General features: G+C 45.4%; 1 protein-coding gene across 1 annotated transcript; it reads left to right on the top strand.

Annotated features, from left to right (window-relative positions):
- Nucleotides 1–42,917: 42,917 nt before the first annotated feature.
- Nucleotides 42,918–64,662, top strand: LOC146784398 (gastrokine-1-like). The gene is made up of 6 exons (XM_085636335.1): nt 42,918–43,017; nt 47,938–47,991; nt 52,138–52,275; nt 56,593–56,703; nt 61,194–61,332; nt 64,372–64,662. The coding sequence occupies exons 1-6, from the start codon at nt 43,006–43,008 to the stop codon at nt 64,449–64,451; spliced, it is 534 nt and encodes a 177-aa protein (XP_085492461.1). The 5' UTR covers nt 42,918–43,005; the 3' UTR covers nt 64,452–64,662.
- The last annotated feature ends 7,427 nt before the right edge of the window (nt 64,663–72,089 follow it).

Here is a 72,089-nt window from a genome sequence, read left to right as displayed (position 1 = left end):
GCAAAACGGCGATAACCTTGCTGATACGACCCTGTGGTCGTATCGGCATAATCCACCCCCTATGTAAAGCATAGGTAAGTCTGGATTTTAGCAGACGTTCGTTTTTGGCGAAAACAGCAGTTTTCGCCAAAATCTAACGTCTGCTAAAATCCTGTGGGCTGCCTTGTAAATATCGCGATGTGAACATCACCGATATTTGCAAGGTGGTCCATCCAGGGAACGCCCAGTGACACCCACTTTGCATCTCATTAGAGATGCAAAGGGAGGCGTTGGGAAAAAGGGTGCTAACATGCAATTGTGCATGTTAGCACCCTCTTGTAAATAGGGCGATATTTTTATCTCCGTTTTTTTGGCTTTTTAAGCCAAAAAAGCAGAGATAAAGCCCTTGTAAATATGCCCCACAGTTTCTTATCTGTAAGCATTAGGAGTGTTTAGAAACAGGCTCTGTTAAGGTAGCAAGTACTATAAATAATCGATGAGAAAGACACCCAGCAAGGTGTGCAATTTACTGAGGTGGGCAAACACAAACACTCAACCTGCGCCGGTAGACATGGGACAGTGGGAAAGCTTTAGCAATGTCAATATGAATCTTGACTTTTAATTCTTGCTTCACCCCTTTACCAAAATGAGCTGCTTGTGAAATCTATATTTAAAATCTGGGCAAGTTCCATAGCACAGAGGCATATCTTTGGAGAGCAGTCCCTGCATCTCACCATCTGAATCACTCACACTTTGGGTGTTGTCTTGCGAGCAAGATAGAAACTGTGGACCAAAAGGCATATCTTTTTTTATTAATCTTAGCCTCCCTTTGTGACAACTTGTGTGCTTGGGCGAATCACTGTCTGAACATATTTCTCTGCTCCTTTTGTTAACAGAGATTGGAAACATTTTAATCAAACTAAACATTGGCAGTAATATGTGCAAAGAAAACAGGGCTGGACTAAACAAATATTTTATTTTACTCATTGGAGAGAGAACAGCAGTTTCATATTCCACTCACTAAAATGCGGTGTAGTGAGAACGTTACGAATGCTGGTACTCCTGCTTCACCAAATTGTTTGATGATAGTCAAATCTTATCCCTCCTGGGACTTTGTCCCCTTAATTTCCATTATGCGATAGAGATGGGTGAGGCACTGAAGGTTCGAGCCTGGCTCAGGCTCACCTCAAAGTTCTCTTGGATGCTCAGACCCAAAACTAACTGAGCCATCTGTCTGTTACCCACGCTCTAATCTCATGCACCAAGAAGTAAAAACAAAGCAATAACTTTGATGTAAAATGAGAGCGGGAAAGAGATACCCATGTAATGACTGAATTGCACAATGTGAAACCAGAAAAACTGGGACCAATCCTGCTTTCTCCACTTGACCAAAATGTGTGATCCTGGGCAATTGCTTTATTCCACTTTGCTTGCTTTTATTACATTATCATATATGAGAGCACCTTCAAATACATGAGTTCAGGATGTGCACTGTACAAAACCTTATGTTTGATGTAATAAACTATAATGTTGTTTCATGTATTATAATAGCCTAGGCAACATGGAGGGCGCACATGACTACTGACTTGACCCTTGGTACACTAATGGTATTGTTGTCAGGACTGGAAAGGCATGAATATTACTAAGTGCATGATTGAGAACTGTCATGTTTCATAAATGCCTTTCAATGCAGTGATGTAATCTGATGCACTAAGGTGAAACACTTATTCATTTGAATGAAATACACTTTCTTGAATTTTGAAGTCTTTATCAAATTTGAACATGTTTGTTGCACAATATCTTTAATAATGAAGATGGTTCTAAGGATAAGTGTTGTAGGACACTTTCTTTTCTTGTTTTCTTTTGACTTCAGTTAAGGTGTAAATAAATACGTGCCTTTTTAACAGCTTTCTGAATGTTGATGCAAAGTCAAGTAAACAGCAGCCTAGGGGTGCAAGTACAGGCCAGGAGGGACTCAATCTGCCACAAGCCCTACTTTGAGTATCCCTGGTCTAATCCACCAATATTGAAATGGAATTAGATTAAAATAATTTGATATATTAAATCTGAAGCACATTTTGGGGGAGATTTACTAAGATTTTGTGCCGAGTGACGCAAATCGGCACAAATTATTTTTCCCCCCAAATTACTGTCCAGTGCAAAACTTGTTTAGTGCTGAAATAACGGAAAAGTAATGTGAAGCATTACTTTGCGCCAGGGAGGCGTGCCAAGGGTGTTGCATGGGAGTTTCCATGCAACCACACAAGGTTACTCACGCTATACCCAATTTACTACATAAAGTAGATTGGGTTTAGCGTGAGAAAACTGCACCCTTTTCAAGTCGGCGCAAGGACGGAGAAATGCTTTCATATATCCTTCCTTTTTCGAAATTTGCATGTGTACTGCACTTTACAGCACACGTACAATGTGGGAAAACGGTTAAAGTGAGTCTGTGCATAGTATTTTGTACTGGAAAGGTCCCTTCCAGGAGAAACCCTATGCTAGACTCACATAGACACCCTTGCACCATGGAGCAAAGGGATGTATGACGTTACAACGCATACTATTACAACGCATACCATGACAACGCATTTTTTACAACGCAAACACTGTTACAACGCATTATTTTACAACGAATACTGTTACAACGCAAAACTGAGTAAATTACTTAAAAGTGCATTTACAACGAAAGCAATTACAACGCATGCCATTACAATGCCAAAATATATATATATTTTTTAAAAGTACAATAAAATCTGGCACGGGATGCAGGGAAATTAGGGGTTTTTGGGTGGGGAAGTGTATTAAAATGTGGAGAAAAACTGTACGTAAATTAACTGAAATGCATTACAAAATGAATACTCGAGTATTAAAATTAATACTCGAGTATTAAAATTAATACTCCTATTTCCCAAAAAAATCCGTTATAACAAATTTAAACGTTTTACACAAATAACGAATAAATAATCAACAGTTCATATACCTGCAAATCATGATTATATCAGAAAATAAGTAAACGGATTAAAACACAAAACACATACACATAGTCGCCATTTTAACCATCCCACTTCTAAAACTTGTCCTACAACACTTTCTATGAAAACAATAGCAAAATACATGTTCCAAAATGGATGCCAAAACGGAGCAAATAAGTGAAAAAAACACATCTTTTAATGCTTTTTTAAATTATCATTTTCCACAGCAAATAAAAGTATACTAAAAAACACAACGAACGCTGTTTTAAAAAAAATTAATAATGACACTGACTAAAACTTATAAATACCAGCAAGACACCATTTTACAATCAGTTGATTATCAACTACCAGAGAGACCAGACGCAAAAACCTGACCCTCTGACTCCTAGACTGACAGAACACTGCAATCCTTTGGAGAAGCAGTTTTTCTTTCCTACTACAAGTAAGTTACTATTATATTTTAACACCATGTTTTCTCATAAATCATGTTTCATTTCCATCCAAACAGTGCAGCAAATATAATTTTAATTATTTTTAAAATGTAGTCTAACCATTTTTTTTCTGTGAAGTAACTTTAATATATACGAACTTATAATATCTTCTTTTTTTACCTAAAACAGGAATTTGTTTTTCTTTCAAAACCAACATATCGTTTGCAAAAAATTTTTTCAACACAACCTACACGACTCACCTTTCTTAATGTAATTAATACTTCTCATAAATTTAATTTTGTAAATAAAAACATTAACTTTACCATTATCAAAAGTGTTGGATGGTATAGGGGTAACAATTAATTTTTTTACTCCTTGAAGGTGCATCATTAAGGAAAGTTTGGGATGGTGCAGGGGTAACAATTACTAATTAACTCAAGGAAGGTGCAGCAGTAGGGAAAGTGTGGGATGGTGTATGTTTAACAATTAGTATTCTTACTACCGGTAAGTGCAGCGGTAGGGAAATTGTAGGATGGTGTATGTTTAACAATTATTATTCTTACTACCGGTAAGTGCAGCAGTAGGGAAATTGTAGGATGGTGTAGGGGTAAAAATTACTATTCTAACTCCATTTAGGTTCAGCATTAGGGAAAGTGTGGGATGGTGTTGGGGTAACAATTACTATTCTAACTCCAGGAAGGTGGAGCTGTAGGGAAAGTGAGGGATGGTGTAGGGGTATCCATTACTATTCTAACTCCTGGAAGGTGCAGCATTATGGAAAGTGTAGGATGTTTAGGGGTAAAAATTATTTATCTAACTCAAGATAGGTGCAGCACAAGGGAATATGTGATATGTGATGTAGTTAGACTTAAATAAAATGTCACCTTTACAAAGAAGTTTTCAAATTTTGCAATTTTCACCAACGTTGTCAAAATTGTTCATTTCTTAGTTGTTTTTTCTTTCTTTTTCTCAGATAATTCTTTGCAACTTTGTCGAAAAAGTAAAAAAACAGAAGACCAAACAACCAAAAACTCCAGCCAGCAGGCCAAAACCATAGCAGAAACAAAACCAAGAAAGAAACACCAAAAACAAAAGGTATTTGAAATAAACACTGTTATAAATCCAACAATATAATAGTCAAACCTTCAATTTAATAATTAAAATAAAATCCCACAATACAGAAAATATGGGTTGTAGTTGGAATAACTATTACTATTCTAACTCAAGGAAGGTGCAGCCATTGGCAAAAGTGTGGGATGGTGTAGGGGTAACAATTACTATTCTAACTCCAGGAAGGTGAAGCAGTAGGGAAAGTGTGGCATGGTGTAGGGGTAACAATTACTATTCATTCATCTGGTAGGTGCAGCATTAGGGAAAGTGTGGGATGCTGTAGGGGTAACAATTACTATTCTAACTCCAAGAAGGTGCATCAGTAGGGAAAGTGTAGGATGGTGTAGGGGCACAAATTACTATTCTAACTCCAGTTATGTGCAGCAGCAGACAAAGGTGCCGATTACGATCCGGTAAAAACCGGGTACGAACCGTCGGTCGGAGCGTATTCTCCGTCCGACTCGTACCCGGTTGTAAAACATTACAAACATGGAATTACGATTCGCACGGAAACACCGTTTCCGTACGATCCGTAAAAAACACCGACCGACGAAAATATGCATACGAATGTGATCCGGGAATGCTGCGACGTGACGTCGGGACGCTTCCAGGCAGCGTTTCACGACCCAGGAAGTACGATTCGAACCGACAGCAGTCCGGACGGCAATATTTTTACGCCACCCAAAAAGTGCCGGAAATGCGAAGTACGGCGCGAAACGACCAGAGTAGGTGGCCCAGTAAGCGCCGTACCCCCCCCAGCCCCCGCATGTGCGCGCCGTACCCCGCCCCAGCCCCCGCATGTAGGCCCCGTACCCCCCGTGTATGTACACCCGTGTACGTGTCGAACCCCCCTGTGTATGTACACCCGTGTACGTGTCGAACCCCCCGTGTATGTACACCCGTGTACGTGTCGAACCCCCCGTGTATCGCTGGGGGTACGCACCGTACATACACGGGTGGGGGTACGACTCGAACGTACACGGGTGTACATACACGGGGGGTTCGACACGTACAGTTCGACACGTACTCGGGGGGGTACGGCGCGTACATGCGGGGGCTGGGGGGGGTACGGCGCTTACATGCGGGGGCTGGGGGGGTACGGCGCGTACCGGGCACCTGTTTGGACGTCTCCATGGTTGCTATTAGAGTTCGGTGCGGACGGTCTTTTAACCATACGGTTGTACAATCGGACGTCCGGGACGGATCGTGATTCCCCGGTCGGACTTCGCTTTTCACGTTTGTACGGTAAATCGTCCGAGGACGTGTCGGACACTTTTTCCGACCCGAGGACGTGTGGGGAATTATTCCCAAAGCGACTCGTATGGGCTTTTTACCATGCGAATCGTGATTGCCAGTTTGTACGGCACTTGTACGATTCGTATGGTAAAAAGACCGGATACGAGTCGTACGGGATTTTTTTTTACCGGATCGTAATTGGCACCAAAGTGTATGAGTGTGGTGGGGTTAACAAATATTAATGTAACTCAACATCGGTGCAGAATCAGGGAATATGTGATATATAATGTACTTAGACTGAAATAAAATGTCAAATATACACAGATGTTTTCACTTTTTGCAATTTTTCCAAATATTGACAATGTTTCCCATTTGTGAATTGATTTTTCTTTATTTTTCTCAGATAAATCTTTGCTACTGTATATGAAAAGTTGAAAAAAAGAAGACCAGACAACCAAAAACTCCAGCCAGCAGGCAAAAACCATACCAGAAGCAAAACCAAGAAAAAAACTCAAAAAGCAAAAGGTATTTAAAATAAACACTCTTATAAATCCAACAATCTTATGGACTAACCTTTTTTTTTAATAATTAAAATAAGCTGCCACAATACATAAACTATGGGTTGTAATAGGAATAACAATTACTATTCTAACTCCAAGTAGGTACAGCAGTAGGGAAAGTGTGGGATGGTGTAGAGGTAAAAATTACTATTCTAACTCCAGAAAGGTGCAGCAGTAGGGAAACTGTGGGATGGTGTAGGGGTAACAATTACTATTCTAACTCCATTTAGGTTCAGCATTAGGGAAAGTGTGGGATGCTGTAGGGGTAAAAATTACTATTCTAACTCCAGGAAGGTGCAGCAGTAGGGAAAGTGTGGGATGGTGTAGGGGTAACAATTACTATTCTAACTCCAGGAACGTGCAGCAGTAGGGAAAGTGTGGGATGGTGTTGGGGTAACAATTACTATTCTAACTCCAGGAAGGTGCAGCAGTAGGGAAAGTGTGGGATGGTGTAGGGGTAAAAAATACTATTCTAACTCCATGTAGGTGCAGCAGTAGGGAAAGTGTGGGATGGTGTAGGGGTAACAATTACTATTCTAACTCCAGGAAGGTGCAGCAGTAGGGAAAGTGTGGGATGGTGTAGGGGTAACAATTACTATTCTAACTCCAAGAAGGTGCAGCAGTAGGGAAAGTGTGGGATGGTGTAGGGGTAAAAATTACTATTCTAACTCCAGGAAGGTGCAGCAGTAGGGAAAGTGTGGGATGGTGTAGGGGTAAAAATTACTATTCTAACTCCAGGAAGGTGCAGCAGTAGGGAAAGTGTGGGATGGTGTAGGGGTAAAAATTACTATTCTAACTCCAGGAAGGTGCAGCAGTAGGGAAAGTGTTGGATGGTGTAGGGGTAACAATTACTATTCTAACTCCAGGAAGGTGCAGCGTAGGGAAAGTGTGGGATGGTGTAGGGGTAACATTAGAGATAGTGTATTTACTTTTACAGACTAATTTATTTTTCTTCTCTTCTCTTCACAGATAATGTCTACTCTTGAAGCTGCTAAATATATTAAATCTAGGAAAGGGAAAAATTTACTGAACCATGCAGGATACATATATAGTAAAGAAAGAATAAGTTTTCCTAGAAATCATTGGAGGTGTGTGCAATACTACTCTTCCCATTGCAGTGGCAGAGCGGTTACACTTGATAATTTAGTTGTAAAAACAACAGAACATAACCACTCTGCCTCTGCAATGGAGGTAGAAATAAGAGAAACAGTAAATGAAATGAAAGCCATTGCAAGCACCTCCAATGATTCTACAGGATCCATTTTAAGAGAGGTTGCACAGCATGTCCCCAGTCATGTTGCTAGTAATATGCCTATAATTCCTAATTTGAGAAGAATTATTCAAAGACAAAAGCAGGCAAGTAACATCCAATTATCTACACCACATACATTTTCTGATATTAGAATTCCACATGATCTTTCTATTTCTTTTGCTGATGAACCTTTCCTTCTGCATGATAACGAAAACCCTCAAAAACAAATTCTTATTTTTAGTACCCCACGTAACCTTGCTAAGTTAGAAAATAGTGAAATTTGGATGATGGATGGGACGTTTAAAAGTACACCCCATCCTTTCACTCAAATTTACACTATACATGCAAAAATTAACAATAATGTAATACCCTTAGTGTATAGTTTGCTACCTGATAAGACTTCTGCAACATACTCTGAACTTTTATCAGTTATTAAAAATAAAACTTCCCAAAGTCCTAGGAAAATCATAGTAGATTTTGAATTGAGCATGATCAATGTGATCACTAAAACGTACATGGATACCCAAATTCAGGGATGTTTTTTCCATTTTTCCCAGGCATTCTGGCGTAAATTACAAAAAACATCCCTAGTTGCAGAATACTGTCGAGATAGCAAACTTCAGTTTGAATTAAAAAAATTAACAGCACTTTGTTTTGTTCCTCCCGATAGTGTGGACGAGTACTACACTGCTATTACAGAATCTGAATATTTTACAAGTAATGAAGAAAAATTGGCACCCATCCTAAATTATTTCGAAGACACATGGATTGGGCACCTAAGCAGATCGGGTCGCAGGAGGAAGCCACGATTCCATGTGGAGTGGTGGAACTGTTACACAAGCTGTTTAGAGGGAGAAGCGAAAACAAATAATGCCATTGAGGGATGGCATAACTCCTTCAACCATACAATTGGCAAACCTCATCCTAATTTCTACTCTTTCTTGGAAACTTTGAAGAAGGAGCAAAGTTTTCAAGAAATGAGACTTTCCCAAACACTTGCTGGTAGTCTAAACCCACGAGTAACTCTAAAAACAAAGGAAATGTCTGAGAGACTATTGGGTATTTTACAACAATTTACGTTGTGTGTGGCTCTAGACTACCTCGAAAATCTTGCTAACATTCTTTCTTTTTAAAAATAGATATCTACTTACTTTCCTGCTTTGCTTAAAATTTAATTAACCATTATTTACAATTGGCATACAAATCTTACACAAACATTTTTTCCAAATTACGAGTCGGGTCTACTTATTTTTCACTTTTTCTTTTTCAATCTACTTTTTTTCCAAACAACCAAAGTATCAAAAGCGACTTCCCTAGAATATGTTTCCAATTTTCCAATTATCAAATTCAAGATATTAATTTCTTATAAACATCCTTATTTACTACCACCAAAAAAAACCAAAATGTCTCTACCTCTTCAAATATCCCTATGTCAATCCATGAAACGAAATGTACATTGCTGCATAAACAACAGTAAAAGTACAATCATTTTTTCACAAATTCCGAAAACGCAAAAGGTTTTTTTTTTTTAAACAAAGTTTAAAATCATTTATATTTTTTCCGAAATGATTTATTGAATATTTTTGAACAAACTTTAATTAATGTTACACTAAAACAAGACTTTTTTTTTGTTACAATTAACTTTCCTCGACCCGACATAGGCATAAACTAATGACATGATCGTGGACATGCTTTTTTACATTTAAAACATCAATTAGTTATTCCGCAACCTCTCCTTATTCTTTTTTTACTATATATGTATCTATTTTTAACTTTATATCTATAAATAAATGTGAAAAAGTTTCCTACCTGGACGCAGATCAGCTTCCTGCTGCTTCCTCCTCCGATGCTATCCAAAATGGCGCCTTACGTTTACGTTCACGTCATGACGTCATCACGTGCATCAATGTTAAAAAAGGACTATTTTATTTATTGTTTCATTAAATATATGTTTTATTTTATTAATAAATAATGTATAATTTTTTTAAAATATGTACATTATGTTATAAAAAAGAATAAAACCAAAATGTTTATCCTATGCTTTTTTCAATAAAGAAATATTTTTAACACCGTATTTGTTTATGGTTATTTATTATTAATTTGTTATTTAAACATGTTAAATATATATTATAATTTCTAAATTTACTAAATTTGTTCCTTACCTCGACTCTACTTTCTTTTTTATTTCAAACTTTAGTTTTCGTCTTCTTTCACTCCTTCCTTTCTTGTTCCGCGGATTGTATCTTCTTAAGCTGCCAAAATAAATGAAGGACAATTTTTCTCATAGACTTCAATACAAAAGCGTGGGAATTTTTTCAAAGTATGTTCTATTTTCTTTTATCTTTTTTGTTTTTTTAATATTAAAAGTAATATTATTTTTTTAAAACTGTAATAATAATTTTAAAATTATTTCTTATTTTTAAATTTTTTTTTTAAATGTTATTTTATTTATAATATTTAAAAATATTTATTTTTTAACATAATCTTTTTAATATTAATATCTTGTATCAATACAACTTGTTTTTTAATTATTTTTTTATTTATTTATTCTACATATATATTTTTTAATTATATGTATTTTTAGTACAGTAATCAAAAAAATAATACATATAATAAATATTTATTTAATAAAAACGTTTTTTTAATTAATTCCCTTTATTTTATTTTTTGAAGGTAATACTCAAGTATTTTACATTTTCTTTTTATTTTATTTTTTATTAATCAATAAATACTCATGCGAACTTTTAAATTATTAATATTATTACTCACATTTTAATTAAATACTCTATAAATACTCAAGTATTAATCATTATTTATAATACTCAAGTATTTTACAATATCTTTATTACTCATTTTTTAATACTCATAAATTACTCAAACATATTTTTACATTATTAATATTATTTCTGTGATTTTAAATTAAAAATCTATAAATACTCGAGTATTAATCATTATTTATAATACTCAAGTATTTTACAATATCTTTATTATTTATTTTTTAATACTCAAAAAGTACTCAATCTTATTTTTAAATTATTAATATTATTACTTACATTATAAATAAAAAATCTATAATTACTCAAGTATTAATCATTATTTATAATACTCATATATTTTACTTTTTCTTTATTTTTTATTTTTATTTTCTCAAAAATTACCCAATCACATTTTTAAAATATTAATATTTTTACTAAATAATCAAATATTATTTCTTTTTTTTTTTTTAAAAATGTTTTTTTTTTTTAATTTAATAAATTTGCGTTGTAAACGTCTATGCGTTGTAAAAGTACTTACCATATAAAAGCATGTGTTGTAAATGCATGCGTTGTAAAAGCTTTTGCGTTGTAAAAAATGCGTTGTAATAGCATTGCGTTGTAAAAGTTGCGTTGTAAAGGTTGTTTACCGGAGCAAAGGTGTCCCAGTGGCGCACGGCAGCTAATTTCATCACCTGCGCTAGTGTGAGGGGAGGAGAGTGCCTTATCTTAGTAAAAAGGATGCTCTCCTCCTCTCTCCTTTTCACGTTGTGCAGCGCAGCATTTGTGGCTGCTGCAGTGCGCTGCGTGAAAGAATTGTAAATATGCCCCTTCAACTAAAGAGTTGAGATGTCATGCTGCTTGAGGGCACTCCAGGGCAACACACGCCAACCATTTGTAACAGTAGTAGGAGGGAAGCTAAATCCCATCTTGTGGTAGAGAACTCAATTGTGCAAGACAGGTGCTCAGCATTAGGTGCAGCAGGCAATGCCTGTAATGGGAAATCTCAAAAGCTTGAAATGCACCGTGACCTGCTGCAGACCCTAGTCTCCTATGTAGACTCGAAAGACACTAGACAATTTAGAGGAGTGAACCTTATGCTCCAAAACAAAGAAGCAAATGTTCCCCGATACCGAACAAGTGATGTTCCCTACCAGATATACTGCAAACATCAGCTGATGATATTAAAGAGAGAATGGAAGTCCATGAAGCTGGTGGACACCCATGATGGTCAAATGGTTCCTTTTGAATGTTTGTTATCCACAAAACACCAAAAACAGTCAATAAACAGAACAAATAAATAAATGAACAAAACTGACACATCAGTGAAATCTTTGGAGGCACTCACCAATGGGCACTGTACTAGTATCCGTAGACATTGTGGTGCCGATCACGATCCGGTAAAAAATGTCCCCGTACGACTCGTATCGGGTCTTTTTACCGTACGAATCGTCCAAGTGCCGTACGAACTGGCAATCACGATTCGCATGGTAAAAAGTCCATACGAACCGCACTGGGAATCATTCCCCACATGTCCTCGGGTCGGAAAATGTGTCCGACACGTCCTCGGACGATTTACCTTACGAACGTGAAAAGCCAAGTCCGACCGAGGAATCACGATCCATCCCGTGCGTCCGAGCTTACAACCGTATGGAAAAAACACCGTCCGCACCGAACTCCTATAGCAACCATGGAGACATGTGCCCGCATACGCGCCCAACACTCCCCCCAGCCCCCGTACGTCCGACACGTACCCCCGTGTATGTATACCCCCACCCGTCTAGGTACACCCCAGTACGTTCGAGTCGTACCCCCACCCCAGTACGTGTCGTACCACCGTCTATGTACACCCCAGTACGTTCCAGTCGTACCCCCACCCCAGTACGTGTCATACCCCCGTGTACCTACACCCCAGTACGTTCCAGTCGTACCCCCACCCCAGTACGTGTCGTACCACCGTCTATGTACACCCCAGTACGTTCCAGTCGTACCCCCACCCCAGTATGTGTCGTACCACCGTCTATGTACACCCCAGTACGTTCCAGTCGTACCCCCACCCCAGTACGTGTCGTACCACCGTCTATGTACACCCCAGTACGTTCGAGCCCCACCCCCACCCCTGTACGTGTCGCACCACCGTGTACCTACACCCCAGTACGTTCCAGTCGTACCCCCACCCCAGTACGTGTCGTACCACCGTCTATGTACACCCCAGTACGTTCGAGCCCCACCCCCACCCCTGTACGTGTCGCACCACCGTGTACCTACACCCCAGTACGTTCCAGTCGTACCCCCACCCCAGTACATGTCGTACCACCGTCTATGTACACCCCAGTACGTTCCGGTCCTACCCCCACCCCAGTACGTGTCGTACCACCGTATATGTACACCCCAGTACGTTCGAGCCCCACCCCCACCCCTGTACGTGTCGCACCACCGTGTACCTACACCCCAGTACGTTCCAGTCGTACCCCCACCCCAGTACGTGTCGTACCACCGTCTATGTACACCCCAGTACGTTCGAGCCCCACCCCTGTACGTGTCGCACCACCGTGTACCTACACCCCAGTACGTTCCAGTCGTACCCCCACCCCAGTACGTGTCGTACCACCGTCTATGTACACCCCAGTACGTTCCAGTCGTACCCCCACCCCAGTACGTGTCATACCCCCGTGTACCTACACCCCAGTACGTTCCAGTCGTACCCCCACCCCAGTACGTGTCGTACCACCATCTATGTACACCCCAGTACGTTCCAGTCGTACCCCCACCCCAGTACGTGTCATACCCCCGTGTACCTACACCCCAGTACGTTCCAGTCGTACCCCCACCCCAGTACGTGTCGTACCACCGTCTATGTCCACCCCAGTACGTTCCAGTCGTACCCCCACCCCAGTACGTGTCGTACCACCGTCTATGTACACCCCAGTACGTTCGAGCCCCACCCCCACCCCTGTACGTGTCGCACCACCGTGTACCTACACCCCAGTACGTTCCAGTCGTACCCCCACCCCAGTACGTGTCGTACCACCGTCTATGTACACCCCAGTACGTTCCAGTCGTACCCCCACCCCAGTACGTGTCGTACCACCGTCTATGTACACCCCAGTACGTTCGAGCCCCACCCCCACCCCTGTACGTGTCGCACCACCGTGTACCTACACCCCAGTACGTTCCAGTCGTACCCCCACTCCAGCGGTCTATAGCGCCGGGACACCTCCTCGTGAGGTAGCTGTTCGCGCTTTACAAATATCAGTATTATTATTATTATTATTACGTGTCGTACCACCGTCTATGTACACCCCAGTACGTTCCGGTCCTACCCCCAACACAACCTCCTAAGTACGGAGCGCACCCCAGGCCCCAACATCACAACCGCATGTACGAGTCGTACCAACCCACACACAAGGACAGCACCGTACAACCAAATGGCCCATCTACACACCGTACACACGCTCAAAACGCACGTACACAACCAGGACAAAACAAAACAACACAAGAAGACACTATTCGAATGGCACAAAGCCACTAAACATGGCCAACAAACACTACAAATACACCTTCACTGACCTGCAACTGCCAAAGACAAACAGAGGGCCAAAACACCACCACTACTTATAACACACCCACCCAAAATTCAAACACTGCCACACCCACCCATGGACCAATAAAAAGGGCCCACACACACAAACCATGAGCCTTTGCAACAGACTCACTGCTGCCAGACACCACAGAACCATACAACAAGCTACACCACACCTTACACTTGCACAACTTCACACAACCACCCTCACAAACACCCCCTCATCACATTCACACACACACACACACACAACCATCCACACACACCCCCCAACATCCACCCCCCCCCCACCATCCCCACCCACACCCCTCACCATGCCCACTACCAAGAATCCAAAGTTCAGTAACCGAGAGTTGGAGGTCCTTGTTGATCACGTCCTCAGAGTCGAGCCACAGATCTTTGGAACATTGGTCAGAAACACCAGCCTGGCAGCAAAAACAGCCATGTGGCAGACCATCGTCGATGCTGTGAATGCTGTTGCGGACACCAGGAGGACCAGGCAGGAATGCCAGAACAGGTGGTACGATCTGCGGAGGAGGGTCAGAGCCAAGAGGCAGGAGGAACACGACCAGGCCAACGCCACCGGAGGAGGACCCTCCCGCAGACCCGTACAGTACCATCCCTGGGAGGAGAGGGTGATGGCCATACTGCCGGTGGAGGCAGTCGAAGGATTAGAAGGACTCCGAGACCCGGGTGAGTACACAAACAACGCACCTCACATGGGGGGAACGGCATCCACAACCAAAATCACTAACAGGCACGCAACCACCACAAGCCATCGCATTACTCAACCACACTCCATGAGCACGCACTTGCCACTGCTGCCACCATGCCCCATGCACCCAGCTGGACAATGGCAAGTCACAGAAGACAACAACACATGACACGGTAACCCGGATGGCGGGAGGCTGGGCCCCAAAAATCACATAGTGCGACTCCGAAGCAGACAACAATGCACTCTGCCCATATGGCCTAGGTCACAGCCAGACAAACAGTGTGTCCCAACACAGGAATGACTTGCCAGCAAATGGCGGACGCCTTGCATCAACACATGGGGGTGAAGGCACTGTTTTGCACATGACAGCAGCTAATGAACAGCCAACATTGTGAAAGAGTGGCAGCACACACCACCACAGCAGCAGCGCACAGACACACATCACACCCAATGGGTGCCTGGAGATCAGAAACAAACTCACATCAACAAGCCAAGGGCCACTCAAAGATCTGCTAACAGTGTGTGCCCAGGAAGCTGGGCTGAGGTGACAGAGGGTGACACACAGAGGGAGGGAGAGGGTGACAGAGAGGGAGGGAGAGGGGGACAGAGAGGGAGGGAGAGGGAGGGAGAGGGGGACAGAGAGGGAGGGAGACACAGGGAGACGGACAGAGGGAGGAGGCTGACACACAGAGGGAGGGAGAGGGTGACAGAGAGGGAGGGAGAGGGGGACAGAGAGGGAGGGAGAGGGGGACAGAGAGGGAGGGAGACACAGGGAGACGGACAGAGGGAGGAGGCTGACACACAGAGGGAGGGAGAGGGTGACAGAGAGGGAGGGAGAGGGGGACAGAGAGGGAGGGAGACACAGGGAGAGCAAATCAGCCGTGTGGTGTGTGGGAATGTCTGCTCGTCAGCAGGTAGACTGCGTGCATGTAGCCAAGGGTGGCCCGTGCCAGAACCCCCCCTCTTCTCCATGGCAAAACACAGGGCCATGTCACAACCTGTGCACGAGCACAATGACAGCTACCTGAATCACATAACTGTGTGGAACAACTCCATGTGCACATGTACAGTGCTACACGGAAGGCGCCAATGCATGGCTCGCAACACCTGCCCACTCCACTGCTGACTGCAGTCACACTTGACGCAGCAAGTAAGACTGTGCCACACATAGTAAAAGGGGCCAAAGTGGTGCCCAAGGGACACACCCATGCACAAGTGCACTGTGAGTGGAATGCAAGACAGATCCTAATTCCAAGAGGAAATGTGCCAACTTTGGAAATGATGAAACATGGATGTTGCATGGACCAAAATTAACATTGTCTCTCTCACACACAGGTCAACGTCGTGGTGCACCCCCCAACACTGGGGGGGAACACTCACAGGACCCGGATCTGCAGGAGCCCGATCCCACCGGCAGCGACCACTCTCACCACTCTGTGGACGACCCCGACCGACCTGGCCCCTCTGGTGTCCAACCGCCTGCAGCACCTGCGTCAGGTACAACTGTGCCAACCACCACCCCCACTCCTGCCACATCCCAGGAGACACCCAGGATCCCTGCCCCAACACCACAATGCAGCCAGGCTGGCCAGGAGGGACACGGTGTCCCGGGCACCCAGGAGGAGGCATGCGACAACGCCAATGCCACCCCTCAGGGGTCCCGGAGACCCGATGTGCCCACAAGGGCAGGCCAGGCGCAAGTGGGCAGGGGTGGTGGGAGTGGAGGACGGCGGTGGCACGAGCCTGACCAGTTGGCTGGGGATCCGGTATTTTCCCATGTCCGTAACATCCTGGACTCATACCGGCAGGACACCACGGGCATGGCCCAGGTTGTGTCCACCCTCAATGAGATCAAGGGGAGCCTCGATGAGATAAAGACCCAGCAGGCCCAGCAACATGCGGAGCTACATGCCTGTCTACTGGTACACCAACGGAGGATGGAGGACAGACAGGCTGAGCAAGTGACGGCATTCCAGGGGATTCACGCTACACTCCGTCGGATGGCCGACAACATGGCCGACCCTCCCTGTGCCAGAAGGCGGAGAACATCACCACCCACAGGGAGGGATCAGGAGGAGGAGGAGGAGGAAACATCCGACGGAGCATCCCAGATGTCGTCACGGCCTGCTGGTGAGGTTCCCCGCAGGAGGCCGGGTCGTCCACGGAAAGGACCGTGAGGGTCGGCGCTACATCACCATCTCCCAGGACACCTGGCCTGGCACCTGGCCCACTGGAGCAACAGCATCACAGCATCAAGAGACATTCTCTGCCACATGGCCCTGCTGGTCACTGGCTGACCAATGTTGACAAAGACTGTGGCATGGACTCTGAGGACATCCAATGGCAAGGACACCAACTCCCCTACTGAACTTTGGATTCCAAATTCCCGGAAAGACACTCACTTTGTTGTCCCCCCCCCCCCCCCCAATAATAAATCACACTATGAAGAGTAGATGCCTGCTGGTAGCATTATTACCTAACATGTGTCTTGTAAAGTCAAAACATGCCTGAGTCATCTTTTGTCTTCAACCACCCACACCCTGGGGCCTGAGTCTGGCACAGGACACATGGGTCACAGTGTATTAGGCAAGACAGACATGGAGCACCATACACACCCGTGATGGGCCCAACCAGCTGAGCGGGTTACCGAACAACCGTGCTGACACACACATTGAGTACAGCAACAGTCATGCGCAGAGGTCAGGGATCCAGTCCAGTGTCCTGGGGGGCACCCAGGTATGTGTAGACAGGTGGCAGAAACATGTCCTGCAAGCTTGAGTGCGGTGGATGCAGAGAATGGGGGCCTGGCCAACGTTGGATGCATGGGGATGGCACATGTCACAATACCCACACAGTCATGGACATCATGCCCAATACACAGTCTCAGCCCACACACACAGCTTGCATCTTGCCACTCGACACATTGACACATAGCCACAATCAGGGAATACCATGCCAGACAAGCAGGATGCACCGTGGCAACACACCAGCATTGACTGAGAAGAGGCACCTTGGAGGCATAGGGACACCTTTATTAGTCATGTATTCGGGATTGCAGAGGCAACTCGAAGTACACATGAACACATCATGTGGAGTAACATGTGGGTCCAACACTGGCACCCCCCTTCAGCAGCACACATGCGTGTTCGCCATGGAACTGGCACACAAGCGTCGGCTAACAGCTAAATACCCACAGCTGCACACGGAGAGCCTGCCATACACCATAGATCCGCGGATGTCGAAGTCCCACACCATGTCAAGCCAATGCTAACCGAATGTGTCCGAGGGCAGTGTCACACACATTGATGCCATCATCACAATCCCCTATCCCATCACTGATGACTGTCAACCAGGCAGACCATCTATTCAGGTGTACACAGCTGCATGTCGTGTCCCATGGGGATGCGACATGGCTGCAGAGGAACCAAACACCGACAGGGGCAGTGTGCACACATCGTGAACAACTGCCACACCCAATACACCCCAGATGCATCCCTTACCCCATGGAGACTTCCAAACGTGTCCGTGCCTGTAACGCTGAGTCAGCCCACGATGTCATGTCCATGAGGAATAGCAGTGCCACAACAATGCAACCAGCAGACGGCATGCGCAGGTACCTGGGGAAGATAGACACACAAGAAGTCAGCCACAAAAAGCACAGGCACTTGCATGTGCATTTACTCGACACATGTATGGATGACAACATGCTAGGTCACAATTATGACTGAGGAAGTACAACCATCACTGGCACCATCACTCCAGTGACACACCCACACACACCTCTGACTCACGTGCCATACATGCAGGTGGAGACACACATCACAACGCATGCCACACGGGGACCAATGCGTGCACACTCAGACACTGGTACTCACCACTATGCAAAGAAGTCGCGTATGAGCGGAGTCCGGATGTCCTCTTGCGGCTCCACATCCTCCACATCACTAGCCCCATTGCCAAGCCCTTCGTCCTCCACGGGTGGATGGTCCTCGTCATGTTGATTCAGGATGAGTGGCACTGGTCTTTCAACTGCCATGTTGTGCAGCATGCAGCAGACCATGAAGATCTTGCAGACCTTCGCCGGGGCATATGGGAGTGCGCCGCCGGTCTTGTGGAGGCACCTGAATCGGCTCTTCAGCATGCCAAACGTCCTCTCTATCACTCGCCTTGTCCGGCCATGGGCGGTGTTGTAGCGGAGCTGGGCCGGCGTGATGGGGTTGCGGAGAGGTGTGAGCAGCCAAGGCATGTTGGGATAGCCAGCGTCCCCTACATGGAAAGCACATGGTCATCGTTAGAAGTGGTGAAGCGGTCGTGCTGGTAGGCTATACTGAATACAGGACAGACAGACTGTACCCACCAACAACACATGCCCGTTCGTTGCGCAGCTGCATCATCATATCAGGCATCCCGCTACGCCTCATGATGTAGGCATCGTGTGCTGATCCTGGAAAACGAGCACAGACATGTGAAATCACCATGTTGGACAGACACACCACAAGGGCATTGATGGAGTGGTAGTGCTTCCGATTGCGGTACGCCACCTCCCGTGCGTGTGGTGGTACCAAAGCTACATGTGTCCCATCTATGGACCCAATGACATGGGGCATCCCTCCCAGGGCATAGAATCCACGCTTGACCTCAGTCATCTGTTCAGGGGTTGGGAACTTGATGAAGTCATCCAGGTGAATCAACATGGCCTCTAAGAAATCATGCAGCACACCGCTGAACGTGCTCTGGGACATGCCACCAACATGAGCTATGGTATTTTGAAAGGTACCCGTGGCAAGAAAATGTAGGGCAGCCATTACCTTCAGCTGGGGTGTCAGTGCCGTGGGATACCTGTGCTGCGGTTGCAGGTGTGGTGCCAGTCTCGCCGTCAACTCCAGAATCAACGGTTGGGTGAAGCGGTAGAGCCGGATGCTGTCATTATCCTGCATGGCAGCCAAGTCTGGAATTCTTCGGGCAAGAGGCGGCGCTCTGCAGTAATTTGGAAGTGACAACGAAGAGTGAGTGCACTACGACAACAACTCATGTGTACTGAGCACATGTTAATCTGGCAATACACACATGCTACATAGGGAGTCAGGTATGTGCTACATGGCCAGGACACGTATGGATGCAAGGTGACACTCCTTCAAAGACCCAGCTACACACGGAGATTGAGAACCTCCCCATGCCATGCCATGGGAATAGCTGTGTCCCAGTGCAAGTGAACAGCCAGACGCAACACAGGAGTGACATACGCCCACACATCAGCAGCAGTAGGATGCCGATTGCAGAGATTGGTAGCGGAACACTGGAGCCACAGGTCACATGACATTACACTAGGCCAGCCCACACACCTTGCCATGAAGGTGCACATGTCATGACTCACCACACATACCTTGTGAGGATGCTGACATGTCCTTGTCACGCTACTCCGTGTCCCATGCATACATGTGCACCTCACATCCGATACCACATGTGGCATGGTGTGCGGAACAGTGTGCAATGACAATCTACACACAGACACATGTTGGTTGCTGCAACGGCTGCAGCTTTTGAGGGTGCTCCAACATCAACCTGATGGGAAGCCCCCACACATACATGACATAGTCACATTGTGCACCGTGGGTAGTGACAAGTCAGGTGTCATAACCCCTGTACCGGGCATCAGGGGACACTTCCATGTGTTGGTGTCCGTGCCATGCCAGTGACGCTCACCACAAGTGCGCAGTACGACATGCACACATGTCAAAGGAGTCAAGGGCATGCCTGGCACACATCGCACCATCACACAGTACATCTGTACACATCTCATCATACATCTGGTGCCTTCTCGACTCAGGAGTAATGTTCCACATCACAGGCCTTTCACACCTGTGCCCCACACATGTAGTGATGCACAGACGATGCCTCGATGTCAATTAATGGACAAGTATGTCCATCCATGGACAAGTATGTCCGCCCTATCCCTACCTGTGTGCCGCCTGTCACCACTGTGATGTGTGAATACCGCTGTACTGCTGCAAAGAGGGCCTGTGTACGTTCCCATATCACTATGGGAGTGCTGCCGTATGTGTACCCATCGTGATGGCGAGCGTACAGGCATGTGTACGGCCCGTACCACTACGAGTACGCATACGCGAGGCCACCCATACTGATAGGGAGCGTACACACGCCTGTACGCTCCCTATCAGTATGTGTGGCCTCGCGTATGCGTACTCGTAGTGGTACGGGCCGTACACACGCCTGTACGCTCCCTATCAGTATGTGTGGCCTCGCGTATGCGTACTCGTAGTGGTACGGGCTGTACACACGCCTGTACGCTCCCTATCAGTATGGGTGGGCTCGCGTATGCGTACTCGTAGTGGTACGGGCCGTACACACGCCTGTACGCTCCCTATCAGTATGGGTGGGCTCGCGTATGCGTACTCGTAGTGGTACGGGCCGTACACATGCCTGTACGCTCCCTATCAGTATGGGTAGGCTCGCGTATGCGTACTTGTAGTGGTACGGGCCGTACACACGCCTGTACGCTCCCTATCAGTATGGGTGGCCTCGCGTATGCGTACTCGTAGTGATAGGGAGCGAACAGGCGTGTGTACGGCCCGTACCACTACGAGTACGCATACGCGAGGCCACACATACTGATAGGGAGCGTACAGGCATGTGTACGGCCCGTACCACTACGAGTACGCATACGCAAGCCCACCCATACTGATAGGGAGCGTACAGGCGTGTGTACGCTCCCTATCAGTATGGGTGGCCTCGCGTATGCGTACTCGTAGTGATAGGGAGCGTACAGGCGTGTGTACGGCCCGTACCACTACGAGTACGCATACGCGAGGCCACCCATACTGATAGTGAATGTAGTCACGAGTGTACGGGCCGTTGCAATGCATTTGGGGTGCCCTAGGGCCCCGGAACGCACCGTACCTGTGTGTGGAGCTCAAAATTACATAGGGGACACATGAGGGACAAGTATTAAGGCCTACATGCATGCTGGTTGTCATGGAGACCAAGTTCAAAATTCGAATTTCTTCTGGAAGGTGAACAGCAGAAGTCAGTTGGAATAAAAATACTTTGTTGCAATGTGTTTGTGGAGCTGACATCATGCAGGAGAATGAAACCGATAGAGTACACACAGACTGCTAGGTTTGAAGGGATTGGTGGAAACATAGGATGCAAATGTGAGTGACCAATCACTCTGTACTCCTGTGCATGAGACAGGGCAGAAAGGCACATATAAGGCAGCCAGGTCCCATTAGGGAGTACTTGCCTGCACATCTTTGAATTCGTCGACCCAGCTGCTGCTACTGATTCCCTGGAACCATGTCAAGGGCTGTGGAGAGGTCACAGCCATTCACCCTGGAGGAGAACATGGCATTGCTGGATGTGATCCTCCCACAGTACCCCATGCTGTATGGGCGACCAGGGTATCAGGTGAGTGCATAGGCCACTGGCACAGACTGTCCCTATGTTGTGACTGTGACTTCTGCCATTGTGTCCTGGTGTGACACACATGCCATGTACTGTTGGGGGGGTCCCGGGGGGGGGGATGCCTGATGTCTCCCAGCAGTGCCCTGAGACAGGAGGGGTGTGTGCCTATCACTAACAACAGTGCCCTGAGACAGGAGGGGTGGGTACAGAGTGCTCCCAGCAGTGCCCTGAGACAGGAGGGGTGTGTGCCTATCACTAACAGCAGTGCCCTGAGATAGGAGGGGTGGGTGTGATGCACAGTGTGAGCCTTGATCATTGATTGTGACATTGCCATCATTCCACCTGTGTACCCACTATGGCACGTACTGCTTTTTCCCTCACCAGACGATCATGTCCCTATGACAAAGGTGCAATGCGTTGGCTGCATGACATGCCTTGTTGTTACCTGCTAATTTGTTATCAAATGTCTCTCTGTGACATGTGGCTGGTGTATTGATGTGGTGTCACTTGTTCTTCCTCACAGGTAGGCGCCACTGCCAAGGAGCAGATCTGGCTGACCGCCGTCAGTGCCGTGAGGGGTGTGGATGGTCGGAGGCGGAGCCTGTCCCAGGTGAGGAAACGCTGGCAGGATATCCGGTGCTGGACGCGGAGGATTGCACGGGTCCTGCTGGAGGACTCACCTGAGAGCCACAAGAACCGCGGGCGCCGCCGTCTGAGCCACCTCCACAGGCGTGTGCTGCCGGTGGTCTTTCCAGACTTGGATAGGCGCTTACAGGCGAAGCAGCAGCCGGAAGGGGGTAGGTACATGTGTGTGTTGTGTGTCACCGGCATTTGTAAGGGCACAGTAGCATGAATTCACTGCCAGGGTTTAAAGGTGCTGTGCAGATCCATTTTGCCCCAGTATAGCGCTGCGCCCCTGCGACCCTTCCCCTCCTTGCAATGTGTTCCCTGGTCTGTGTGTAGTCACTCCTTCACAAGGTAATGTAGGCTGGCGCTTTGTCCACGAGAACTATGCCTGTAGCATCATGTGTGGGGGTGGTGTGTAACAGGTTTTGGGACCTTGGCTGTGCCCTGTCAAGTTCACTGCATGTGGGTTCCATGTCAGTTGGCACTGATGCTGACTCCAGACATGGGAGTTGGTCTCTCATGTGTCATGCCTTACAGCGCGCATGTCCTATGTAGTGGCCTGTGACATGATGTGCATGAGTGTGCGATACGCATAGTGCAGGGATGGTGGCGTGGGTTGCAGTCATTACCATTCAGGAGCATGGAGTTGCGTGGCCACTACTATCCCCTGGGGCACCTTTTCATCGGTGTTGTATGTGTCATCATACACGTGGACACTCTCAGTGTCTACAGCGTAGGTTGTGCTCTGTGCCATTGTCCCCTGGCACCATGTATATCGACGTGCTATTTTGTACAGGTGTCCACTGTGCAGCCTGACCTGAATGTCCTTCTTCATACTCACAGTTGCTAGTGCCTGTGTGTCTTGTTATACTCATCTGAGGATGGGCACTGGTACCTCATTATTTGTACAGGCGCACCTTGGCTGTTTGGCGTCCAATCTTGCATGTTGCCTGCCCCTGTGTTTATCACCCAGACTATGAGATGTTGGTGCCACCTGTGTCTCAACTATTTGCCTCGTGTAGGGGGTGGTTGGGGCGGGCAAAGCCTATATGTCAAATCCAGATTTCTACTTGCTGGGTCTGGGCAGTGTGTGATGTTTGTCTGGACACACACGCAAGGTGCAGTGACCGAGTCATGTTGTGCATGTTTTCAGCATTACCTATGCAGCATGTGTCTCAAGTTCATGGATATGGTCCCTGGTCATCGGTATTTTCGCCAACGCTGTGTGGTGCAGATGCAGTGCTGGATTGTCCCCAGGGCCTGGGTGCTATGTCAGACTCCGTTTCCTGTCTTTAGCTATTGTCTCATGCTATCCATGGTATTTCAGTGGCATGGTGGCTCAACCAACTGTGTGTTTCATGCCCTACATCGGTACCTTGTTTAGTAGATGTTAGGGATCTTCCTTTTCAGGCTATGCAATGTTACCTATGTAGATTGGACTCATGTGACAGATGTGTACAGGTGTCTGATTAATTTCTGTCTCTCCACCCTGCCCACAGCATCGTCGGGGGACACAGAGGGAGACATGGACACAGACCAGGCGGAGGGACCGAGCACCAGTGCCAGCCGTGACATCGGGGCTGGCACATCGAGTGGGACAGAGGCGGAGGATAGTGCGGCCGAGGACCTGTCGACTGGCACATCAGAATACGAAGCTGACAGGTCCGAGGAGGATGTCTCCGAGTGGGCGGAGGCTGCACCAGCAGCTGACAGCGGAACAACACCTCGCACCGCCCCCTCAGTTCCCATCAGCCGCCTCCCACTTGCTCGTGTCCCTTCCCAGCGTGCCCGGTCACCGCATGTCTCCTTCATGCCAGGCACCGCACCCCCTGCTCCTGTCTCCACTGCTGCCGCCAATGCTGAGTCTGTGGACATCCAGCGGCAACTGCAGGTTGATCAGGCTGCGATCCTTAATGTCCTCCATGCCCACGGGCAAACCCTCGCCAACATCGAGGCATACTTGGAGGGCATTCATTCATCGCAGGCTGACCAACGCAACTTGCTGAGGTCCATAGACTCCACACTGACTGCAGCAGTGGGTCTCCTGCAGCGCGACCTCCCCCCACCTACCCCTGCCCCATCCACACTTCCCACTCCCATGCCTGTCCCACGTACACCCAGACGTCGGCATGCACCCACATCAACAGACACAGGCACCACACCAGCAGGGAAGGTCCACCGCACTCCTCCTGACACGCACACACAGGGTGAGGTAGGCACACCCACTGGGTCGGGGGGCAAACGTGTGACACGCAGCCATAGTGGGAGTCCGCATTCCACCCAGTCCACTCCCTCCAAATCCCCTCCCCTCAGCTCTCCTGGCCACATCTCCCCCAAGGACTCCTTCATGGCCGCTCTGTCCCTGAGCCCCACAGTGACACCACCCCGCAAGCGGTCAAGGAAGTCCTCGGTCAGGGTGGTTGATTCTCCCCCCCTGTCTACGCCCTCCCCCGGTGGCGCTGCGACCCATCCCTCTGACCCCCCCCCCCCTCCTTGGGGCCTGTGGATCCTTCGGGTGCAGGGGACTCCCTGGAGGACCTTGCAAAGGTGTGTAGTGCCATCCTGGCCTCCGCCTTTGGCCCTTCCCCACCCCCTGTGGTGGAGTCCTCCATCCCTGCACCCACAACGCCTCCCCTTTGCCCTGATGTCCCTGCGGTGCCTGTTGCTTCCCCCCCCCCATGATGCCCTCACCCCTGTGGAAGACGATGGCATGTAACTGTGCAGGCAAGGTAGGGGACACGCATCCCACTGTGTCCCCCATCCAGCTGAGACTCATTGACTGCCCTATGGGCTTTGTGAATATTGAACTGCCTGCGATCCACGGACATTGTGCTCATGCTGAATAAAGCTTAATTTTCTTTTCATTATAACACTACTGCTATGCTGGTATTGGTGTTGGTGGGGCTGCTACATGGTTTTGGGTGGTGTTTATGTGTTGGGTGTGTGGGATATGTAGTAGTGTGCTGCTCATTGGGGGGACCCTGGGATCTGTGTGCCATCACAAGGTGTTAGCTAACTTTCTTTGTTCATGTAAGCAGTTACTGCATGGTGCAATTGTCCCAGGGTGTATTCCTTCCTCTGTGTACCCTGATATCTTCCCTGCAGGGTGTTCCCAATGTTTAGCGCAGAACTGTGTCTACATGAGCTGTGTGTGTGACGGAGCCCTTCTACTTTGGCCATGCATGCAGGGCCATGTCTCCACCTGCAACATTCGTGGCATCCTTGGTGATCACTGTACTTGTGTGTGGAGTCTGTTGACATGTGTTCATGGGGACATGTTCCCTTGTAGGCAGTATGCATGTGGGTACTTCCAGCCTCACACACATGTGTTGCACACCTCCTGTCTCTGGGCACTGCTGGGAGTGATAGGCGCCCACCCCTCCTGTCTCTGGGCACTGCTGGGAGGACTCTGCACACACCCCTCCTGCGTCTGGGCACTGCTGGGAGGACTCTGCACACACCCCTCCTGCGTCTGGGCACTGCTGGGAGGACTCTGCACACACACCTCCTGTCTCAGGACACTGCTGGGAGTGATAGGCACACACCCCTTCTGTCTCAGGGCACTGCTGGGAGGACTCCACACCCACCCCTCCTGTCTCAGGGCACTGCTGGGAGGACTCCACACCCACCCCTCCTGTCTCAGGGCACTGCTGGGAGGACTCTGCACACACACCTCCTATTTCTGGATATGTACGCTTGGAACATACACGGTGGGGGTACGCTCCATGCATACGAGGGTGAGGGTACGGGTCGTACTTACACTGTTGGGGTGGGGGTACGCTCCATGCATACGAGGGTGAGGTTACGGGTCGTACTTACACTGTTGGGGTGGGGGTACGGTACGTACATACGCGGTTGGGGTGGGGGTACGCTCCATGCATACGCGGGTGAGGGTACAGGTCGTACTTACACAGTTGGGGTGGGGGTACGCTCCATGCATACGAGGGTGAGGGTACGGGTCGTACTTACACTGTTGGGGTGGGGGTACGGTACGTACATACGCGGTTGGGGTGGGGGTACGCTCCATGCATACGCGGGTGAGGGTACGGGTCGTACTTACACTGTTGGGGTGGGGGTACGGTACGTACATACGCGGTTGGGGTGGGGGTACGCTCCATGCATACGCGGGTGAGGGTACGGGTCGTACTTACACTGTTGGGGTGGGGGTACGCTCCATGCATACGCGGGTGAGGGTACGGGTCGTACTTACACTGTTGGGGTGGGGGTACGCTCCATGCATACGCGGGTGAGGGTACGGGTCGTACTTACACTGTTGGGGTGGGGGTACGCTCCATGCATACGCGGGTGAGGATACGGGTCGTACTTACACTGTTGGGGTGGGGGTACGCTCCATGCATACGCGGGTGAGGGTACGGGTCGTACTTACACTGTTGGGGTGGGGGTACGCTCCATGCATACGCGGGTGAGGGTACGGGTCGTACTTACACTGTTGGGGTGGGGGTACGCTCCATGCATACGAGGGTGAGGGTACGAGTCGTACTTACACTGGTGGGGTGGGTGTACGTTCCATGCATAGGGGGGGTGGGGGTAGGGTCCGTACATCTCTGTCCCCACGCTATGTGATGCTTGTGCGGGCCGTACCCAGGCCATTGCCACGTGGGTACGATCCGTCCCGCCATTGTTGGGGTGACGTGGGTGTGGGCGTGGTACGTCTCGTACCCACGCTCTTGAGGCGTGGGTACGGGACGTACCGGTCTGGTTGTGTTGCCGGTTCGCGTGGTGACGGACTTCCGTTGTGGCGGTCGCTGGCTTAGCTGGACACGCCCCCACCCCCTCGTAGTGACCAGGGCATGGGTGTCAGGTATGTCCTGGGCATGTGTGGTGTGTGACTTTGGTGGGGGTTTTGTGGCCTGCCCTGGTCCTGCCACCCCCACCCCCCCCCTTTCCCCCCTCCCTTAGTTGTTCTGACCTTCTGCGGCGTCTGCGTCGGAACCTGTAGAGGAGGTGGACTGCTATGAGGGCCGGGATGACACGTAGGTTCGGGTCCATGTCTGTCCGTCGCGTACGGGTCCTCCTTGTTTGCGTCGTCCTGTGTGTCCGTCGCGTACTGGTCCTCCTTGATCGCGGGGTCCTGTCTGTCCGTCGCGTACTGGTGGTCCTTGTTCGCGTCGTCCTGATTTCCCGGCAGTTTTTGGCAGCCAGAAAATATTCACCGTGCGGGATGACGTCGGTGCGAATCGTGATTCCTGGTTCGTGAATGGCAGGCTGCGAGCGTCCCGACGTCAGGTCGGCCCTTTCCCGGATCGCATTGGTAGGTTTATTTTGTTCGGTCGGGCTTTTTTACGAATCGTACGGAAATGGTGTTCCGTGCGAATCGTAATTCCTTGTTTGTAAATTTTGACGACCGGGTACGCGTCGGACGGAGAATTTGCTCCGTCCGACGGTTCGTACCCGGTTTTTACCGGATCGTGATCGGCACCTATGTGCTTTTCCCAGCAAGTTGGGCTTGAAGGTAGCAAGAGACAACATTGAGGTTCTTACTAAGTCTGTTAATGTCAAAGGAGAAAGAACTCCTGTGTGCCAGGATTAAAATGTGATTAATCAGAAATAACACACACAACCAATGAAAGTATTCCTAGTTCTATCTTACCCTACTAATGTGTCTGATATAGGCTTGTCTCAGGAGATGCATGAGTCTGTTCAATGTAGGCCTTGGGGATTTTATTCTAAAGGGGGTGATAGTTAGGGTTCAGAAGTTTATCGTCTGCAAACACAGAAAAAGCACTTCTGATCTCAAAAACACCTACGGGGTTACAGCAGCTCCTGGATCGGTTTGGGTTCTTCTGCAAACAGCGGGGCCTAGAGATTAATGTTGGCAAAATCATGTACATGGTCTTTAATCCCTACTCATTGACCCGACCCAATCCCACCCGTAAAGGGGTACGGCTGGAGAGAGTTCACGTAGTTGACTGTTTAGGGGGTAATGCTTACTGAGCAGTCGATTGGTTAACTCATATTCAGAAGTGTAGGCTCAAATTAGAACAATATTCAGTGGGAATTGTGAGGGCGCAATGAGGCTCCTTATTTCGTCCAATATCTCCAGCCCTCCAAATGTACAATCTACAAGCTCTTGGGACTTGGGACTTGGGACAACCTTGTATCGCGGGGAGCTATGGGGTCATAGTGATGTTATATTCCTGGAGAAAGTAGCAAATCCTTTTATGTGACTCCTTATCAATCTTCCAGTTAGTACCCTGCTTTTTCCTTTACGGATTGATTTTAGCCTCTGATATCTTGTAGATAAAGAGGGATTGAGACCTATATTGTGTTGGCGTAGACTTTTGAAGACCCTTGAACTTCTGCCATATCGAAAGGGTCTGGATCATGTATTGGGTTGCCTAAGGCACCTAAGATCCCTTGGCTCAGGTTTGTAAAGATTTGCCTGATCAGGATTGGGTGTGGGGACCTATGGTCCCTCCATGCTTTTTCTGGAGTTTCGAAAGCAACGTTAAAGGGTCTATACTGGCGTTACATTGATGATTCCTTTTTAAGGCACACTAGGGTAGGCATCCTTTCAGCCTCCTTTCTTGAGTTCAAAGACAAATGCAGCTTAGAAGTCTTCTTGGGAGAGATTGAGAATCCCCAAGCTAAGTCCCTTTATAGGAAATTCTGGGTAGAGACTTTGGCACTTTGTTCAGTTACAACAAAATGGCTGCGCTCTCCCAAAGAGCCTGATGGGTTCTGTCCCTTTTGTTTCCAGGTGATTGAAACTATCGAACATGTTGTAATCTTCTGTCTGACATATCATGGGTACAGAAGGTAGTAGATTCCTCCGGTATGTCATAACCTGGGAATTGGTGACTACAGCCCAACGTGTAGGATCCTGAGAACACATGTCAGACAAACATCATTTATTGTATTGAACACCTCTGCAGTATAATATATTAATAAGCCTGAAGTGGAGTAATATATGTCTGTAGTTAATTGAGACGAGTTTGATTTGAGTGCAGCAGTATTTCCAAAACTCTAAGCCTATATCACAAGCCAGGTTGGTTTTCCATTACGCCAGTGATCAGGAGTTATAGTTTGTGCATGTCTATGTGCACTTTGTATGCAATGTGAAAACCCAGCCTCGCCGATCTGGCCTCTGGAGTAGTTGGGTGATTGAAGGAAACTCTAGGCTACTTAGAGAAGGTTTGTGATGTAGAGGATGCAGCATCCTGTAGTTGCATGTAGTCAAAAATATGTAGACGTGAAGTGGCCCTGTCCACCTGGAAGTGGTCCAGGGTTGTGAACATGCCATCTACGAATATCTGACCCTCTGTTTGCAGTTCAGACTTGCACGGTCAGTCTTTTACCCTCCCCCACTCCGTATTGGGTAGGCAAGAGGCAGGGGTTGTCAAGCAGTGGCAAATATGGAGAATAATGGAGTTCAAGGCTTGCCCTTCCCATCATATGCTAGTCAGACCAAAAGTACATCACACTGTCTAAATGTCCAGAATGAGTCTCAGGGGTTTGACTGTCATGCAGGCACGCAAATTGTCCGGTAGTACCTGGCATGCTCCATCGCGACATGAGGAGCCTAGTGTGTTTGATTGTACCAGTGGGTGATGTATTTTGGTTGTGCAGCATGGTAGTATCTTTCAAGGTCTGACAATGCAAACTCCCCGTCACACGGCAGGGTCAGAATGTCCCATAGTAGCCTCTGTTTTTTATTTATTTATTTAGTTAATGCAATTTTATATAGCGTGAACAGTACCCGAAGGTGTCAGAGCGCTTTACAAAAGAACCAGTTGCATTACATAAGGACTTTGGATTACAAGAGTTACATAAGAGATATAAACAGAACATGTTTTGCAAATGTACAAGTTGTAAAGTCACTCAAGGAAGAGATACAATCAGATAAACTCTAAAATCACATAGGAGTGGCAGTAAGTACAATGATCTACTACATATACTAGTGGTTAGAGTTATATATATATACAAATTGCAAATTCACTCAGGATTATATTTTAACAGCGATTAGGCTTGGACAGTAATATATTACATATTTACAGAGCAGGAAAGGTGGTGGCAGGCGGAAGCAGCACACTGGATCCCCAGGCCGATGCCAATGAGCAAAGTAGGCGGAAAGTATGCCCCACCTTCTCCCTGGAGCAGCAACGAGCCCCTTATACAGTTAGTCAAAGCGTTCTAGGTCCGTTGGATTGATCCTGCTCCCATTAGGGCATCAGCGCTCCAGGATCACAAGGCTGGTGCCTCACAGCAATGGGCAGAGGCGCAGGCCAGCTCTCGATTTGCGTCTCTCTCCCAAGGGGCTGCCATCTTGAGGTCAGGCAACCAAGGTTAAGCCACGTTAAGTGGCTTAACGCTGCCTTGTAAATAAAACAAAGCCCCTATCGCCACCACAACGTCCAAAAAAGTGATGTTGTGGTGGCAATGGGGGCTTGTAAATAAACTCCTATGACTCAGGAACATTTAGACCTATATAGATCTAGGAGCTTCGCTAAATAGGAGACTTGCATCTTGAAATCCAATTCTCAATCATACCCAGGTGTCTTAGCACTAAAGGGTTTTGGTGAAAAGGAGAGGGACTACTTCTGGAAGTCGAGTGATGGAGGCAGCTAGTGCACCCCATAAAAAGCAGGCAAAGATGAAATTTGAGTAATTTCTGCAAAGGAAATATCCAAAACTTACACGAAAGTACGTGTTATTACAAAATGCCGCCTTCGGCATTTTGAACTTTTTTAGCTCTAAATGTGTCCTCGCATTCATTTTTGTAAAGAGGAAGCATTTTCTGCTAAAAAAATAGCTCATAAGCATCACCTGTGACATGAACAACAGCTGCTTGTATTTGTTTGCTTGAGCTCTTTCCATGCGGCTGTGATAGGATTTTTACCTGAATTAAATCGCAATTTTTGTAAGTGGAGTAATGATGTAATGTTTGCCTTTTAGCCTAACAATCAGAACATAGAAGGCCAGAAATTAGGGGGCAGATTTACAATAAACTGACGCGTCTCTGCGTTATAGCAGAGATGCATCAGTTTACTTGAGTCGTGCAAAAAAACTCTTGCGCCACCATGGATGAATGTGCCTTGTTTTCCCGCATGCTCTTTTTACGCATGCCATTACAACGCGGTCATTACAACGACCGCTTTGTAGCAACGCATGCCATTACTCTGCAAGTCGGAGCAACCACTTGCTCTGGGGGGGGCGCTGGATGTTGAAATAGTATAATTGACTATTCCAACTCCAGTCTATGCAACAGAAGGGAAGTTGTTGGATTTTAAATCCAACACCTTCTGACCCCTAGAGCAAGACTTGAAGAATAATGGCATGCGTTGTAACAACACGGTCGTTTTAACGACCGCGTTGTAATGGCATGCAGTGTTCCGGTTAAAGGGTAAACGATATTTACTCCATGGATGCGTCACATTTATAATGTGGTGCACTATGGCGCAAGGATTGAGAGATGTGTCACGGATCTGTTGGTGCAAAGGTCACACAATGCTGGAGTCATGTCGCAAGCACAACGCAACTCCAGCAATCCTCAGGTGCGGCCTATACTTATTGTGCTGCGTCACTCCTTACGCCTGCATCAAGCAGGCGTAAGGTTTTGACGCAGTGGAGTCGTAGAAGTGGCGCAGTGAAATCTTGTAGATTTCCCTGCGTCACTTTCACAAGGCTTTCTTGCGTCAGAACGCCCACCCTGCATACATTATACCTGACGCAGGTATAATGAGGCACAAGGCTTTACAACGTGACACATCTCCCTAGATGCGTCACGTTGTAAATGTGTCACAATGTGGGGCATTGTTCACGCCGCCACTGTGTCACAAAAGTGATGCAGCGGTGGCGCAAAAGTGTCGCAAGGGGCTTGTAAATCTGCCCCTAAGTGCGAATATGCAGACATAAATTGAAATTTCGAGCAGGCTTTGTAAAAAAAGCCCATAGGACAGTTAAGGTAGCACCCTAAAAACATGAATATTAATTGCAATGCACCAGAAGTTTAAAACAGTGTTTCAGTCACAACACGTGTTCCAGAAATGGCAATGCACATGTCCTAAGATGGCTACTGTAGTGTGAGTTCTGTCATCATTCCTACTTAATGTCGATATATTCACAATGTGAGGTGTGAGTTAGCTTCGGTACTTCTGCTGTGGAAGCCACTGTGGCCATTTTGGAAGCTTTTTTTGAAGTGCATTGGGTCTGTTGCAGTAAGGTAAAGGTGAAAGCCTCTGCCGATGCGCTCCTCAGCTCCGATTGCATTCTGAGACCCACGCTGTTTGGAGGAGGTGGTTTCCTCGGTCACACCTGTTTCTTTGCTGAGAACTCACCTGGCTTCCCTCTTAAAGGGATTCTCAACTATACTAGGTTATCCTCAATTCTTTTTGCCTGGCTTTCAGAAATACTCCCTATTTCTCAGCCATATTAAAGCGGTTGCTCCATTTAGTATACTGATAATCTGGATGTCAGCCTTTAGTAGCTATTGTACATTGTTTACATCAACATATTGCATCAGTGCTTCACTGAGTCATAGAGTGGTTTATTTATTGATGTGGCTATTATGATTACAAATATTTTGTTTCCTATATACCAATATTTTATCTTATATTCGTGATTCTGCTGCACACATCATCTGATATCTAAAAAGGAAAGAAAGCCATCATCTGCTCACGACAACAAGGAAACAAACTGCTTCTTCCCCACCTACAAAATCTAAATAAGTGGAGTCAAAAGAATTGTCTTTAACTAAAATTTTAGAGGAGATAAAAGCCAGATATTCAAATACTGACTCCATATGCTTAGATATTAATCATATTCAAATAGACATTTCTTCTCTATCAATGAAGGTTTCGGACAATGAGAGAAAAATAAGGGATAATCACAAAGCTATTACGGCTCTGACACCTTTAGCCAGTCATATTTATGGCATGCAAAAGAATTTAGTGGACTTAGAAAACAGAAACTGTCAATACAATTTGTGCATTTAATGTGCCAGAAAATATTGAAGGCCAAAATGATCATGTTTGTTTAGAGTCTATGCTGCCAAGACTTCTCAACATTAAATTCCTGGAAAAGTTTGAAATAAATAAAGCGCATCATATTCCGTCTCATCGTAAACCACATCAATCAAAATCCAGACAGATTATCTTCAAAGTTCTGAATTACTATTATCTTCACCAAATCAAAAAAGCTGAATAGGAAATTCCAACTCTGCTGCTAGACAGTAACAAACTATCCAAGCATCAAGACTTTGCAAAAGAAACTCTAAATCTTTGCAGACAAATCTCACAATTAAGACCTAGACCTAGACTTAGAGATGCAGGATACAATTGCGTTCTGTGTTTTGAAAATGTCAGCGTGTGGCGCTGCCAAATTTGGTTCAGCTCGATGCTTTGAGATCTTATTGTAACTATGCCCCTTAGTCTTACATGGGTAAATTTGCAGGATAACAGAGCCTGAACGTGTGAGGTCTCACTCCTGAGGTCTCACTCCTGAAGGCTAAAGGCCACACCACTACTGTGGCGTAGTGAAACACCTGTACTTGTAAGAGAATGCCTGTAGTGCCACCAGTGTTTGCACCATTGAAGCCTCATACAAGGGGAAAGCACCAGGGAAGCCTGCCCATATTTTGGGCTGTGTCACTGAGCAACATGGGGTGTTCTCCTTCTTTGTTGGACAACTATTTCGATATGAAGTAACATACTGGAACAAGGGAACATATAAACATACACCAAGTTAATGAAATATTTAACAGCCTTAAATAATTCACTATAGGGAAAGCACATACTGGTACGTTATAAAAGACATAACCTACAACACCAGAGTTTATCAGTGCCTTTTGCGAGAAGGCTTAGTATTTTTTATGAATGTATCATTCAACCCACAGGCATCACACTCAACTCATACATCCAACCACTCGCACCTAATCATTAATTCATCTACCATCGCCACGCGCTCATCCATCAATTAACACCTAGCATTCATCCATTCACCCAAAAATATACCTGCTACTTCCAGCTATTCATAAACACCATCCATCTTCCCACCTGATTCATCATTTTATGCACCACAACCATTCATCAATATATTCCCCCGGTACACACCCTTGGGGCCATAATTCTATTCATCTAATTTCCCCCTTCCCTACAAGCTCCCTTTCGTGTGCCTGTGTAGTCTGTTTGTGCACATGTGCTTCTCTGTGGGTTTTATGTGTGTCTGTGTATGCCTGGCTGTTGTTATACCCAGACATTAGGAACAACAAAGAAAAGCCATTACAACTAAATAAAATGAAGAACAGCTACCCCTTAAATACGCCAGATTTGTATTTGTTGAATTACTTGTTTCACTAGTGCATGTCTCTCATCTTACCAGTGGTGCTAGAACATTTTCTGGAGTGAGGTCACTGCCATCAATGCTACATCAATGAAGTCATAGTGATTGTGAAAAATCCAAGCCTCAGACAAAGACCAGGTGTAAATGAGCCACACACATTCAGTAGGAGAGTGGTAAGGCTTGTGGTTTGTAGGCGGTGCTGCGTTTTGGACCACGTAATTGCAAATGTATTACTAAAGTATGGCGCGGTAGCATACTGTTATTTATAGACATCAATTCACACTGACATTCAGTTTTACGCCTAAAGCTAGTTCACAAACTATTATGTGAAGAAATTGGGTTCAGCAAATATTTTTCATTAGCACATCATCAAGTAAAGTGTCTTTTTTTTGTTTTGAACCTATGAAAATATTTATTCTCATCACACTTTAGAATTACTAAAGAAATGTGTTTGAATTGTGGTTTCCTATCTGCTATGTTTTGACATATGTGTACAGTTCTTTTACAGGTATTTGAATGTTATTGTGTGTTAGAAATAAACATACGTCCTACAGCGTATCCTTTCACACTATGTACATGCCAGGATGATTGCCAGATACTTCACATTAGAAAATCCTCTACCTCTTTACAGGGCTTGAAAAGGGAAGTTTCAAGTAAAAAAGATCAAGACACTCTGGACTCCCCCATTTCTCTGGAGAAGATTTCTCAAGGTATAAAGTCATTAGCCACGGATGAAAGCTGCGTGCCCAGATGCCCTCCCACTGGAATTCTTAAAAACCTTTTTACATGAGGTACATCGGAATATGTTGATAGCTTTTTTGGAAGCACAGTGAGGGCACGCTCCTCCATCATGGGCAGAGGCAAATATAGTCGTTTAAAAAAAAAAAGGATAAACCGTCTTTACTACCTGGGTCATCCAGGCCAATTTCACTTCTGAATTGTGTTTGGAAAATCTATACTAGGGTGCTGGCATAACGACTAAGTAGGGTATTATGCATTTGGTTTCTAATAGGCAACATGGTTTTATTCCAGGGAGGGCTACAGAAGATGATATTAGGAGAGTGATTGCATTATTTGACCTGACTGAAGCCCACAAGACACCCATGGGATTGATTTTATAAGATGCCAAAAAGGCATTCGATCGTGTTGCCTGGGGGTTCCTGTAGGCAGTTTTGAAGTTGAGGGGGTTTGGGAATGCGTTCATAGGGATAGTCAAAACTTTATACAAATCCCCTAAAGCTAGGGTTCGAGCAATGGGTTTGGAATCCGATACTATATACAAATTGCTAAAGATACAAATTGCTAAAGTTTAAAAAAAACAAAAAAACAATATATAACAATATATCTCACGGGGAACTAGACAAGGCTGTCCTTGCTCCCCTTTACTATTTGCACTACACATTGACCCCTTCTTAACAAAACTGGAGGAGAAGACGCATATTAGATTTGTATTGTGGCACCAGGTTGAATATAAAGTATTCGCATACGCAAATGATGTGGCTGTAGTAACAGTGGATCCGGCAACTGCATTGGTCATGATTGAAAAACTCGAAGGGCAATTTGGGAGTTTATCAGGATATAAGATGAACGAGGCTGAAACACAGTCTGCATGGAAGGAACGGAGATCAGGGATATACGGAGGACTACAGAGGCAATGTATTTGGGGATTAGGATAACCTCAAGTCTAGATAATTTAGTTGAGAGAAACCTGGCTCTGTTACTAGATAAGATCAAAAGAGATCTGGGTAGGATGGACCATCTGCATCTCTCATTAGTTGGGAGATGTAATGTAATAACAAGCATTTGCAACGCAATAGGTCTCACATTTGCAAGAGTTTAAGCTATTGGCATTGTAAATGATAATGCCTTTTATTTTTCTGTTTTGCTAATTAACACATAAATCAAAGGCATTGCAATTTACAATGCCAATACCTCAAACTCTTGTAAATGCGAGACCTATTCAAAGAAGCGGCCACCATTGTCCCGGGCTGCTCGGAAAGTGAAAGCACGCATGGCGCACTGAATGTTGTAGGAAAGCATGTCGGGCCTGCAGTAGGAGAAACTCATTAACGAAAATAGTGCTTACAGACTAAAGAAGACATACAGTGTAACAACCAAAGTAAAAGGGCCAGTCCTCATTGGAGGTTAAAAAATGAAGACAAGGCGGTACTAAGGAGGGACTAACAAGCCTATTAACGAATCAGAAGCCAGCATTTATGTAGGACAATGACACACACCAATGCCAATTATTGGCGGAGAGTGGGAAGGGCTTCTATTTCATACTCCAATAGAGCATGCTGCAGAGAAGCGCATATGCTGCCCAGGCTCGACCTAAAAGGTGCTGGTACTAATTACTGGACTATTTAAAGCACTGGTTATAACCATAGCACATTGTTCAGACTCTGCCATTAGTGCAAAAACAAGCAACACACTAGCTGCCTTTGTACCCTGTACTGATATAATTAATATTATAAACAACCATTATCTAACGAACAGAAACTGGATATATTAGCCCCTGTGGAATTGTAAAATAATGGACGCAAATGATAGTTACATCTGTACTAGCTCATAGTTTGAGGAGAGTGCACATTTGCTTGCGTCTGCAGTTGCTGTGGCAACCAGTGCTTCGTTGTTGGTAACAGTGACTGTAACACTGTTTAATTGCGGTAGTAACGCATTTAAATCATGAATAAAAAAAATGTGTATGCATGATTGCCCTTTTTTGCCCCACATGTAAATCTCCCTCCAAAAACACCTAAAGCACCTGGCACAAATATGACACTTGGGTTTTCTCGTCACATTTCTACATTTCATTATTGGCTACAAAACTGTGAGTACAGCCAGTTAGTACACATATCGTAAAGTGTGCCATCGTCCGCCGAAATGTACAAATGGTAAGTACTCACCATTCTTGCCACGGCAACCCTGCATGAGGAGAATTCCATAAATATGGCCAGTAAATGCAAGGCTGTTTGCACTGCAACAAGCCGAAACTGAAAGCCTGATATCCGTCTCAGTAACAGTTGAGGTTCAGCCTGGCAGAGTCTGCTTCAGTACTCCAAAGATGATTATATGCATCATGATCCTCTGGGACGTGCTTTGTTCACCTGGTACTCAATTGCATTACTACTGTAAACCTGTTACTCCAAGATGCAGTCAGAAATTAAATGCCCGCTTACTGTCACATGAAAAAGCAAGCAGTCAGCGAAGCCAACAGACCAGCCATCACAAATCACCTTCGGCAGACTAATCACTGCACTAATCTGCTTTACAATTGAGGTTGAGTGCAGTTTAGAAGACAGTTCACTCACTCACAGCGCCTCCCGCTAGTGATGTGTGCGGCAGCCACCGCCGCCATTGTGACCAAAAAATAAAAGTGAAAGCGCGCATGCCACGCATAAAATGAACATGAGAAGTGCATTTTAGAAGAGGACCGTTCACTCCCGCAGAGCGCCTCCCGCGAGTGATCTGTGCGGCGGCTGCCATTGTGACCAAAAATAAAAGTGAAACCGCGCATGGCACGCAGAAAATATACCTGAGAAGTGCATTTTAGAAGAAGACCGTTCACTACTTCAGAGCGCCTCCCGCGAGTGATGTGTGCGGCGGCCACAGCCGCCATTGTGACTAAAATAACAAGAAAAAGAGTACTCCAGAACAAGAGATGAAGATTGGAAGGGGAAGGTAACTGTAGTTGGTCGGTGCTGCTCTTAGAAAGTCGTAAATGAGCTGTCTCTGCTTTAACCATTTAGCAAGCAGCAAAGAAGAGCGACTGATGGATTTAACCAATGGGAAGGCAGCAAGCGGGATATAAGTCCTTTTCAAGTCCTTTTCCCCTACTACAGGTCATCCTGACAGCTCATGCTAAAAATGAACATCCTGCCTTAAGTGCTGTATTTTTAGTACAATACCAGTGGAGATTAGCAAACTCTGGCTGCAGAAACTAGAATCAATCTGTGTTAGCTTTCTCTGGGGGTATAAAAAGCCTAGAAGGGCAATTAAATACATGACCCTTCCAAGATCGCTTGGTGGGTGGTCATTCCTGAATTTTACCTCCAACTATTAGGCATGTGCAATACAATATATGGGGACTTTATTGACAGAAGTAGCAGGAGGGGGCGACACCACTAAATCCCCAACTATATATGAAATGGACCTTGGGACAGAAGCAAAAGGATGTTTTAAGAAAATACTGGAGTTAAGCTATTACAAGAAAAAAAGACTCATTGTATTAGGAACAGCCCATAAAATATGGTCTCAGCATCAACGACTATTGATGATTCCTAAAATACATTTGTACACACCGGTTTCTGCTACTTTCCTGATATCTACTGTTTTCCATGATTTAGGGCCAGATGTATCAATGGTTTTTACCCATTCTGTGCCTATGGGAAAATGTGTTCGTACATATGACCCTTAGTGGCAGAAAGGTGGAAACAGAAGGGTATTGGTGTAATAGGATATTTATATAATGATTCTCAGCTTTGTTCATTTACCGAATTTCAGGAGATGTATGAACTACCAAAAAGGGTCTTTTTAAATTTGTTACAGATTAGGGGTTTTCTTTCAAATAAAAATGAACTAAAATTAATAGAGAAGATCCCGATTATTTGGGATTGGGGCAATGCATGAATTACTGATTCAGACACAAAGGGATGATTTGGATGCACTAGAGTCTAAGTGGAGTGTAAGGCTTGGGAGACCAATAGGAAGCCTTCCGGCATCTTAGAAATGTGTGATAAAGTTTTATTAACAGCAAATCTTAAGAGTCAGTGTTTGAGGACTTTTTTAATTTATATTATACTCCTGCAAAAATGTCTAAATGGGGACCTGAATCTGATGGAAAATGTAAATGATGCGGTGCTGATAAAGCAGAGATTGTGCGCATGTTCTTCTCATGTCATAAGCAACTTCCTCTTATCAAACAAAATAGAAGCTTTCCTAAACTACATTATTAAAAACCCTGTTGGCCCCACCTCGGTTTCAATGCTTTTAGGATTGGCAGAGAGCACAGGATCTAATACTTTAAGTCAGGAAGAAATGTATCTGATTTTTGTAGCCACAGCAGTGGTACGATTAAGTATTGCCTCAGACTGGCTGAAATCCGATCCTCCGACATTTGTAATGTGGAGGAATAGCTAGGTTTATGTCTATCCATAATTTGGAGGTCAGCCTGTATGAACTTAAAGGTAATAGAAAGAAAAGACTGGGTGAGAAGATGTGGTCCCCAGTTACAAACTGGCTAGCAGGGCTAAGAGCAGATCCAGAACCCACCTCACTAACTGAGCACGGAACAAGGTAATACATTAAGTCTACCTAGATGGAGGGGCTATGAACATATAGCACTTTATCATATTGTATATTAAACACAGCTCATACACGGCCCTATAACACCTTATCGTACTGAAAATAAAAATCAGGTTTAATATTTAGTGAAGCACTTCGATAAAATATATTAGTTAATCCTGTTATAGGGTATTATGTGCTTACCTATTGTCACGTAGCACTTTATATATCATGTATAACTTTGTTGCTTTCCATTCACTAAATGTTGTGGAATTAAATTTAAATCTTTTTATTTCTCTTTTTATGTACATAACAAAATGTTTGGATAAAATTTAGTGGTTAATTTTGGTATATGAAACTAAGTATTTATTTGTTGCATGTAGCATCTTAGCCATTATGTGGAATACTGCTACTCTTGCTTACTAGATATCGTTGTATTTAAGCCTAGACATGGGTGTAAATATTAAAATAAAATATTTTTTTTTTAAATCCTCTTCCTTAGCAGTCAGGGAAAGAAAAGTAAAGACCAATCTCTATGCTAAGAGAATAAGCTGCATTTTGCCAGAGCACGTAGCCTGACATGTGACCTCTGTGTTTGAAAGCATTGAAAATGTGTTGCTCATTCGCCTTCTGAACTCCAGCATGTTTATTTTGAGGGTGCTGTAGCCCGCCTTAGCTCTACTTTTAGAATGCATGCATCTCTCACTGAGCACTGGAGTCCAGTCTCAATAGAGGGGTGGACGCTACTCTCACACCTGTGACTGGACTACAGTCTGACAGTGAATACTGAGTATCCATTTCACAACAGTCACAACAGTGACCAGTTCTACTATCACTCCTATGACTGAGCTCCAACTTACCCTTCTGGGCCAGGGCTTCAATTTCTCACTTAGGAATGGGTTATATTTTGGTGCTGAGTAGCAAGCGTTCGTTTTACAAGCTCAGGGCTTCATTCTTAGGCTTGAGCTCACACTGCATACTGGACTGCAGCCTCCCACCAAGGACTAGACCCTAACTTTAAACCAAAGACAGAGGGACAGATTCACCAAAATGTCACGCAATGCAGCAAGACAGCTAGCTGCGTTGCACTGCGCTGCGTGACAGGGAGAGAGAAGGAATGCCCCATATCCACTAAGATATGGCATACTCCTGCTCTTTCCCTACACTGGAGCACTGAGTGCTGCCGCGTCCCAATGCAGACTGGCTTGTGCCATCGTGCAAGGGTGCCTTTTACAGGCAGAATTGTTTTCTGCAGGAAGGGACAACTTTCTGCACAAAAACAATCCTTAGAGGCACTTTCCCCTTTCTACGTGTGCTGCGGAATGCAGCACACGTAGAAAGAGGAACTAAAAAGGATAAATTAAGATATTTCTCCTAATTATGCCTCTTTTGGGAAACATATCATTTTGATGCAATCCCAGTTTTACTACTCTTAGAATGGGATGGCATCAGAATCCATGGGGGGTCAGGGGGGCTACATGGAAAAACACAAGCTCCACCCCTGGAACGCCTTCCCAATGCAAAATAACACAAGGTAGCAATTTACACTCCCTTGCATTACTCTGGATTTGCTAGGCCATGTAGAGCCACACAAGGTGGCTTTGTATGGCTAGAGAAATGCCACTTAAACCCTTGCATTTCTTTGCGTCTCTTTTCTCAATGCAACAGCGATTCAAGGCCTTAATAAATCTGGCCCTGACTCCTGAATCCCTGTCTCCAGCTGGAGGGGTTGGCTGGGTTTCATTTATATGTTTAGTTATAGGATCCACTCTCACACTGTGAGTTGGAGCTCAGACCAGAAACTGAGTTCAAGTCTCATACTAAGGATCAGTCTGCAGTGGTGTAACAAACCTTGCAGGGGCCACCCTGCAAAGTGCGTGGAGTGGGCCCCCACCCAGTCAGGAACTCTCAGGTCCACCCATTTACAGTGCCGGCACGGGCGCCCTGGAGCTCGTGCCCCCACACCACGGGGGCTGCAGGGGCCACTGTTACGCCAGAGCCAATCTGCAGCCTCACACCAATAACTGAACTCCATCTGCAAATCAAGGACTGAGCTCCATCCCGCTCTGTGCACCGGCCTCCGGTCTCAAACTGACAACCGTCCGTCAGTCTCACACCAAGGACTGATGTCCAAACTCAGCCAAGTTGTGGCTCCACCCTTACACCAAGGACTGGGCTCCAGTGTCACAAGTTAAGCTAGCTACACTTTACTGTGAGGGTTTGTGACCTTCAGAGGTGTGCTGTCATGTGACTCTGGTGAAGAGCATTGGGCATTTAAATGATCAGGGTTACAGACAAACTCTGCATGGCTTTCCTCCTAAACCAACTTTGACCTGTACCTCTCTGGTTCTCCTTATTGAGACGTGACTCTTTTTCTGTGACCCGCCAGCTCTCTCTCCCTAGTAATCGCATGCGCCAATTTGACAACACAGGCCCTGTAGCTTTGGGGTGAGAACTTATGCTTCTTGAAACGATCACCGCTTTTGGACATTTTCATCTAGTATCATGGCACTTACTCATTAAGGGTGTGGACTCTCACCACCCATGGCCAGGATGAGACAAGCCAGATTCTGGCATCAAATAATCATATTGGCTCAAAACTGAAATGAGATAGCCTGATCCCTCACGCCTTCTTGTGCCACTCTGATATGGAGCCGTTCCAAGAGCGCGTCTGCGTCAGAGTATGATGTTTGCTCTGGTTTGAACCTGGTGTATATAAAAAGGGCACCTCTGGATAATCGACATCTCCCGGTGCCCGGTCCAGATTAACATAACCAAGATGAAGACTCTGGTAAGTCTGCAGTGTGGGGGTGACATGTCTGAGGGGTCTTTCTCTTGCCCTCTAAAGGCACAAAATGGAGAAACAAAAAACAACTCCAGTTTTGACCCAGATTTCAAATAAATAGTTCAAGACCATCTTGAAAATTATTTTAGAACCAGTTCCTCTCTTCTAATTAATATAGTCCTGGCATCTTTTTTTTTTGCAATTTGAGAAGTATGATTCAGGCTATCGAAAGTAACTGGAAAATTAATTGAATTAATTTTTGGATATTTAAAACATAATTTCCTCTAGCATATGACAACTTTGTGTGAATTAATGTGATTTTTGGAAATGTAAAATACAATCTTCACCTCGGATATCACTGTATGTCTAGATGCATGTATGTGGTGGTGTAGGTAGGTGCATTTTTGTGTGTGTTTGCACGCCCCTCTGTTAGTTAAACAAAAAGCGCACTTTATGGGTGGGAGCAGAGGAGACAGAATCTTTGGAGGAGAGACCATTATCTCAGGACAAAGAACTGCAAGTCAGTAGGCATGATGCCCGGTTGATTAAATAAAGGGGTTAGAAACTTAGAAAGGGCAAATTATGTATTATGCAGTAACATTCTGTGGCTCTGTTATTTTGCCATTTCAATACACATTATTACTTCATTAGTAGCAGTTTAACTGTGTGATACCAGACTATCATATAACATAAATATTGTGTGCTAAGTAGCCTTTTCAGAAATATCGCTCCACTGGAGTTAATATTAGCAGGTACACCCAATGGGATGTGATTTGTGCAATGTGACAATATGTTTGAAAATGATATTTAGAACACATTATTTATGTCAGGTGATATTTGTGTACAAGATAGTCTGACATACAACTGTGGAAGGTGAATAAAGAAACCAGCAAAAGAAAGCTGAGCAGTCTACATGTGCAAAGTGTCTTCAAAACTGTAATGCAGCCTAAGTGACGCTGTTTTAGTCACTTCTGAATCTTTTGAGCTAGAAATGATTACTTTTTTGTTGAAACTATGCTATGCATTCTAGATTCTGAACAAGTTGATTATGCAGAAAGCTCTTCGGCATCAGCATTGCATAGTTCCAGGTGCACTGGCTTTGACGTGTGCTTGAAATGGCTGAAGAGAAGTGTAGATACTTACTACTGATGAGTACTCTTGCCCCACTGAGAAGTGCTGGCGCTCTCCCATTCATAGTAATGGGTCCTTCTTGAGAGTAGAGGTTCTCTTCCTATCAAATAAAGTAAGTGCAGGCACTCAGAAGCTGACAGTGCTTCCCATTCACAACACTGCCTATTGGACTTTAAGCCTTCCGGGTGTACGATCGGTGTCCCTGAAGAATGGGGCATGTTCAGATCAGATAGAAATGCAGGTGAGCAGGTCCTTGGGTGGCATAGAGTGGGTGATGTCATTACGCTGCAACACTCGCACGCACGCACACACATACACGTAGTTTATAGTGTTTCATGTGTATATGTAAGGATATTTGCAAGCCTGGCTGTCAGTACTAATTTGTTTTTGCAAACAGTTTTGTAATAACAAAAATGTTTTTGTTTTTTCCTAGATTTTTTTTTTTTTAAATAAAAAAAATATATATATATATTTCCCATGAGTAGCAGGGTCATTTTACTTGAAATAGGGCATGGCATGTAGTGTGCACAGTTCACGTGTTTCGAAGTCTGATCTCGCTGCTACTCTGGAGATATTGAACACAAGCACTGTGCGATCTATAGAGCCTGTAGTGGCTACTTCCCCCACATTTCCTCCGGTCAGGGCATGCGCTCTTTCTCTGCCATTTTCACAAATAATGGTATTGTTCCTTCACATTCTCAGACACAATTGGTTGGTAGGAGGAGCTGACATAGGGCAATGGAAGGCTATTTGCATCATCTTCCCATTCTCACGAGATGAGAATAAAAACCAAATAGCATCTGAAACACAAAACAAGGGGACATATTTACAAGCCCCTATCACCACCACAACGTCAATTTTAGTGAAGTTGTGATGGCGCTAGGCGCTTTGCCTAATTTACAAGGCAGCGTTAAGCCACTTAACGTGGCTTAACGCTGCCTTGTAAATAAGGCACCCTTTCACGCTACACTTTAGCGTGAAAGGGGCGGGCAATGGGTGTTGTGGTGGGCGTTCCACCGCAACACCCATTGATGTGGACGGCGCCCCCTATTTACAAGGGCAGCGTAAATGGGAGGCAGCGCCAAAATTAAGGCCAGAGAAAACCAGGTCTTAAAAAGGCGAAACGAGGAGAGGCGAAACGAGGAGAAATGCTTGGGCAGCACACATAGAAACAGCAAAGCGCCAATGATGGTTTATGTGCAGGAAGGTCCCCTTTCCTGCACATAAACAATCATTTGAAAAAAATGCAGTTTGCAACTTCTGATTATGCTGCACACATAGAAGTTACAAAACGGCATTTAAAGACAGTTTATGTGCAAGAAGGGGGACCTTCCTGCACATAAACAATCTTCCCCTTAACACAGGCACCCTTGCACTATGGTGCAAGGGTGCCTGCATTAGCGATGGGCATCTTAATTTCGTCCCAGCGCAGGGGCAAACGCAGGGCTGCACCATGTTCTAGTAAATATGGTGCAGCCCAGAGTTTCTATAGTGACGAAGCATATTGTAAAGCGTTCTTGGCTTAACGACACGCATAGCCACTTACATCTAAATATGCCCCAAGGTTTCTGACGGAAATAGGTGAAGAATAGGGCTGATCTGTGGCGACATCGGTTAATTTCCCAGAAACACAATGGATTCTAAAATGCTGGGAGGGCTGAGTGGAGTCAGTCATCTCTCACTAAACACAGCCACCAGTTTATGCTGGCCCCTGGGGCCCGAGCACCACCAATAGTTTATGGAGCAAGAATGTTAATTCTAGCCTGACCTGCCATGAAGGGGGAAGCAAGAGGATGTGGTCCGTCGGCTAGACTGCTGACTTTGGTGCAGGAAACCAGGGTTCGAGCCTCGGGGTCGCGTCCACATCCTGTGATTCTGGGCAAATCACTTAATCTCCCCGTGCCTGAATGTGTAATGTAAATACGGTGCTATGTAAAGCGCTCCAATACCTTCGGGTCGAGTTCGCGCTATATAAATATGCAACAAAAACAAAACAAAAAAAAGGTGCCCCTTTTTAGTGTGTGTCGAAGAGGACGAATCTAGGGATCGTGCAGCTCACACAAGACAAAAAGAAACCCTATCCGGGATCTCATACAAATTGCTGGTTTGGTCCCCTCCTGCCATCTTTAAAGCGCCTGGAAGGCGTTAGGTACAATAGCGTGCCAATTGGCTGCAGGAGAGACACATACATAGATGCCATTGAAAGCCATATCCAACATTTAACAGAGCTTTAGCATCACATGAAATTAATATGCTCAAAACGTGTTTTGCTTATTCAAATAACCCTTTTAAAATGAACAAACCAACCTGACTCCTGGTTGTATTTGGTTTATTTACAAGTTGAACTCCCCCTTAACTCCCTGAAAAGATAAATGTACCTTTTGGAATAGGTAAACATAGTTTTAAATTACTTTTTCAGATTTCTGTCTCCAATGATAATCTATGTGTTTTTATTGTATAGAACTCACCTATTCAGTAGGCCACTTTAGAGAAGTAATAAAAACAGAACATTAGGGAAAAAAAACATTAAATCCCAGTGAGGGCCATGGCTGTGGAATACTTTCATATAATTGGCAAAATATCAAGGACCACAAATATTGACAGGTAAGCTTCTATAGGTTTTCCATTCATGACTCCACACCAGCATAATTAAAAGATATGTATATATTCAACATACATAGATGTGGATTTGAGAACAGTGATTCTATACTTCCCTATAGGTTCTTATCTTTCAATATTCTTGCCATCAATATTTTGTCTGCGATATAAATGTATCACGATATGCCCTGCTCGATATTCCAACCTACAAGCAAAGAGGGCAGAGTCGGTGGCACACTCTCTTTGATGTATCACAAGCACCAGCATTTGCCATCATACGTCGTCATAGATACTGATCCGATCAGATAAAGAAACAGTGCATGGGTGCATATCTTGCTGAATTAATATTTGCATTCTATAATGTATATTTAAATAAGTGGCAGGCATGATATATTATTAATCAATGAATGAATTTATTTTTAATTGAGCACGAGGCACTGCTTCTATAGCCACTGCTGCTTTCTGTGATAGACACAAAGGAAGACCGCTATGAACAGGTGGTGTATATATTGACAGGTATATTATATAGTATACATACTTTGCTCGCAGATGTGGTATTTAGCATGCTCGTGGATGGAAGTTAAGGGTGTGATATCTCTCCTTGGGCCTACCTGACATCATTACACATAGTCTGGGAGCAGCCTTCTTATTTTAAAGGATCGCTCGCTGCAGTCCGGTTCAAATACAGGCAGCTTCGGTCTCTGGTGCTGGTTGGTTGGAGCGGTAAAAAAATTAATACATTAATTGTTTGTGGTTTGTGCATTGTTCAAGTCCTCGGGGAGTGCGGTCATTGCCGGCTCTTTTGAATTATATATCGATGCATTGCCAGTGGGTCAGAGCATCCCGCCGTCCACGAAAGGCATCTGGACTCAATGGGGCAGATTTATGAGCCCCTTGCGCCACTTTTGCGTCACTTTTAACATGGGAAAAGTGACGCAAAAGTGGCGCAAGGGGCTCATAAATCTGCCCCAATGTAGCTCGTATGACGTAGCATGGATCCCACCAAAAATAAAGAACCCTGCTTACATATGCCTGCCATTCGTAGGCCCTACCCTCCTGCCAGATCTTTGATTATGCAATGGGACGGCCCATCATAGGTTGGGTTTACCTGCAGAGTACAGGTGTGTCTTGTGAAGCGTGTCTGTCTTGTGATAAGTGGCTGGATGTCCTCACACATTATCCCTTCTCTCATTCCAGATTATCGCCACAGCTCTGCTCGGAGTCTTCTTGACTCACACAGGAGCCAATGACGTGAGTACATTTAAAACGTGTGGTTTTATGTGTTGTAATTTCATCTGTTTTTAGGCCAGACTGCCTTGTAGCTATGATTTGGAAAAGAAGCTCCGAGATTTTCCATGGCACATTGGGTGATTCGAATCAACTTTTTATCCTCGTTTGAAAATGGGATCATTTGATATTATTTCAACCCTATAAGCATTGCTTCGGATAACGCGTACCGTGTGTGCTGCCTGTGCCTGGTTGGATGACTCCATGATGTGGGGCCTAATATCAAAATATCACAATCATAATGGCCCAGGCCCCGCACTTTACGAAGTACATGTATACCTGCTGTAAAAACAAAAAACATTTACAATTACAATTGAAACTTTACAGCAAGCTGTTCTGTTCATTAATGAAAAGGCAGCTAAGTGCGGCCATGCCACTAGATGGCGCCAGATGCCAGATCTGCCACTTTTTCTTTTTCCCCTGAAAGACGCCTTTGTAACATACGAAGGACCTCATTAAGAACGTCCCGTTATCGAATGAGATAATTATCGCAACAATAAAATCCGCAATGCGGTGTTCAGTATTTATCAGGTACAACAATCATTACCTGTTACAATTTTTGGGGCGGAAAAACAAGCACATGTCGGTGCGTACCAGAATTCACGTTATAGTAGTGACAGGACCCTTTCTCCGCTTAAAAGCCATCAGCTTTCTCCATCCGAGATTTAACGAGGGGTGTGTTTTAATTGCACTCAGGGGCAGATTTACAAGCCCCTTGCGCCACTTTTACGCTGCGACGCAGTGGCGGCGCAAAGCCTGCGCCATGCTGCGGGGAATTTACAACGTGACGCATCTGGGAGATGCGTCACGTTGTAAAGCCCTGCGCCACATGTAGGCGTTCCGGCGGAGGGGGGGGGCGTTCCGGCGCAGGAACGCCTCCTTAAAGTGGCTGAGTGAAATCTACAAGATTTCACTCAGTCACTTTTAAGGACATGCTGCGTCAAAACCCTGCGCCTGCTTGAAGCAGGCGTAAGGATTGACACAGCATGTTAGGTATAGGGCACCCCCGAGCCTTGCTGGAGCTGCGTCGCGCTTGCGACGCAACTCCAGCAATGCGCCGCCTTTCCGACAGGGGATGCGTCACGCATCTGCCCATCTGAGTGCCACAGTGCGCCGCATTGTAAATGCGGCGCATCAGTGGTGGCGCACGGGTGGGCAGATGCGTCGCAACTCTTCTGGCGCATCTCTGCTGATTAGCAGAGATGCGCCAGAAGTCGTAAATCTGCCCCAGTATTTAGCAAAATTCGGTATTCCGATATGAGGGCAGATTTATGACGTCTGGCGCATCTCTGCTAATCAGCAGAGATGCGCCAGAAGAGTTGCAACGCATCTGCCCACCCGTGCGCCACCATTGATGCGCTGCATTTACAATGCGGCGCACCGTGGCACTCGGATGGGCAGATGTGTGACGCATCTCCTGTCGGAAAGGCGGCGCATTGCTGGAGTTGCGTCGCAAGCGCGACGCAGCTCCAGCAAGGCTCGGGGGTGCCCTATCATTACAATGCTGCGTCAATCCTTACGCGTGCTTCAAGCAGGCGCAGGGTTTTGACGCAGCATGGGCTCAAAAGTGACTGAGTGAAATCTTGTAGATTTCACTCACCCACTTTTAGGAGGCGTTCCTGCGACGGAACGCCCCCCCCCCTGCACAGGTACGCCTACTGCTGGCGCAGGGCTTTACAACGTGACGCATCTCCCAGATGCATCACGTTGTAAATACCCCGCAGCATGGCGCAGGATTTGCGCCACCGCTGCGTCACAAAAGTGACGCAACGGCGGCGTAGATGAGGCACAAGGGGCTCATAAATCTGCCCCATGGTCTTTTACATGATTTGCGTGCATTGGGTGTTTCCATATAACCAGCCTGTGATTGCGATTTCACAGTCGAATGTTACTCTTCATTTCATTGACCGACATTGCATTCCTGTTCCACCACCTCTAAATTCAGAAAATAGCTCACCCGAAGCCACCAGAAATTCTTTCCAAAATACCAACTTACACTTTCTCCTTCCGACACCATTCAGGACATGCCGATGACATGATATTAAATGGTGCATTTATGAATGAAGTGTACGGCTACACGTCTTATATCATTGTGAGCTAGTGAGTCTGAAGGATCCAGGTCCGATCCCTGCTTAAGGTTTATTTAGCCTTAAAGCTTTCTTAGGACAACAGCAAATCACCCGAATAATATGGTGAACCAATAAAATCGGAGAAACCTGCAACTCTAACCTGTAGTCTAAAAGTCACAGAACCCTATGACCATTCACACACCTTACCTGCAGCTATTGATCGGGGGTTTCTCCCCAGGATCAAGCACAGGAAGACACCCTGGGGTTTATTTATGAGCCCTTGCGTCACTTCTGGGCCGCCGGTGCATCACGTGCGCCGCCGGTGCATCACTTTCTGTGACGCACCAGTGACGTAAAAAATGCGTCATGTTGCGTCATATTTACAAAGTGACACATCTAGGTAGATGCGTCACTTTGTAAACCCCTGCGCCACATTATACCTGCGCCAGGTACATTGGGGCGGATTTACAAGCTCCTTGCATCACTTTTGCGTCACTTTTCCCATGGGAAAAGTGATGCAACAGTGGCTCAAGGGGCTTCAATGTATGCAGGGTGGGCGTTCCGATGCAAGTGAGCCTCGTAAAAGGGACGCAGTGAAATCTATGAGATTTCACTGCGCCACTTCTAGGACGCAAATGCGTCAATATCTTACGCCTGCCTCACAGCACGCGTAAGACTGACGCAGGCACATTTGAATTGGGACATGCCCATGTGAAATGACCCATTGCTGGAGTTGTGTCACTTTTGTGACACACTCCAGCTATGCGTCATTTTTGCGCCTACAGATACGTCAGAAATACTGATCTGTAACTCCTTGCGACATGATGCGTCATACTGTTAATATGACGCATTCAGCATGTCGCAAGGAGGGCCAATGAAAAGTGGCGCATCGCTGTTTTCACGCAGCAATGCGTCACTTTTCATAAATGAGGCCTTGTGTATGTCAATTATTGCCGGGGGGCCTCAAATGTTGGTGCTGCAATAGTTTCAAGTTATAGTTCAGATTAAGGTTTATAATCCAATGGCAGGGTCACATAAAGTGTGATTTTGTCAGCCAAAACTTTTCAACAAGATTTTCAGCAGTCACAGATGTGTTTCGTCTTGGTTCTAGCGCCAAGAAATTAATAACAATTTCAGAGTGCTTGGGGTCATATTCATGAGAATGTGACAGGGAAAGGGCAGGAATTCACCGTATTTAAAAATAATATGATGCATTCCTGTCCTTGTCCCTGTGCTGGAGCCGTTTTGGCTGCCTAGCGCCAACCCAGGCACACTTGCACCACGGTGCAGGGGTGCCTGAGTTGCATGCAGGATTGTTTTTGTGCAGGATGGGACAACTTCCTGCACAAAAGCAATCTTCCTCTTTCTATCTATGCTTCAAGAAAGAGGAAGTAACAAGGAGAAATAAAGATATTGCTCTTCCTTACGCCTCCCCTGAGAAGACGTATCTTTTTGGTGCATTTCCAGGTTTACCAGTTCTGGGAATGTGTCAAAAACCATGGGAGTTGCGTGAGAATACCCACACAAAGCCCATGGTACGCCTCCCCGGTGCCGAGTGAGGCAACACAGCGATTTGCGTTGCGTTTCTTTACTCAAGCTTTGTGAAGCCACTCAGGGCCATGCAAGGTGGCCTTGCTTGGCTTCATAAATCTAATTTTTTGAGTTGTGTCGCTCTTGAACCACGCTGTGTGGTGCAAGAGCGACACAACGGGGCTCGTAAATATGCCCCGAAGTATATAATGCCATATGTCTTCCAGGCCCAAAGGTCATCATTTCAAATGTGCTGAAATGAGGGCTTCTAGTAACTGGCCCTGCGTATTAATAAAAACCCAATGACTAGCTTCTTCATACATTAATAAATATTTTCAGTAAACGCCTTTGATTTAAATGAAGGGGATTGTGAGGAAAAAGATTACAGTTGAAAGTTTACTGATAACTTCAAAGGAGATTTCATAAAGCCAAAGAAAACGTAAAACAACTGAGGGAGGATTATGAACCAGTCTTAAAGAGTTGTCTCTTTAACCCTCTTGTATCTCCCCAGGACATCAACGTCTCTAACCAGGGGAACATTGGAGGAGATGTTCACCAAACAGTGAACATCAACAACCAGGACAACGTAGCCAACATCAACAACTTCAATGGCTGGGACTCCTGGGATTCAATCTTTGACTACAACAGGGTAAAGTGACAGAGTAATTGATGCTGTTTTATACGACTGTGCACTCACTCCCCTCTCTCTCTCTCTCTCTCTCTCTCTCTCTCTCTCTCTCTCTCTCTCTCTCTCTCTCTGTGCTTTTCTCTCTCTGTGTCTCCCCCTCTCTCTAACACACACTCTGTTTCTCTCTCTGTTTATTTTCCTATCTCTGTTACTCTTTCCTATCTCTGTTTCTCTCTCTGTATCTCTCTCTCTCTATTTCTCTCTCTCTGTTTCTCTCTCCCTCCCTCTCTCTCTCTCTTTCTAGCTGTTTCTCAATCTCTCTCTCTCTCTCTCTCTCTCTCTCTCGCTCTCTCTCTCTCTCTCCCCCCCTTACACCATAGACTGTATCCCTGGCCTCCTTTATTGAATGTAGTATAATTACATGCTTCTGATCCGTTCTGTAATTGTACTCACTTATTACTCTCAGTTCACCTTTTGAACACACCTAACTTGGCTGTGCATCCTCACGTTTGCAGTTTGATATAGCAAAGACTAGACCACAAGTTAGACAGATTGCTTTCTATAAGAAGATTTTTAGTGCGTGGCATAACATTTTACACACGTTACCAGGGCTTTCAGTGGGTTAAAAAAACGTAGAGGGTCTGTCATGTAGTTCTCAGGACCCCCAGGACCTCCGCATTTTGGATGACCTAAACTGAGGGTTTGGTGTGCAGACACGCCCGAACGATAAGTCAGTCATTAGACCAGCTAGCTCTACGGTGCCACTACCACCCCCTATGTTCTACAGTGGTGTAGGTAGTTTCTGGCAACCACTGAACAATACAACCATGATTCCTCAGGTATCGTGGAAAACAATACGCTATCTTTCGCTCAGTCACTCGTGCTTACTTTTCTCAGAATACACATAGAATGACGATTGGATCGGTTTCAATAATTATTTATGGGTCAAGCGTCAGTCTAGTGTGAAACATAGCTGCTACAATCAAAAGACAGGAGCAGACAAATGTGATCGCTAGCACCAATATCGTAAATAGTAAATACATTTCTTCCATAGTGCTTGTAAGATTAATATAAACAGATTATATAAAACAATAGCATTGGCGTACTACTATGATGCGTAGCCTACCTAAATCTATGTAGCCTAGATATGTAGGTGAAGCATGTGTATGTAAATGTCAGGATAGATCCTAATGGAGCCAAGAAACCCCCAGGGAAGTGCTAACCCCTTACCTGATGGTTCTGAATGAAGGACCCCATCTCTGCGTTGAGGATGGCACCCCACAAGGGATGTCAGGTCTCTGCCTGTCGAAGGATCAGCCTGCCGAGTCTCGGTCCAGCCTGGAAGGAATTCTCATCTCTGTCTGTAAGGGGGAGTGAGGGTCTGTTATACTAAAGTGGTCACACCAGGGTTTTTTCTAGAGTTGATATGTTTTGAAAACATTCGCTAATCCTCTGCTAATCCTTTTCTAAACAAACATGATCATGCAGAGCAGGCTGTTGACCATAGATGAAAAAAGTGGTGACCCCTATACAGAATAAATCTACCGTGCCTAGGGACATGTTTATGTACGTCAGGTACGGGGATTAAGATCGGGTACTAGGAGCCTGATGTCGGAGAGATAGAAGTAAGCTGCTAGGTAAAAGGTCACCTGTGTTAGGACCGTTATGTCGTATGGATGGGACAAAATGTATGTAATTGGTATGTACATGATGAGACTATCCTAAAGGACGTGACAGGTCCTGAAAGAAGCAGGGCCTATATAATTAATGGTGTGGCTTGAACCTATACACTAGAATTTGTGTAGATTCCCACCCTACCCACACATTCTCATAGAATCACAACAGCAACTGGCATTTGTAATCATTGCCTGAACGCTTTCCAGAGAGGCCAAGGATTGGATGAACATGGATTCTGAGCACCTTTTAGACCCACTGGCACTGAGAGAAACTCACCTTGCCTTCAGGCACAACTCAATTGTGCCCCGTTATAAACACCTGGATGTGACTCAATTCAAATTATGCAGTCAACAAGAGTAATATGGGAGAGGGAGAAGTGTTTCACAGCTGCCAGAGTGTCTGACTCCGGAGCGTGGGGCTCACGGTTCGATCACTGTTGGCAGCTCAGCTCAGCATCATGTGACTCTGGGCAGTAGCTCACATAATCTCCTCAACAGCCCCCAGCGCCTGGAAACCTTAAGGGATGATATGTTTGCGCTTTACAAATCTGGATTATCATTATTATTATTATAATATGCTGCCTGAAGAGAAAATGTAACACAACATCCTTGAAAAAGCAAACACTCATAGGGAATGTAAGATTAAGTAAAGCATGTGAAATGTAAGCCGTCCTTAGTGCTAACAATTTAGGGCATCACTACAATTTTGTCTCATCCCTCTTTCCGGTGCTATAGTCCTTTTCAGGAGCAACAAGCTGGTATAAATGTGATCACAGAAAAGGTGAGAGAAGATCCAAGAGGTTGTGGCCGAACCTGGCACCATCAGCATGTGGTGAACATCTGGTAGATGATGAAAGGTAGGAGTAAGAAGGCACCTCCCCTGGTACAGTGGGAGAGTGGTCTACCCTCCAAGACATTCCTCAGTTTTCTGTGGTAACGTCTGAATCAGAAAGTTAGAAATAAGTAGGGGGACCATGTGGGCACTGGAAGTGGTACTACCTGTTAAAGGACTTTAACCAGGAGCTCTTATCTCACAACCGTCAATCAATGTGCACCTGGACGCAGTAGCCCAAAGTTGGACACCCATTTTCTATGACAGCAATGAAATGTAAGACTAAGAGAGTTATGTCTACGTAAGTGTGTAAGAACAACATCTGAACACGTGTAAGTCCGTGTTTAATGCTCACATATGTTTAGTAGAACAATGGTGTATGTCTGTGAGTTTAATGCTCACAGATGTTTAATAGAACAACACCCATGTATGTCAGTGATTTAAATGCTCAGCAATGTTTAGCAGAACACTGGTGTATGTCTATGAGTTTAGTGATCACCAATGTTTAGCAGAACAACACCGGTGTATGTCTATGAGTTTAATGATCACATGTTTAGCAGAAGAACACCCTTGTATGTCTGTGAGTTTAATGCTCACATATGTTTAGCAGAAAGTCTATGAGTTTAATAGTCACATATGTTTAGTAGAACAACACTGGTGTACGTCTATGAGACCGATGCTCTCATAGACCACCATATGAGCTCAGAACAACAACAAAAGACCCACATAAGATGTGGAAAACCCACATACATGCACAACAAAGCCTGTGCACATCACATGAGATCCTTATTCATGAAAGGTTATGTAGCATAATGCGTCTGGGTATTATAGTAATGTAAGAAACATGTATGCCTTGAGGCAAGAAAGCTGAATATCTATTAATTTTACCTTCATTTTTATATATAGTGTAAACAAATAAGAACTTTATTGGTCAAGATGACAAATTACTTTATGCTCTTCTCTCGTACTGAGGACATGAGGATGACTACAACACACAGTGCAGAGTCAGATTTGGTGTAAGTGGAGAATGTACTTGAGCCCATTCTCTTATGGCACAGTGTGTGGACAAAAATAGAGACACAGCTAAATAGAGATATATTATCGAATAGACTGAAACTGGAAGGGGTCTTAATAATCCCTTGGGCGAGGTATATTCGCATTTTTATGAATGATCTCGGACATCCTGAGTTTTTTTAATAATCCAAGCACTTTACATATGGTCACGAGAAAGAAGCTAAAAAAAGAGGGCCTTCAACTTCTGGAAGCTACAAGAATGTCAGCTGAGATCTTAAAGCCCAGCGTCCTGCAGAATCAGCAGATTTTAACCACATTTTCTATTCAGCCATATCTGACAGCTGTTCCTGGGGACTACGATCGATTTTTACTAACAAGATTTAGATTGTGGATCTTTTTTAGAATTGTTAGTCTTCTGATAATGAATGATTGGACTCGTGAACTGAACTTGTGTTTATGTGATAATGTTTCAGCTCAATCGGACATGCACAACCTCTTGTTTTGTAAGTTTTACAGAGAACTGAGAAAAACGTGGTTCTTCCTATCCTAAAAGGCTTTGGGTTGAGACAATGTCGGCCAGCTTTCATTGCTTTACAATTTCTAGACAATGTACATAGCACCTGGAAGATAGCAATGTTTTTAAAGCAGGTAGTCATACTCAGGAAAAAGATGGCTATTCAAGTTTAAAGGATTATATTGGAGCAAAGGAAGTTTTGGTATTATCCATGTTTTTAAGATTTAACTTGAAGCACTTGAAGCCAAATCTAACCATTGAATCTAATTTAATGTACTTTTCACTTCTGTTTTGTTTCCCAGGGACTCTATGCCACCCGTCTCTTCTCAAAGAAAGCCTGCGTTGTCACAAAGATGAACAAGGCTGTATTCCCCACACTCGCCCAGCTCAGCAAGGCTGTGCAGGAGAAGAAGGTAAGGGAACCGATTCATCAAAGTTGGACTGGTCGTACTGAGCACATGGAAATATCCAGGCGGGCAGTAAGACCAAGTCTGTGCTCGGGGCTGGATGTGGCTAGGTCTCTTTCAACCACCCAGACCTTAAAGAAGCAGAAAAGGAGCAACAGTCAGGTTTCTGATGGGATGATGGATGAAGATTTGCTGCTGAAGAAAATTAAGGCTCCATGGTGGCTTAGCTGTCCCTTAATTTATGGAATATGCCATGTGTTCTCTTTAGAGCTGCCTTTAAAACCTATGTCATTGTAGTCAATATACTAGGGTGATTGTGCTGAAACCAGTTTTTTTGATTTTAAAGTAAGTTACCTTGTAAGGAGATTTAGCTTTCATTCTGAGCCCTGACACTGCCAGCACCGTCTTCATCTTCCCAAATACACATTGTAGACTTTGATGCAAGAGCCAGACCCCCCAGGATATAGCGGCATGGATTCGCAAATTTAGCGGCACAAATATGGAAATTTAGCGGCACAAATAGGGAAATTTAGCGGCATTTTTGCGGCACTTTATTTTACTCATAATCATTCATTTTCACCTTTAAATCAATGGAAACTCTTTTAGCAGAGTATTCCACTTTGAATTGATTCACGACTTACTGGGAAAGGACTGATTTCCTAACCCAGGCATTGATTCCCAACAGTAAGCGCTGTTCAGGCACGCCGGCTTAGTTTTATCACTCTTTGTCACAAACCTTTGATTACTTCCCCTTTTTACTCTTGGCGTAGAGTAAACTCCCACACCTATCCTTATCAAATATATAAGGCTTTACCACACCACGATACATGTAAGCATCCACAGAGGCCACAGGCATTCTTTCATCACAGGAGTTCAATAATCCCTAGCACCTCGGGCCGGATAAACCCAAGCTATGCCACATAGGACTAATAAACCGGCCCAAGTCAATATTCTATTGTTCGACCTTGTCTCATGTATGCTAATATGTCACTGTGTATTTTTTCTGACCTGCACATCCATCCTTGGAACTCTGACCTTTGTATACTGGATCTTGTATGTATTATGTTATTTCACATATCATCAATGTCATATGATAATAATTTTTATGCATGCACAGGATCATTTGACCTGGTTTTTGTCTCATTGTTCATGCAATATTGTTTCAATCAACTCACCCCAATCCATGTCATTTTGAGTTGGAATTTGCGTGCCCTCCCTTTTCTCCTCACTTCCCCATTCTCCCCCGTTCTCTATTGTTTATGTTATATTGCGGTTAATGTTTGCTGTCTTGCCGGCGTGTATCACATCTATTGCATATCTTCACTATGCTCCACTCTGCCTATTGCTTAAAGATTCAGCCCCCCCCCCCGAAGTTTTTTCTTAGCCCCCCACCCCGAAATTTGGCTCTAGTTGCTCCTCTGCCTGTGGGAGCAGAACATCATCAATTAGTTTCAGGGGTTGTACATTGGCGATTTCGCAGGCACTTTTGTAAAAATTGCGGCATTTTTACAAAAGTGCCGATTTCGCAGGCACTTTTGTAAAAATCGCGGCATTTTTACAAAAGTGCCGATTTCGCGGCAAGCAGCAAAATCGCGAAATCGCGAAATCCTGGAGAGTCTGAAGAGCAACAAAAAAACAACTAATGACAGATGCTCTTTCTTCCTCAGTGAGAAAGGAGGAACTTGGCCTGAAGGTCGAAGATAACCTTCCATTCACCTTCAACTTTATCACAGAAGGGTCTAATTCACTCACAACTTAACATCTATTGCACCTTTAGACTTCTAACATTGCCGATTGAGGTTGGAAGTACTAATGCCCAAAGTTATTTTTTGTATGGCGTCCAGGGTGTATTAGGGCAGTGAGTGCACAGGCACCGGGGCTCATGGGTGTGAGCACCCTCCTTCACTTCAGTTGTGACTGTCTTTTTGCCTCCAGCTAGATAGAGGCTGGGAAGGCATTTTCCTTGCGTTCATCGTGGCCCAAAGCGTGCTTGCTACGCCAGTGCTGTGCTCCGACGCAGCGCCGCTGAGCTGTTTGCTAGCAGAAAGCACCTCGTGGCCATTAAGGTTAAAACCTCATGCACAGCCAGGGCAATGACTTGACTGCTCAGTGCCAGTCCCTGGTGTTATGAGTTTTCTAATATTGTATCTGGGGCATGGCTATCAACGGTGCCGACAGTGCTGTGCCAGAAGGCCATTGAGTCTGAGGGGTCAACAGAAACCTGGGGGCATATCAGCAACAACTGGCGATAATTATTGCTAAGCGCACTTAGTGCTAGGATAATTATTGCCGGCTAACGTGGATTTCTATCGCTGAGATAGCGTGCTATTAGCAGCGCTTATCTCAAAAGAGATAAAAATCCTAGCGCTAACTGCCTAACGTGAGATTATCGCTGGAAACCCAGCAATAATCTCACGAAATGTGGCGTTAGCTTGTTGATAGGGCCCCACAAACTTAGCCATGATATCCACCTTCCATAGGATATCATGGCTAAGTCAGTCCTGAAGCAGGCGTAAGGAAAGTAGCGATAACAGGGGTTATCGCTACTTTTCTTGCCGCTATGCTTCACAGCGTGGGGCTTGATGATAGGAGAAATGTCGCTTAGCGACATTTCTCCTGTCATGTCAGGTCAGGAACGCCCACTTTGCATCTCATTAGAGATGCAAAGCTGGGCGTCAAGAATTTGTGCGCTAATGCAAGGTTTCACGCGTTAGCATGACCTTGCTAATTAGGCGATAACATTATCGCCGCATTTCGGCCGAAAACGGCCGCAAAGCGGCGATAATTTTCTATCGCCACCTTGTAAATATGCCCCTAATTCCTTCTGTTTTTAAGCCCAAACATCAAACAGGGTCCGCTTTGTTTGCATTTGAATGGAGCCCACGGCACACTAGGGGGCATATTATCAAGCCAGGCGATAAAATGATCGCCGCTTTAGAGGCGATAATGGGCTTGATAATATGCTCTATGGAATTCCAATTGAAGCCCATGTTAGACGTCCTTCTCATTTAACATGGGCTTCAATTGGAATTCCATAGAGCATATTATCAAGCCCATTATCGCCATTTTAGCAGCTTGATAATATGCCCCCAGCTTCGTCATTCACGTTGTATGGTATGCTTGGCAAGCTCACTCTTAACCAACCTGCTTGCAGGAGTGTTGTGTGCTCCTCTTTGCTGTTAGCCATTAAATGGCGTGATTTGTTTTTGTCTTGCCCAATTTTAGCTTGTGAACCAAGATTGTAAAATGTTGTAAGCACGCTAGGGGGCAGTGCTTGCCTACTATACGTCTATACTGAGTTGCAGTTTTCTTCAGTGCCAGAGTGGTTCGTAATGCTCATTGGCTACTCTTGGACGGCACCCTAGCCACACGTAGCGGTACCTATATATAGGTATTACTTCCCGAGGTTCTAAGGAGACGTACTTAACAGAACAAGAAAATGTTGGCGTGCTGGAATCTAGTGAATGGCAGATAATACTTTTGTCACTGTAGATACCCAGTGATAGAAGACTCAATACTTCTGCATACGAGGAGAATATCAAGGAAAAACCATATAACATGTATGATAAACACAATGAATATTCCTGTGATGTAATATCATTGAGAAATTTGAATGCACCAGGGTATGAATAATGTAGAGGAGCTGGCGAGCCTATAGGTGAATCCTGTCTCAAAAACGGTGGCCCGGGGTTGGAATTTCGAAGGGGAGGTTGGGTTTTGGAGGCCTCTTAGTGAAGAAGGTGATACGTGTACGGCAGGGCACAAGTCCTAAAAAAAGAAGTGGGGGGACGCTGTCACCGGAAGTGACGTCACAACAGGAATCTCATGAAAAGAAGTGGGGGGACGCTGTCACCGGAAGTGACGTCACAACAGGAATCTCATGAGTATTCATATGCCTTTAGATGACGGGGCATTTCACAGCACTGCTACCCCTGGTCTGTTCCTCGATGTCCTTTGCAACCCCCCCCTCCCCCCCACCTCCCCCAACGAAGTGCTCAAAAGTGCACAAGATACAGAAGGACACACATTCCAAGCGTTAACCGCCAACGCCTGCTCGCTCCGCCTCCCAATCACTCCAGCCTGCACACACCACCGGTGCCTCTTAAAGTCTCCAATTACAAATATTAGCATATCTTTGGTAATTTACGGGAAACTTCCCTCCCACCCGGGCTCTCTGCTCACACAATGCTGTCCAGCTTTTGGGCAGGGGGGACGGCGTCCACCCGGAAAAACCTGGTAAAATAAGTGGGGGGACGCCGTCCACCCGCGTGGTACCCCGACTCGAGCCCTGGTGTACGGGTCTACTTCTCAGTAGTAGTTACTGGAGCAAACTCCAGAATACACTCAAATATTTGTGACAGTCGAAGAGCAAATGACAGAGTTGGGGTCTAACTTGATCTACAGTGTTACAATAGCAAAGTTAAGTGACAGGTGGGCTTGTTTGATCTGCTGCCACAATCCACACCAACGGTTCTTCGTTTTGCTTCAATCCAAAGGCCTCTGGTGATGCAGCTCCTCCACGTCAGGTGACCTACGCTGTTATCCACACTCCAGTCAAAGACGTCAGTGACTTTGGCGGCCATATTGACTCAATGTGCAGAGGGCTTCCCATCTACAGCGCCGCTGAGACTGAAGGTACAGTACTGTGAACAGTTCTAGACACTTAGGTATATTTCAAAGGTGTGATTTTAACTGCTTGGAATGATAAATAAGGTTTAAAGAAGATGGTGGCATTCTGAATTTGTGGAATTAAAAGGGGTTCGGCAACGGAGTAGCCAGAAAAATAAAATGCCCCCATACACACTGTAAACCACATGACAGTAAACATACGAGCGAAGTGAGAGGCCCTGACCATTTCTTTGCAGGCCTTTGGGAAATATTCCACCTTCTCCCATGCAGAAAATTGTGAAAAATTATGATTTTATAGCACAGTTTTAAAAGAAGAGCTACATTTTTTACCAGTCTTCCCTATTTCTTTCCTGCCACCTTACAATTACACTATCCTTTGTTGTATTGTCTTTTCCTTTTACTCCGCCTTCATATTTTCCTTCTCTGTTTCCTTCGGTCTTTTACTCGCTCCTTCTATCTTTTTACCTTTCTTTCATGCTTTATATCATTTTTTATTTTCTACTTTAAAGTATTCTTTCTTTCTTTCTTTCCACTCTCTTTTAAGTCATTCTTCCCATCTTGCTTTCCTTCTGTCCATTTTTCTTTCCTTCTATCTCACATTCTTGCTTCCTATTTGCGCTTCTTTATTTCATTCCCTGTGCCTCTTTCCTCATTCATTCTTTTTATTCCTTACTGAAATCAAAATAAACAGTATTTGTATAGTTCTGCACTGTCACTCTTAGGATTATCTGGGTTCTGGGTGCATACCATCTTCCTACCCTTCGTCTCCCCCGTTCGTTCGTTATATCGTTCTCTCTTTAATTCATTTTTTCTCTTCTTTCCTTCCTTTCATTGCCTTCTCTTTCCTGTCTCCTATTCCTCTTATTTAGATTTCTTCTTGAATATATAATTTTGTCTTGCTCTGCTTCTTTCTATACCCCCTTCTTTTTCTCTTTTATAATTTTGTGGTTACTCCCGTTCCTTCCTGCCACTCTTCTTTCGTTCTTTCCCGCTATTTTTCCCTTCCTTTCACACTTTCTTCTCCCTTTCTTTTTCTCGTCCCTCGTATCCACTTTCCTTTCCTTCCTGTCTTCGTTCGTGTCTTCAATCAGCTGCGTGTCCGTTCTTTCTGCCAATTGTTCCTTTTTTGTAGTCATAGTTTTCCTTCTCTTTCACGTTCTCACTCCATTAGAGTCTTACATATTTTTGTCATTATCACATATTTTCTTTTTGTTTCTGTTCTCCTTCGGCACCCCCTTTGACCGATCTCACAACTTTGCTATATATCTTCTGTACTTTCATATTTATTAGCTTTGGCTTTTATCTTGTGACCTGCATACCACAGACAAAAGCCAATAAGGGGCAATAAAACATAGGTTATTCTGACCCCCGCGGAAGCTGCTAAAGTGGGGCTTTCCTATTCCCTTTTGGTCTGGGGTTTTAAGAAATCCCAGGTTCCTCCAATGCGTATAGAAAGAAGAAATTATTAGTGCTGTCCATCTTGGCTACATCTCGTCCATGTTGTTCTACTGATAAGAATACATATTTTGGACCAGCAAGGTCACCCACTGCAACAACGATGGCAACGTGTTTTTGTGCACTTCTTCTCCTGTTTGAAAGTGTAATTTCTCACCACATTGAATGCCTTTTGCACCCACCCACCCTACTTTAAGATATAAGGGGCCAGATTTATCAAATAGTTGTGTCCCCATTGCGCCATGCTGTGGGGCACAAGGGCAACACAACTAGCATGTTAAATTTATCAAGCTATGCAAGGCCACCTTGCATAGCCGTGCATCGCTCGAACAATCTAGAGTAATACAACACACCCCAAATCGCTGTGTTGTGCTACTGTGCCTCAGGGAGGCGTTCCTTGGATGCAGCGTGGGTGTTCCTGCACATCCACCCATGGATTTCGGTGCTTTCACAGATTTACCATTATTGGTAGACCTGGGAATGTGTTAAAATGCTACGCCTCCCCAGGTGAGAAGTAACAAGGAGAAATGTCTTTATTTCCCCTCGTTTTTCCTCTTTGTATGTGTTCTTCATTCTGCAGCACACATAGAAAGAGGAAAATGTCTTAGAGAATTATTTTTTTGTAGGGAGGTGTCCCTTCCTGCACAAAAACATTCCTGTCTACAAATCAGTCACCCTTGCGTCATGACGCAAGGGTGCCTGCGTTGGTGCTAGGCTGTTAATTATGCGCCAACACAGGCAGAAGACAGGAATAAGCCATATTTTGATAGATATGCAGTAATACCCCCTCCCTCTTTCACGCAGTGTAGCACAGCAAGGTGTCTTGCTGCGTTGAATTAGGTGAAAGTTTGAGAATTAAGGCCCAAGATGTCTTTCGATAAATGCTGTTAATTTTGGGAGATGGCACATTTATTTGGCTTTAAAATTCGTTTAATTCTCTGGCTCCTCGTTAAAAAAATGGTGCCCATTTTGTATAGGTTCTCTTCACCTTAAGGGGGTGCCTCTCCACCTAGAGCCTCTAATAGTACAAATGAAGGAGTAGGGGTACTGCTATTACTTTGATCTGAAATGAGTTTCTGAGAGACATGCGGAAAATGTTTTCCCATTCTCAGGGGGAAAGACGTCCCTTTATTCAGAATTCTGGTTGAAGTTCTTAGGTGCCTGACTGTCCTTGAAGATATACTCACAATAGGGTCCTTTCCAGGAACTTTCAAAGCACAGAAGTCAACTTTAATTAAAGGCTGCCTCCATTGAGTCCACAGTAGCCTTCATCGAGTCTGCTGTCTTCAATGCACCTTGACAGGCCCTCTGAGCCTCTCTTGCACCCATTCATCGATGGTAGTCACAATTGCCAATTATCTGTCATGCTGCTGTATGCATCAAATGAAACCACAGCCCTTGTATTGTAACAGCATAAACTGATACAAGTACCAAATCTCATTCAATCAGCATCTCACCTGCCACTCTACATACATACTTCTATCTTGCTCTTAATGCCATCATAGTCAGTAGAGCTATTTTAAGGCTGTATTTGCATGTGATTCTTTGTGTCTCACTATGCCTAATGATTGTTTGCTTTTGTCTTTCCAGGGTCTGAGCTTTTTTCAGGTTATGGTAGATGCTCGAGCTCCAGCATTATCACCATTCTGGGTATCACCATGTGCTGGTAAACAACAGCGAATGACAACAGGCACATGCTGCAGCAATCCACACCTCACACCAGTCACCCCATGCCGCGCCAGTCCTTCTTGGTCGCTGTCTCATGAAGGTGTTGCCTGTAGCCAGAGTTGTCACTTCTTTCAACTTCTACCACCTGGGACCTTTTCTGTATTGAGAGTCATCAGTGGATCTTGATATATTTAATAAAGCAGATTTCATGAACTATACTCTCCATTTTTCCTAAAATATATTGTAAAGCAAAGTCATTTTAAATAGAAAACAATGGAAGATGCATTCATTGTTTAAAAGTGTCTTTTTATCAGGGGTGGGTGATAAATTCGACTCCGCTGGCGGAGTTTGCTAAGTGTTGTCCACTTCGCATTAGCTTGTAATGTGGAGTTCTGGGAAACTCTACCAACTGCCATATTGCAGATTTATTTCTCACGCATGGCTCGCTAACTGTAAGTTGGAGAACATGAGTGAGAGCTGGCTCCCCAAGCATGATTTTTGGGTGCTACGAGTGCACCTGGAGTGACTTTCCCAACCTGTGTTTGTGTCCGTTCACAATAAGAAAGCTGCCGCTCAAGTAGAAAATCCACTCCAGCAGCAGCAAAGAAGCAGTGCCCTCTGCCGCACTGCGGGATTTGCACTGATTTTGCAGAGTGGAACAAGTTCCTGGTGCTAAAAATCAGCGCAACATGCACATTTTCACCAGTTTGAGGAACTCTACAGAATCTCACAGAGTTTTCATTTAACTCCGCGAGTTCTGCCCACCACTATATTTTAGATCTCACATACTACAGACAGCTTTAGCTGTGTGTTTTTGAAGAATTATTGTGTATGATATTAGTACATCCAGCAGGCTTTCACTCAGCTCCTTTGCTTATAATTGGGTATCATTCTGTCAGTTTCATTTGCTTGCTTCTTATTTAATGGCACTCCTTTCTCTTCTTTTGTTTGTCCCTGATCTGGAGCATAGCCTCTTTAGTAGATTTTTTATTTGGAGGACCTGTATCCTTCTATATTCTTTCACTGCTGATATTGAAGGAATGTTCTCTTTCAGCATTCAATGGAAGTGCATCTGATTTCTTGCTCTCTTCTTTGTATGCTTTTGTTTTGCACACCCATCACTCATGCCCCTATTGCTGTCCCAACCACAGCTTGCCCATTGCCTCACTCACCCTTCCTTGCCCTGCTCAGCTTTGTAGGGTTCCATCTGACTCCTCTGTTGCTTTACCACCTGCTAGAAACAGGGGTCTGTAGTTGGCAGAGGTAGGTACCTTTGTCCAAATAGGCACCCTTGCTTCTAGTCAGGGTAAGGGGAATACACATTTTAGATAACCCCCTAGGTAGCTTGGCACAAGCAAACAGGCTTACACTGCACCCTGCCCAGGGGGGTACCTTCGGACTACCATAGGGATGTCCTATGTGTAAGAAAAGGGAAAGGTAGGGCCTGGCAAGTGGGTGCATTCGCCAAGTCGACATGGCAGTCAACAAACTGCACACAGGCACTATGGTGACAGGTTTGAGACATCTTTTCAGGGCTACTCATGTGGGTGGCAAAATCAGTGCTGCAGGCCCACTAGTATCATTTTGATTTACCAGCCCTGGCACACTTAGTGCACTAAACTAGGGACCTACTGGTAAATCAAATATCCCACACCCTGTCTTCTTCCCTGGAACTCTGCACCCTCCCACCTGGAGCGGTACCCCCAGAAGACAACTTGGTAGGGGCACTGTTAGCAGTCACCCCTTCCTCGAGGCCAGGGGGGACACCCTGAACCTGGTCCTCCAACCCAGGGTCTGTACCCTTGGGCTAGACCTGTGCCTGGCAACTCAGGACTTCTGGGGTAGTGCCCCAACCCCCCCAAGTGAAACACACTCCTCATGAGTTGTAAGAGAGTCTGCCTGGTGCAGGTCTCCAGCCTCCTGGCCACTTGACAGTGCATGAAAACCACCCAGGCAAGAAGTGACCTCACCAGGGTCAGTTCTGGGGTGCTTTGACCTCAGAGCTGGCAACCCCTGACCCACTGGTCCTTCCACTGGGTACAGCATCCCCCTCACCCTTTTCTCTGGACTCATGCACCCTCCCCCCCAGGGCGGTGCTGCCAGACACTAGAACTGGTGGGATGCTGGTTATAGCAGTCCTCCCCAGTTCACCTGACACTTTGGGAACCCCCTCAGGAAATGGCCTCCCGGTATTGACTAGACCCCCTCCTGGTGTTCACATATGGAACCAAGCAGGCCCTGGGTCTGGGTTTTGGCCACCTTGGGACACCGCCCACTCCTTTTCATCTGAGACAGGACGTGGGACCCTACACCCCTCCCATTACACCGGGACCTATCTGGGCTACCACAAACCTCCCCTACCTCACTTGATTGGGGAAAAACTTAGCCACCCCCTCCAGGATCACTCCCAAAAGCTTCTTCTGACCCTCTGGAATCCACCAAAAGGCCTGCCTCCAGTGCAGGCACCCTAGGGTCAGAGAACTCACTTTCCGCCGGCTGCTGGCCTAGCTCTGGAAAACAGGGACTTGAAATATGCTCTCCAAAAATTGAATCACACAGCCCCACACAAGTACCTCACATCACCCTCCTGAGACTCGCAAGACAATATCTGATTGTCCCTGTCACTCAACCCATACTCTTCTGGGCGGCTCCATACTTACATACCAAGGCTTCTACCATGGGGGAACCCCTCTCCTTGCACCTCTCAACTAGAGTCAGTAGAGTGTCCCTTCCACCACTAGGAATATGAACCCCTGGGCCAGTTCCCCAATCCACTCCAGGGACACTGTGCACCACTGGAGCTACCTCATAACCCTGAACCCCTTGGTGTATGTCAACCCCCTCCTTCAAGTCAGGTGCCACATCTCTGGGTGGGTGTACTTGTCCCTCAGCACCAGACACTACATTTTTGCTGCCACCATCTGAGCTGGACTCCACCTCCAACCCAGCCAAGCTCACTTCATGAGCTAAACACTTTTCCTTTTTCTGCGCTAAGACACTCATGGCCTCAAGCCTGTCGAGCTCCACTTCAAGATCTCTCATTCTTAATTCATGTGCCAAGGTCAACTTAATATCTTGCAAGGCATAAGCGTTCCTGCTCTCCTCTGCCATCTTTTCTCTCTCCATGGCAGCCCTTTGGTTCTCCATTTCCAATTGCTTCATCTTGAACTTTAAGATCTCTACTTCAAGATCTCTGACCCTTTGGTTTTCCTCCCGCTCCTCTGGGGAAATACTTCCAGCAGAATGGTTGCTGCCAGCCCTGGAGGCTACTCTTGATACAGGCAGATCCTGTGGCCTGAAACCATTCCCTTTTGCATCCTCATCCACTTCTGCATCACCTGTCTCCCTAGCCTCCTTGGCCTCCCACCAGGCCCTTAAGGCCTTCTCCACTTCTTCCTTCCTGGTGCTGCTCTTCATGGGACATCCAAAGTTTTTGCAAAATTGTTTGAGCTGATCTACTCTGTAAGTATGCAGTATTTCAACATCAAACTCCAATCCTGCAGTCTCACTTGCTGTTTTACCCTTCTGAGACATGGTTCGTGGATACTTCAAGGATCAAGCAAAAATAGAACCAAAAACAAAACACAGTATGTGGTTGCATAGTGGTCTGCATTAAAATAGTGATGTACACCAATCACTGTGGGTCAAGTACAAATACAGGTTCAAATCCTCACCACTGACCACCAATGTTAGAAATGGGGGTCTCTAGTTGGCAGAGGTAGGTACCTTTGTCCAAATAGGGACCTTTGCTTCTAGCCAGGGTAAGGGGGATACACACTTTAGATAACCCCTGATCACCCCCTTGGTAGCTTGGCGAGAGCAAACAGGCTTATCCCAAAGGCAATGTGTAAAGTATTTGTACCAGCACACACAGTAACACAGTGAAAACACCACAAATGGACACCACACCAGTTTAGAAAAATAAAATATCTTTATCTAAACTAAATAAGACCAAACTGACAAAAATCCAACATAAACAGTTACAAATATGACTTTCAAAGGGTTTCAAGAACTTGTACCATAGAAAACTATGGATGTGTGACTTTTCACCAAAGTACCTGTAGATGCGTCAAAGTTCCAAAAGCCAAACAGCCGCAGAGTCGGAAAACAAAGAGATGCAACACTCCTGAGACCTTGGGGAGGCGATGTGACAGTTCTGTGGCACGCAGAGAACGAGTTGCGTCAAATAAGGTCTGAATGGGGAGTGATGCGTTGATTCTTTGTGACGGTTCAGGTGCGCGGGTGATGCGTCGGGTCAACTTGCCACACAGGTACGATGCGTGAAAATCCAGGATGCGTCATCTATCAATGCGGTGGCGTCAAGTGGCGCTGCATAGGTCCTCTTCAGACGCGATCCCTCGATGCCTCGATTCTTACTGTGGCAACAGGCACTGCATCGGTTTTTGCAGTGGCGCGGCGATGCGTGGAAATTCGTCTTGCACCGTGAAGATGAGTCGGGAAAACAGCTGCAAGAAGAGTGATGCGTCGATTTCTGTAGTTCTTTGAGTTTCTTCTTTCTTCCAGCTCCCAAACAGCACCAACAACATCCAGAGGCCCAAAACTGGCCCAGGCACCTCTTGGCAGGTCTGAACTCACAGCAGCAGAGTTCAGGGGAGCTGAGGGTGAAGTCTTTGTGTCCCTGAGACTTCAGAACAGGAGGAGGGCACACACAGGCCCTTGGAGATCTCCTTCAAGCAGGGTACACAGCACACAGCAAAGCCCTTCTTCTTTCCTTGGCAGAAACAGCAACTGCAGGCCAACCTCACACAGCACACGGAAAAGGGGCAGTACTTCTCATCAGTCTCTCCAGCTCTTCTCCTTGGTAAAGGTCCCTCTTGAATTCCAGGAATGATCCAAAGTGTAGAGGTTTTAGATCTAATTCTTAAACCCCAAAATATCTTTGTTCTCTTTGTGCAGGGAAGCCCTGTGCCCAGCCAAAACCAGTTCTGTCCTCTCTGGTGCAGCCTCCTGGCAGAAGGCGGGGACAGCATTGTGGGAAGCAAACCAGGCCCATTCAGATGAAAGGAAATCTCCTCCCCCTACTCTAAATCAGCCCAGGTCTATTCAGCCCAGCCCTGACTCTTCAGGCTCTCTGGAGCCACTGCTCCTCCCCAGTCTCTGACACTCAGACAGTCAATCCACATCCTAGCAAAGGCACACTGGATGGCTAAACAAGAAAATACCTACTTTCTAAAAGTGGCATTTAAAACACAGAATGTAAAAATCACCCTCACTAAAAGATGCATTTTAACATTCTGAGTTCAGGCATACTAAACTGTATTTCCCTACCTTGTTCCCAGGGGCAGTTATGTTTATAAGATGTCAGAAACAAACTCCCTATTCTGTCCTATGGGAACAGGTAGCCTTGCAATAGGGAAAAACGAAATTGGCAGTAATTCATTATCAGGACATGTTACACACATCAGCACATGTCCTACCTTTCACATACACTGCACCCTGCCCAGGGAGGGTACCTTGGGCCTACCATAGGGATGTCCTATGTGTAAGAAAAGGGAAGGGTAAGGCCTGGCAAGTGGGTGCACTTGCCAAATCGACATGGCAGTTAACAAACTGCGCACAGGCACCTCAGTGGCAGGCCTGAGACATCTTTTTAGGGCTACTCATGTGGGTGGCATAATCAGTGCTGCAGGACCACTAGTAGCATTTGATTTACCAGCACTGGCACACTTAGTGCACTTTACTAGGGATCTACTGGTAAATCAAATATGCCAATCATGGATAATCTTTAGGAAGAAAGGCCCCCTGTGTTACTTTTAGGTCCAAGAGGAGGGGGGAAAAACCAGGAGACCAGACCAATATTACCCCTGAGAAGTGGTCCCTGAGAGACAACTCCATCAGAAGCTGTGTCTGTTGGCAACAATAAATATTGATCTCTCGAATACAATTTGGGACCCCTCATAGGGTTGAATCTCTTGTAATTTGTACTTATAGTATGACTGCAGACTGAATGAGTGTGAGTGTGTGGTGAGAATGAACACATTATAGGTTGCTGTGGGTCTAAGTGCACTTATATCCAAAGTAATTAGTCTTGAGTGAGCCATGAATTTTGGTGCTACTGTTTGAAGAGATAATAACAGTATTATATAAATGTATGTATTTTTGTAATTTCTCTTTTTAAAATGTACATAAAAAGATAAAAATATGGCAATTTATAAAAAAATGTTTAATCTACAAAGAAGATATGCTAGTAAAGCAATAAAATATAGAACAAAACATTGTTTGTTTCAACCTCGGTGGTGTTGCATTAAAATGGTGGGTCTATTGGCAATTTAGAACCTGTCCAGGTCACGCAGAAAGCAATATAGGTCAGAACAGAGGTATCTTGTGCTATTAATCATGGCTAACCTATCACAATAACAATTTACACAGAGAGCATATGCACTTTAGCACTGATCGTCAGTGGTAAAGTGCCCAGAGTCCTAGAGCCAACAAACACTGGTCAGGAAAAAATAGGAGGAAGAAGCAAAAGGTTTGGGGATAACCCTGAAAAAGGGCCATTTCTAACGCCACCCCTAACTCTCATTGCTGCGTGTTGACGGCATTGACTCATTCTATTTGGGTACTTTTTAGGAAGCCAGGCATCAGAAATGATATAGTAAGTCGCTTCTTTTACTAAAAGCACACTCACTGGGGATAGTGAAATGGGGGATGTATGATGTAACCCTGCAGGCATTTACCACGCACGCCTTTACTACGTAGTCAGTACCCCACAGGTGACATTACCGCAAGTTACTTTAGCATGCAATTCAATACAACGATTTGCTTTAGGGGGCGCTGAACTTTGGAATAGTATAAATTCCTATTCCAACTCCAGTCTACGCAACAGTAGGGAAGATATTGGACTTAAAAATCCAACACCAGTCCAAGAATTTGTTGCCTACAGCAAGTCATTGTAATGACTTGCGTGCTAAAGCAACACATGGTAACATCACATGCAGGGTACTAAACTTGTTGTAAAGGCTTGTCATTGTAATAAATGCATGGTAATGGTGTGTCCCTGAAATGGGTGATCTGGTCTTACACCACCCATTTATCCTATTAGCCAGTCACCTACATTTTCTAGTGATTTTGGTGAGATTCTCGATCATGCACAGGTCCTTTTAAAGATATTTGTAAACATAAGTGGTCATTCCAAATAGATCCCTCAGAGCATGGTGGTCTGGACACCATAGATGAACTAAATGAGAAATAAGAACAGGTGGCTGTCTTGAGCAACACATCAGCAAGCCTGCTCTTCCTTGTCTGTCTGTCTCAGACTGTATACTCTGGGAAACTTACAAAGTGACCTACATTACCTGAAGCATTCTTCTCTCTTGCATACCATGCCATCCTCTCTATCCCATTTAATGCCCTGAATAAGCCTTTCACTGTAAAGCTCTCACTCTTCCCGGTGACTCTTTAATGCTGCTTACTATGGTGGATCAGAGGCTGGGATTTATTTCCATTGGACGTATTATAAAAAGATGAGCGACACTTAGAGAAGAAAGCGACACAGTAAAGTCCTTGGCTTGCTTCCTCCACTCTGTAAAAGAGAGCATTCACTGCTGCGCATCCTCCCACAATCCAATTCGTTGTGAGCATGGTAGAGTGATCAAATATGAAAATCGACTCTGACATGA

The sequence above is a fragment of the Triturus cristatus genome, chromosome 11, assembly GCF_964204655.1.
Source record: "Triturus cristatus chromosome 11, aTriCri1.1, whole genome shotgun sequence".
In the NCBI taxonomy this organism is placed as follows: Eukaryota; Metazoa; Chordata; class Amphibia; order Caudata; family Salamandridae; genus Triturus; species Triturus cristatus.
Note: the sequence above shows the minus strand (reverse complement) of the source record. Positions and strands in the feature narration are given on the sequence as shown.

What these genes read in the sequence shown, in the direction of transcription:
- LOC146784398 (XM_085636335.1), top strand. An exon ending in CAATCTTTGACTACAACAGG is followed by an intron (nt 52,276 to 56,592) that starts GTAAAGTGACAG and finishes TTTGTTTCCCAG; the next exon opens with GGACTCTATGCCACCCGTCT. An exon ending in AGGCTGTGCAGGAGAAGAAG is followed by an intron (nt 56,704 to 61,193) that starts GTAAGGGAACCG and finishes TTCAATCCAAAG; the next exon opens with GCCTCTGGTGATGCAGCTCC.